The following is a 60,948-nucleotide window of genomic DNA, read 5'->3' on the forward strand; positions in this document are numbered from 1 at the left end:
ATTCAAGTAAAAAATTACACATTTAGAATTAAAAACTCATCATCATTAATTGAACATAGTATGTCCCCCTTTCCCCACACCCCAGAGAATTCCAGCAGTCTGTGAGTCAATTTAAAGTACGCAAACTCCACACGGAGCCTTATCCGTATCAGAGCCTTTACCAGCAAAACCGGGTCCATAGTTCCTCTGCCCTGCATTTTATTCTTCCTAGTGAGCCAGACAGCAAGCTTAGCCTGGCCCAACAGAGGGAGATAGAGAAAAAGAAAATGTGAGAGATAGAAAGAGAGATAGAAAGAGAAAGTGTGAGAGAGATAGAAAGAAATTGTTTGTGAGAAATACAAAGAGAGATCAAAAGAGAGAGAGAAATAGAAGGAACCTGTGTGTGAGAGAGATACAGAGAGAAAGATAGAAAGAAAGTGTGAGAGAGATACAGAAAGAGAGAAAAAAGTGTGAGAGAGATAGAAAGAGAGAAAGAGAGGGAGATGTGGGAGAAATCCTGAGGTCCTGGCAGGAGAGAGGTCAGTCAACCTTGACCAAAGTGGATGAAGAACCCTCAGCTCGGAGCAAATTCATTTCCGTGTTTGATCAGACGCTGAGAGAACCTGGAGAGAGCCTGAAGGTCAAGCTCTCAACCCCCGGCAAGCAGGCCAGCTGCCTGAGCGAGCGAGAGAGAGAGAGAGAGAGAGAGAGAGAGAGAGGGAGAACAGGAGTGAGACGTAAAGAGAGATGAGGGGAAGAGAAGAGGAAGAAGAGGGGCGCTGAAGGTAAAGGAGGGCTGCAGGGATCAGCGGGTCCACTTGACCCCCCCATTAGCCCGGCTCACTCTAATTAGCGCTAAGCTAAGTGCCAGTAATTAGCCCGCATTGTGTCACCTGCAAGAGGCCCCACGCAATCTCACCCTGCGTTGCTATGGCTACCGAGGGAGAAGAATGGAGGGAGGAGGAGAGATAGAGAGAAGGATGAGAAGAGACACAAACAAAGCGGCAGGCAGAATCGGACAAGACGCAAACAAACCAGCGTGTGCCACGTCTGAGACACACGCTGGAACAGGACAGATCGTTAGCACCGGAGAGAAAACTTCAGTTATGAAGGAAATGTGACTGTGTATTGGCAAAAGTATTGGGACACCTACTTATTTGTTATTTCTTTACAAATTATAGTCAGTAAAAAGTTGATTCTGATTTTTTCTACTGTTTAATGTTGTTTATATTAGATTTTGGAGCATTTGAGGGAATGGTCAGAAGATTGCTGGTTCGAATCCTGGTCATGTAGCTTACCATCGGCTACTGGAGCCCAGAGAGAGCACAATTGGTCTTGCTCTCTCTGGGTGGGTAGATGGCGCTCTCTCCCCACATCAATCCTAGGGTGATGTTGATCAGCACAAGGCGTCTGTGAGCTGATGTATCAGAACTGAGTTGCTACACTTTCTCTGAGTGCACTGTGATGCTACTCACCAATGCTGCATCAGCAGTAGCTGGAAAAGAGGCGGAGTCTGACTTTACATCCTGGTTTTGGGGCATCACTAGTGAGTGGGTTAAGTAATTGACCTATAATAAAATGTGATCCCCAAGACTCACTATTGCCAAATCCTTACAGTATTGGATGGAGCTCCATTATTCTACAGAACACAGTTCCACTGCTCCACAGCTCCTGAGCTTTTTGCTCCTCTAGCACGTACCTGGCATTGAACTGGGCATAATACCATTCTAGGAAACTGACTCTAAAAGGATTTCTAAAACTGACTCACGTATTTTCTTTTTTTTTTTTAAGTTTTGTTGCAGATAACAGTAATTAAGGCCTGTTGTCCATTAGAATAGACCATGAACCACGCAATAAATTTTTTTTACCAGCCAGTGAAACAGAGTAGCCTAGCCCCACCCACTGCACTGCAAAACACAGCAACTCATACAATAGGGCATGGTAGCACTAGAGCCGATTAGGCAAAGTAAAAGTAAAAGTAATTTGGTAACACTTTCTATGAATGGCATCTCCATAAGACTCTATAAACATACTCATAACACGTTATAATGCATTCATAAGGCATTATAAACATGGCTATACATATTTATAAAAATGTATAATTCATCATAGCCATGTTTATTATGCATCATGAACTGTGATTATAATGCATTAATAGCTGTGTTTATAACATGTTATACATCAATACCAAGAAACTCAGTTCAGTGTGCAGACCGTATCATGACTAAAAAAGCTTCCATCTTATAAACACACATTCAATAATCCTATAAATATAGTTTTAACCACTCATAAAATATTCTTGTCTTGAATATAATATTAATTATAGTCAATTATAATGTATTATAACAGGTCTTTGTGGGCTCTAAGTAAAGTGCCAGACTTTCATTGTAGGACTAGATTATTAATGATAGAGATATACTATTTTAACATATATATTATAAGCAGAGCTTATAATGTATTATGATCACAGGTCATAACGCTTAATAAACATGGCTATAATGGGTTATGTATTTTTATAAATATTTATAGCCATGTTTATAATGCCTTGTGCATGCATTATAATATGTTATGAATGTGGTTATAGTGTCTAATAAAGATGACATTCATAGAAAGTGTTACCAGTAATTTTTACTCATTTTTTGTGGTTTAGAACACTTTTTTTATAATCTTTAATTTACTGTTTAGGGATGGTTGGTAAAATAAAAAGGTCAATATCAAATATAAAATAAAATGCTAAATGTTTTAGTTATTTGGACGCATGTATATATAGAGTTTATATTGAAATATTAAAGTTCAGTTTTGTGTAAACAGAAAAAATCACAGAAAAAAAAGTATTCTTATATCCCTATATTCCAGGTATGAAAGAATTAAAGTGGCTAAAGGTTTTCCCCTTTAAACCCCAAAGGTCTGTACGGCCACCCAAACATAACCTACATCCTCTGAAACCAAAGATGTTCATAGGAAGTTTTCCCTTTCACCTTATGAGAGCAGCCTATAGAATTCTGGGAAGGTTTTGAACTACATATTGGAACATTTGTTCTAAAAAAACTGATTGTATCCATGATCCACAAGAGATCCTTAATGTAGCTGAAGGGGTTAGAAGGATACTTTCGGCTATAAGTCAGTGGAATTCCCCTTTATATACATTGGGCTCTATAAGCAGCTGTACAAAACACATGTAAACACACACAGATCCAGAGCCACAGAGAGAGATTTTAACCTAGATGGCTTTTGACACTTTATCCAACATCGCCAAAGGCCCACTTGCACACATGTGGACACAGAGCACACAGAGCACACACACACACACAGAGCTACAGGTGGCTGTAGCAGCCAGTGAATATGTCTCAGAGGAGAATGAACCCGGCTGCTTTACTTGGCCTTTCCAGCTGCCCTACAGCAAGTGTGTGTTTGGGGTGTCATTTTAAGTATGTGAGGGTATAGACGTGTGTGTGTGTGTGTGTGTGTGTGTGTGTGTGTGTGTGTGCTGGTAGCTCTGTAGCAGAGATCTCCTTTTTGACACAGTGACTCACTTGTTCACATCCACAAAAGTCACTGTTGAGGTACCCCTGCAACCTGAGAGAGAGAGAGAGAGAGAGAGAGAGAGAGAGAGAGAGAGAGAGGGAAAGAGAGAGAGAGAGAAAACAGTCCAAAAACAGTAGAAGTTCTTGCTGTAAAATGGAGCTGTAATGTAAGGGAGTACTCCAGTATTTTTCACCTGAATCTGTATCTGCTGTATCTGATGCATTTTCCACAGAGAGTTATCTGGGTTGATTATTCCAAACAGAAATCCAGTTTTACCAGTGTGAACGTATAATAGAGAAACAATGCATTTTATATTGATTTCTGATAAAAATGACAATAAAAACTCTGATTTAAATAACATATTCCTAATATAATGACAAATAGATTTTGTCAAATGGATTTTGGAGCATTGCTGTGAAGATATGATTGCATTCAGTGTATAATTGCATTGTGTGTGTGTGTGATCTGTGTCAGCAATAGCTCAAATTAAAACTGCTAAATGCATTTATTAGAAGGGTTGTCCACAAACCTTTGGACAAATAGTGTATTTCTGGCTTTTTTGGTGTATTAAAGTTTTGAATCTTCACTGTTTATCTGGTCGTGTGATTAAAGAGAGGTTTAGTAGTTTTATATAATAAATTCATATTATTCCTATTAGTTATTGTGATTAGTTAATTTAATAAAAATCAGTGTAAAAAGAGTTTATTTCAAGCTATTTTTTCTTTTGGTCTATTCGTTTTTCACAAGAAAATTGGTGAAATAATATAAAGACCAACTCCCAGGTTGCCATTGTGTCACAAATGAAATACAGTAAAATGATTTGTGTAAATTTTCATAGAAAAAATTCAGTACCAGTCAAAAGTTTGGACACACTGCCTTATTCAGTGTTTTTCTTTATTTTATTTATTGTATACGTTGTAGATTAATTAAGGACATCAAAACAATTAAAAGGCACATTTGGAATTACGTAGCACACAGTAAAAAAGTGTTTGTTCTGAGATGCTAATTAAGGATGAGCTGGAGCTGAAGGAAAAGCAGCAACTATTGTTCAGCACCTCCAGGAACTCCTTCAAGATGCTAGAAAACTATTCCAGGTGACTCTTCCTCATGAAGACAGTGAGATTAAAATACAGTAGGTCTGTCTTTAAAGTTAAATGTGTCTGTTAGAAGAATCTAAAGTATAAAAAAATGTAATGTAAATTAAATTTACAATGTAGAAAATCATAAAAAAGAATAAAAAACACACTGAATGAGAAGAGGTGTGTCCAAACCTTTGACTGGTACTGTATATGGTACTTCCTTTATGTTTTTTTTATAAGCAAGCATATCACTGTCCAATGAAAAACATGATCTCATTTGAACTCAGTAGATTCTCTGTATCCTGTGTAAATAATTCTGGATGAATAGACCAATAGAAATGCTCTAACATACTTGGATTAAACTCTACATTAATTTTACTCTAACTTCCATTCACAGTGAAGTTATCATTTTGGAGATGATAACTTCATCTCATTGGATGAATGTGCTTTTCATTGGAACATGTATTATTTATGCATTATCCTTTTAATCACCAAAACAAGTGACATCATAGACAAACTCCCGCGTCCACAGTGCTGCAGCATCAGAGATAGAAAAGTCTTAATTATAACTGAAGGGAACTGTTGGTGAGTCGGGCTGTAATGATATGGAACAGAGCAGACAGGTATAATAAATGGAATGATCTGATCTGTTTGCAGGATTGAGTCAGTGCTGTGCTGTGATGTCCTGCTGACTGCAGCATCTTTTATGATCTTACAACGACCCCTGGTGGTCACTGTGCAGAACAACACAAGAAAAAGTGCACTGTGTGCAGGTTTGGAACAACAAAGATACAGACAAAATCTGTAACTACATTTTTTGGTCGTAAGTATTGGAACACCTGCTCATTTATTGTATCTTTCAAAATTAAGTATTAAAATAGTTTTGTTGACGTAACGGCCTCTATTACATTTTACATCTTTTTTTCTTATGCTCAACATTTCTGTCAGAAAAGCCGGAGGGCAGAATTTTCCAGTTTTTGTTAATACAGAGTTTTCTTGATTTTTTTTCAATTTTTTTCCATTTTCTCCCCAATTTACACAGCCAATTACCCAACGCACTCATTAGGACTCCCCCAGGAGAGTGATGTGGACTTGTTTGTAGGCCTGAGCTTGAGGTCACGAACAGAAAAGTGAGAGGCAAGTAAGACCTGCAGTTCTTTAAATGTTGTTTTGGGTTCTTTCGGGACCTCATGGATGAGTTGTCCATGCCCTTTTAGAATAATTAAGGTTGGCCCACCACTCTTGGGAAGGTTCAACAGCATTCCATGTTTTCTCCCTTTGTGAATAATAGCTCTCACTGTGATCAGTTGGAGTCCCACAGCCTAAGAAATGGTTTGTAACCTTTTTCAGACTGATAGAAGATCAGTGACTGTTTTCTCATCTGTTCTTGAATTTCTTCAGATCGCAGCAAAATGTGTTGCTTTTTGAGATCTTTTAGCTGCTTCATGTTGTCAGACAGGTTCTATTTAAGACCTGGTTGTGGTAAGTGAATTGGAACTCAGCTTTCCAAAAAGTGCAATTAATCATAAATCATATTTATGATGGGGTGGATGGGGCTGGATTGATTTGGATAGGTTTTTTTCCCTCGATAAATGAAAACATTTTAAATGTGCTTTTTATATTAACTCAGGTTATTTTTCTATCTAGATATACTACAGCTTCCGAAAAGGTCTTCCCTTTTACAGAAGAAGATAAAAGCTGTGAGGATACCCCAATCACACCCCCTCACCAACTCTCTTACACACACACACACACACACACACACACACACACACACACACACACAGGTTGTGTAACAGGGTCTGTCCTCCTGACGTCAGCCAGCATCTCCACAGTCTCTTGAGGAAAAGAGAGAGATATAGAATGATGCAAGGACTGGGCAAACCCAGGGATTCCCCCCCATACATGTTAGTTTGTGGAGATGGGACACACACACACACACACACTTACTGCAGACCAGGACTGCAGCAGTAATGAGATTCAGCCACTGCAGAGCCTTATGCAACAAGCCTGGACCACACACACACACTTTCATGTGCACCTGATACACCATCTCTCTGCCTCTCTCACACATACATACATACACACACACTCATCCATATGCAAAAGTAAAATAAATTAGCAAAATAAATTATGAATGATTTTTAAGTAGGCCCAAGTTCACAGTAAAGAAAAATCAGAGAATAACATCAGTAACGGAAGTGCAGAATGATGAAAATGTATTTTTACAGAAGAACTGTGCAGGAGACAGATTACATCACTGTGATGCTTTGAAATGAAGAAATCTGTATCAGTGTCCAAAGTCCAGCTTGCCTGATCTTCAGATTATTAAATGACGTGCACATAACCCGTAAAAGAACTATAAAGACACTTAAAATTACCTAATTTAAAACCTCTGGAATATGACAAAGAGGAAGATGGTTGATCACAAGCCATCAAACTAAGCTGAACTGCTTGAATTTTTTCACCAGGAGTGGCAGAAAGTTATTCAAAAGCAGTGTGTAAGACTGGTGGAGGAGTACATGCCAAGATGCACAAAACTGTGATTAAAAACCAGGGTTATTTCACCAAATATTGATTTCTAAATTTAAAACTTTAAACTTCTCATTTTCTGCAAATAAATGTACTAAATGACAATATTTTTATTTGTAATTTGGAAGAAATGTTGTCTGTAGTTTATAGAATAAAACAACAATGTTTAAAATCAGAGAAACGGATTCAGAAAAAGAAGTGGTTTCTTTTTTTCCAGAGCTGTATACTCAATGTTCACCTCTGTATATTGAAAGATGTATGTATGTATAGCATAAGTTATGTGTAAATTCTATTTTTTTCCATTATTTTTATTAGTATTTATTGTGTTTTTCTACTGTAAGGGACCTAGTACCTTAAGTTTTCACTCACCTGTACACCTGTGTTACTGTGGTGTGACAGTAAATTTGATTTGATATCTCTCTTATGTACATTGCCTATAAAAGTGGCACATCTGTAAATTAGCCTAACAAATACATTATTACAAATATAAAAAACTGTTAACCTGTCCTATACTGTAATTTATACGGTTTCATTTTGAAGTTTGATTCTTTTAAGGATTAAGAAATAAAGGATTTTTTTTTATGTTTTGAAATTTTAAGAATAAGAATAATAAGAATCATTCCAATTATCTGTTTAGCTAAGTTCATTCAAAAAGACAAGACATTTAAACGTGTCTAAGAATTTATTGTCCTTTTATTTATTTTTTTATAACTACACCTTTTGGACCACCTTCAGCTTTGATTACAGCATACATTCACTGTGGCATAGTTTCCACAAGCTTCTGCAATTTCACAATATACATTTTTTTAAGAGTTCCATAAATTTCCCCCTTGTATTTATGATGGGAAACTTGTACCACTGCGCAAAGTCTTTCCCAAAAAATCCTAAATGTTTTCTCTGCTTGATGCATTTCAATAATTTGATACATCTGAAACAGGTTAACATCCTTTCCACAACCACAAGATGTAAAATATAATTATTTCTCCAACATATCATGTTCTGGAAAACACACATGAATCCAGTACTATCTCAAGAAGGTTATCCCATTGATTCATTAGTACTTTATTACATGTAGTGATATTCCTCACTGAGACTTAATTATGACTGTATTTCCCAATAGTATCTCAGAGGTTATTCTTAAATAGTAAAGTGAGCATCAAACTCAACGTTTTTACTTAAATTAAGAGAAAGCCAATTTGCTCTATTAACAAATTTACCTTTAAAGAGTTTTTTTCCATGTTCTACTAACAGGCAAATCAGTAGAGCTCAAAAAATTGATTCATCTACAAATAATTGTAGGTGAACAGCGACTCTTAGTGGCAGAGCAGAGTATCACACTTCCAATGTAATGGCTTGTAAAATCATTGCTAGTTATTTTACTTTAAAAGTATAACACCTTATTACTGATTATAATAGAATAGAGTATAAGATATCTAGCCATAAATAATTCAAAACATATTGTTAATAAAAAAAGCCCAAAAGTAAAAAAGACATCCCTTCAAAACATTTGAAATGTGTTGGTCAGAAAAGCTGTGGAAATTTTGGGATGTGCCCTGGAATTAAAAAACAGTTTGGTGGCTGTTAGGTAAATAAAACTCTATGGTTTGATACTTGCTTCTATTGGAAGCAAGTGCTCGTTTACATCTTTGATTTGATCTATTTTTTACATATATAAACTTCGCTTCGCTTTTCCCTCACACTTTATCTGCACAACCAATCAGAATTTCTTTGAGGAACATATTTTACTAGTTAATAATACTGATACACCACTTCAAGCTGTATTTTAAACTGAAAATTGTATTTCAAAGACCTAAAACATATTATAACTGGGAAAAAAAACACACTGACATCTTGTTTTCAACAATCCCTAAGAGTGTTTGGGTTCATTTGTGTGTTAAATTTAGTAAAGGCTATCTTTGGACAATTCTTGCTGAGAACAATTGTTTGCATGCACCGCTGAGCTGCTCTCTCACTCCTAAAACTGATAAACTGCTACAAGTGGTGTTTTTAATTAAAAACGTCTTTTTCAATGAAAAAAGGATTAAAACATATAACTGGGGAAAATACATTTTCTTGTTTCAATACTTAGAAGAAACCACAGATTAGCAGACACCCATAAACTTTCACACAAAGCAAATACAAAACCAGAACAATAAAGGAAGCCGTTGCAGGAGAGCAGTAACTCTATTTATTTATTTATTTTGCAGCGTTTGTAGGTCAGGTCAGTCAGTACTTGAGTCCTCTGACATCACCATTACCTCCTCATTCTCTAAAACAGTGGAGTATTCACAACTGGCACAAACGATATAGTAGTGCTGAATATTCTCTCACAAATTAAAGTCCTATGCACGATAATACTGATCTCAAACACACAGCAGAACATGTTCCCAAGAGGTGAGAAAAACAATCCAAAAAAGTAATAATAATTTCATAGGCATGACGATACTGGAGATGCTGTGATGCTGATTACATGTACCGTCTAAACCTCAAGTGCAATCTTCTGTCAAACTCAAAAACTTCAAAATTCAAGTCAAACTTGGTGTTAAACAGATTTTAAAAAAAAGAAGAAAAAAAAAACAGTAGAATGATTAATTTCTAGTTTTTTAGTGTGTAACTGTGTTCTATAAATCACAAAATCAGCAACACTAAACATGAAGGATACCTACATAGGGGCTTCATAACGCATGCATAAGCACTTAATGATTCAGAACAACCAAACTGCATATTTCTGTCTTGTCATTTTACGTTAAAGTTAAATGGGCAGTAAATGACATAAAAATGCTTTTAAACTGAAGAGAAGATTATAAAAGTGCTACGAAGCTTCATTTCTCAGTACTGTTCAGACTTCAGAGGCCCAGTTAAGTGAGTAGCTAAGAGAAAAATCTAAATCATGATGCATTAGTTACTCCTGATGCAAGCAACCCGCCAAAAAATAGGTGTTTATCTGATGTGTGCTTGGAGATGTGTGTAGGAATAGAGATGCTAGGCTAATGCTAGGTTAAACTTTTAAACAATTGGCTTAGACAGTCACCAACTTCATATTTTCAAATATACACAAAAAGAGTATCTCAACCCTCTTTAAACGCATCAATTTGTTTCGTACAGACAAAACAATGTTGTTATAAATAACTCTGCACAGTATGTGGTGTCATTTCACATTTTTAAAAATGGAATATTACTACAAAACAGGACGTTTTTAGGGTGACCGCTTGTTGTTCCAATTTTAGTAACAATGTTAAATAAGATCCATCCTCTCATTTTTTTTATCCTCACAACTCATTTTCTTCTAACCATAGTGTACATAGCTTTATGATTTATTTTTGTTGCAAATACATTTTTTCGCATATAAAGATACAGCTCTGAAAAAAACAGAGACCACGTCTTTCTGTATATATATTTATTAATATTTATTTCTGAACTCTGAACATTGCATTATTTGAGGTCTGAAAGCTCTGTATCTTTTGTTAATTCATCCTCTTTTCATTTTCTGCAAACAAATGTTATAAATTAAATGTTTTTATGAAATGTCTGTAGTTTATAGAACAAAACAATAATGTTCATTTTACTCAAACATATAACTATAAATAGCAAAATCAGATAAACCGATTCAGAAACTGAAGTGGTCTCATATAAATATATATACATATCGTAAGCATGAGCTTAGCTACTATAAATGCACACATCGTATATCTTAGATACACCTTGTCTGATAAACTATATCTGTGTTCAGTGACTAAAAATGTTGTTTTGTTATGAAGTCCCTATAAATGTAGCCTTCATTTTATTAAAGAATATCTGAGATAGTTTTCTTGTACAATTTACTCTTTAAAATGTAATTGTTCTTTCAGAAAAATCAGTACGCTTGATACGTGTGCACTATTAAAAAGAACTTTATTTTATTTTAAATAAATTAAATTATAGTCATTCCCAACTACTTTAACTACAGGCTCAATTATAGTGTTTTTGGACTGTCAATATTTGTGTTTTCTAATAAATACAGGACAAAAATTTAATTATAGAGAAGGTAAGAAAATTAAAAACACTGTCCACCAACACACATACATATCACTTTTTACAATACTTTCTTTACAACCCTTCCTACTGTTATAAAAGTGGCAACTGATGAGTAGAGATCGAAGAAAAAAAAAACACTTCAAAATAAAGTCTGCAAAGAACACCATCAAAGAGAGTAAGGCAAGCAAAGCTCATTCTGTACAGTCAGAAGTATTATTATAGTATATACATTTATATCATTTTCCAGTCGATTCATCCAGTGAGAAACCAGCTGAGCTCCTGTACACGAGATGTGTATCTCACTGTAGGTCTCAGATCATCTCAGGTGAGTCCTGTCCTGGGATCAGCTCATTTGTCCACAGAATTAAACAAAAGAATATGATAGAAAACTGATCTGAGCTCAGGACTAAACTGAGGAGTCTGCTACATGGGAATGGTGTGGTTCTCAGTTCTCAGTGTTAGATTTGTAGGGGTTTGGCGCCCCCCAGGCGCTTTCAGTAGTAATTACACTTAATAATGTGGTTCTATTATCCTGTTCTATTATCCTGTTCTTTGCTCAAATCTGAGCGGCAGGCTGAGGTCACAAATGCGATCTTCACCACAGATCAGCATCATAGCATTAGATCTTCAGATTTGCACGTTAAATTCTTCAATAGAGGATCTGTTAGAGGCACACCTGTTCCTGCAAGTGCATTTAGAAGCCATTAGAATCCCACCTTTAGCTGAAAAGTCTAATCTACCAGAGGCCATAGTACTGTATGGCATTGCTCAAAAGACCCATGTGTGAGTGTGTTTCTTTCCTTTAGCTCCAAGCATGTTACACAGTCCTGTGAAAGCATGATATTTAAGAAGAAACAAATAAAACATATTTACACCCTCTGCCTCAACATGGTCACTTTCTGGAGAAACAGAAATATAAAAGTCTGGGTAGAGAAAGCAAAGCACACACTAGAATTCCTCTTTACCGTTTCTATTCATCTGTACTATTCCTAGAGAGCTGTGAGTGATGCTGTTATAACCCATCTTTCTAACTCAGCACGCAGTAGACAGCACCACAACTGCAAGAGAAGTCTGCAAGGAAATCTCACTGTAGTGTGGAAAGCTGTAAACAGATAATTGCTTTTATGTGACTCAAGAAATTAAAATTAACAGCAGATTTTATTATTATATCCAAGATACTGTCTCCATTAACATAGATCAGCCATATTGGGGAAAGTAAGAACCAAAACTGAATAATTCTACTAGCTTCTATATTGTTTTTATCAGCAAACAAAGGAGGCAAAGATAGCACTTGGTAGCCTATTCACATACTAAGCAAGTCTATCGAGTCTATATAACTATTAATAATGGCTATTAATTGTGTTAAAAAGGCTCACATATGTTCTATCCGGACATGATTAGTTTCTCAGGAGGTCCTGTGGTAATTTTCTCATCCTCTTAGAAAATTAAGGCTGAATTACCTAACGTTACTGTTTTTCGCTGAACTCTCCGGCGGTGGTCCTCCCGTAATTTTAGTCTTGTCCAGACGCACATCTCTGAGTTTAATCACCTTGCATTTAATAAAATATGTTTTTATCCACTGCTACGCACCGTAATTACACTATGGGTGCGCGCTGTCACAGAGATCCATGTTAAAACAACAGCGAGTGAAAATGGAGGAGCTACTGAATGTGATATCATGTGACCGAGAAAGTCTAAAAACTCACTGATCCTTCTGTTTTATCACTGAGTAGAAATGTGAAATATTTTTCACAGACGTCCCCTGAGAAACTAATCCCGTCCGGAAAGGGCTATAGACCGTCATAATATATTAAGTCTGTGTTGAGTCTGTGTTGAGACTGTGACCAGTAAGCTAAATTGAGAAAGTACAAACCGCTGTAGACTAAACACATCTATTGGCTTAAATCAACTTCCATCTTTTATCATCAAATAAAAGAGGCAAAATGGCATGTTATAGAAACAGCCTGATCCACGTCAAACCCTAAACTGGTCTAATTGAGTCTTTATAACTCTTAATAAAAATATTAATAATGTTATAAGAGAAGCTACTGTTCTAAATATGTATAAAATTGCTAAGCAACAGATTGGCCATCGTGATTACGACCAGAGTGTTTACATATCACACCCTACCTACACAGGTCTATGTGAGTCTTTAGAACAATTAAAACAATTATTTATAAATGTGAAAAAAGGAGTTTTGTTTCTATGAAAGGACCAAAGTGCCCAGCAACAGACTAGCAATCATGTTTACAACCAGAGAGTAGAGCAAGGAAAAGATCTGAACAGGTCTGTGTGCCTTTATAACTTTTAATAATGGCTATTAATAATGTTAGAAAGGCTCACGTAGACCTATATATTATGTAAAGTGGTTGAATCTGTTTTAATAGGCTTTTCTATCTTTTCATTAGCAAATAAAAAAGGCAAAATGGCACGTGGTATCTATACAACACAGGCTGAACCACATCACACCCCTACCTACACATGTCTATGTGAGCCTTTAGTCCAAAGGACCAAAGTTCTCAACAATAGACTAGCTAGCCATTGTGTTCACAACCTCAGAAGAGGGACACCTAGAGCAAGGCCTAAAGTTGAGCATTTCCAGCAAGCATCAGCTCCAGCAAAGTCCTCATAGATGCCAAGAGCTTTTAGAGTGTGTGACTTCTACCATATCTGTCTAAGCCAGTGATGTATGATGTGCCATATAAATCGAGTGTGGATTAAAAGGGCAGAGCTTTAATCGCAGCTCTGAAACCCACCACAGCTCTTCAGCTCTACAACAGGCTCCTGAAGATATAAGCCACAAGCATGCGATTATTTCATTCTTTCGCTTTTTTAGCCTCATTTTCCTCTTCCCTGTTAGTCCCTCAGTGGACATCCTACATGCTTAAAAAAGCCTCCGATTGGAAGACACTGTGTCCTAAAATAAAGGGGGTGAAGAAGTGGATGGAGTGTGTGAATACTTGGACTAGATCTATGATAAGAACAATGCTGACTGCTCTAGTGCTGCTCTAGCAAACTCTCAAGTAACAGTAAGGCCTACAGAGAATGTAGAAGATACCTCCACCTACCAGCAAACACTCATACTTATACACACACACAAACACACAAACACACATAAGAGATGCATGATATTAACTCTGATGATGAGTTTGCTGAATATTTGAGGTGGTGCTGAATATGTATGAAGAAATCCGCACACAAGAGAACCAAGCTTGGACAAAGACTTTGCTGTGTGAATGAGATTGTGTGCGTGTGTGCGTGTGTGTCAGCGCAGTTGTGTTTATAGTCAGATAAACAGTATATATGCGGTGTGTATATATGTTTGTATGCGTATATCTGGCCACAGCTGGATCTCAGCAGACTCAAGGGGTCTCAGCGGTATTGCTGGTAGTGGTGGTGGTCTTCTTCTTTGGCTGTTTCTTCACTGTCTTCGTCGTTGTCGTCTGAGGCCCACCAAAAGAGGATGGAGCACATCACAGTGAGGGAGAAGAAGAGAGAAAGAGAAGGGAAAAAGTTAGGAGTTAATATGCGACACCCCCACCTCTTCATGGCAATAACTGCAACAATTTTTGTTTGCACCATTAATAAACGTCTATTTTCTGGTCTATTTTTATACATAAGGGGCACCGGATTACAAAAAATACAGTAAATGTTTAAACTCTGGGATGTTTCCTTAAATTAACTGCATATTTCAGGCGTTTCCACAATATTTCCATTGGATTAAGGTCAGGCACTAACCTTTTTTTGGTATATCGACTTGTGTGTCTTTAGGGTCATTGAGATTCAGTTCATGGACAGATGTCCTGATATAGAATTCAGGGTGCGCATCTAATTGTCAATCCATTAATTCAAAAAAAAAAAAAAAAAAAAAAACTGACTCTAATTTCACACTCACATTAACTGATATTCACACAGTTTCACATATTTTACCACCCACAAATTTGTAATATTAAACCTTTTTCCTCAATAAATAAAAAAGTATAAATTTTTGTCCCTTTTGATTAATTGGGTTCTCTTAATGTACTTTTACAAAAAGGGATTATATATTTTTATTATCATATTCATGCAGACAAATTGAAAATTCTGAAGGGTTCACAAACGTTCAAGCAAAACTGTACTAGAGTAAACTTTCTGCACTTGATTCTAAATATAGAGACGGGACCAAGTAATCTTAAACAAAGGTAAGTCACACTGAGCAACTCTTACACCATTACAGAGCTCTGAAAAAAGAAAAAGGAAAGGAAAGAAAGAGAGAGAGAGAGAGAGAGAGAAAGGAGAAGAGGAGTCATATATTATGACTAAGAGCAGAATGCTGGTTGGCAGCTTTCCCTGCAGCAAAGTCTCGGAAGATGGATGTCCACAAGTGCTCATGCTGGCACCAATTTTCCATCACGGTCAGCACTCTCTTCATAAATTCATTTGAATACGTGTGCGTTAGTGTGTGAGAGAGAGTGTCCACACACACACACACACACACACACACACAGAATACCTGCATATCTTCTTACACTCGATACGTTACAGTGCATTTTTTTAAGTGAGTGAGTAAAAAAGCATGTATACCTCTGTTTTAGCAGGGGCTGTTTTCTTGGCTGCTCGGACGCTGGTTGTTCGCTTGGGTGCTTTATCAGCAGCGTCCTCATCCGAGTGCTCAGTCCTGGCATCTGATTGGTCGCCGTCAGAGCGGGAACTTGGCGGAGATTCAGTCTCAGGTTGGATTGTTGTGGCACGTACTGAAGAGAAAAGACAGAAGCTCATTAGAATTCAATCACCATTCAATCATACAGTCTGTATTCTACAGTTTAGACACTCCTGTTTAAGTTAAAGTTAAATATGTTACAATAAACAAAAAACATTAATTGTACATTAACATCTGTAGAAGATATGTTTATTATCTCAAACCAACTACCTATGGTATATGACCAAGGCGTGGAGATATTTGCATACAAACAAGCACTGGTCAATACTAAAATTCTAACATGGAAAGCTAAAACTAAATTTAAACCTGGAGAGCTTCAGTCGTGACTGGGGGAGATGTCCTGCTGTCCAATTTAAACAATCTAAAAAATCTGAGGGATATGACACACAGAAGCCAAGTGGTCCAGCGGTCTAATGCACTGCCACTATAAACGGGAGGTTGCCGGTTCGAATCCCGTTCATGTAGCTCTGCCATCAGCTGCCGGCGCCCAGAGGGAGCAAGATTGGCCTTGCTCCCTCCGGGTGGGTAGATGGTGTTCTCTCCCCATCACGCTGTGAGCAGATGTATTGGATTCGAGTTCCTGTGCTTTCCTCAGAGGGCGTTAGCCACTCAGGCAATGATGCATCAGCAGCTCCGTGTGACGGAGGAGGCGTGTGCTCGTCCACACCCTTTGCAGTCACCACTGGTGATGAAGATGCACAAAGGTGTGGGACAACTGGATAGCCAGATTGGGAGAAAAAAATGCGAAAAATCTGAAATAATTATAGAAAAAAAAAAAACACATTTGATCCCAAAAAGTTAATTAGTCCTGTTTATCAACATGGAGTGCAGCACATTTTGAATAAAAACATTGTATTTAAATAACTAGTATTTAATTAGCTGTTTTTCAGAATCTGCCACCACCAAACAAGGAAGGCTCTTACAATTATTTACAGTAAGCCAAGATTTCCACAATTTTGACTTAAATGGCCACCATGCTAACCTAGCAACAAACAGAGCAGCAGTGGAACTAATTTAACCTGTGGAGTGTTTATAACCAGTCAGGTCGTATTGTCTCGTCCTGTTTAACTCAATCTTTCAATAAACAGAGATAATGTAACTGTGGTATAATCGCATAACGGTGGCATAATTGGCCTGCTGCCTCGTGCCTTCAACCGCAGCACAGCAGTGCCAACATTGCTTTAAAGCACAACCCTTGTGTGTATTACTGCTTAATTAATTACGTGTGTGCTTTAAGCCTTATAATGCTAAACTTGGAACAGAGAACACTATACTGATATTCCAAGTAGGAATTCCCGGTTGAGGTAAGCTTTCAATGCTGGAGGTCACAAATAAAGAATTTGTGAAAAAACAATGAATCTGGTATCTTTCTTGTAATGCTCTGCCAGATCTAAAAACAGTTTTAAATAGACCCAACAGAGAAAGGACTAAACTAACCCACAGGACGCTCTCAGATTAAGGATGTTAGGAAAGGATATTAATTTAAAAAGATCCTCCTCACTCTTTTCTCTTTTTCTTCTCCTTGCAGATATTCAAAGCCCGCCAGCCTGACCGGGCACAGTTCTGAGCCCAAGAAACAAAACCTTCATTGAAATCCTGCATGCTGCCATTCACGAATATTTCCATATGGCTGTGTGCTGCTGTGTCTGACATGAGGCCAACAGAACCTCCATTGATCTCATCTACTGTAACTACAAGCTCTGAGGAATTCTTGATCTGCCAAATCCACGTTCATAATGAAAGGCAAAATGTCACAGTGTTTAAATTGGGCCAAAAGAGAACCTTTAGCTGGACCTCAACAATATGCCCCTCTCTCTTTTCTCTCCCACTCTCATTCTTTAGCTCACCCATAGCACATGACCTACCCCCTCCCTCCCCAGCTTTTTCACTGTCTCTCTCGCCCTCTCTCTCTCTCTCTCTCTTTGAAATCACATGCTGGTCACATCACCATCAGCATAAAACCCAGCTCAGACAATGCAGCTTGCTGGGCTCTACTTAGTGAATCAGCAGGCTTTAATCATGCTGTACTGCAGTTGTGGGCAGGAGGATATCTGCAGTATACACAGAACTTCAATTTTGGAACAAGCCTAATTAATACATCATAAAATATACAGCATTAATAGGGGGGAGCAGCAAAATTAGTTCAATGTTGTATAATTCTGCAGCAGTGCAAATTAGTCCAAATCTTCAAAGATCTGATTCTAGATTCATGAATAATACTCATGTGTCCTAGTGTGATACAGCAAATTTAAGAAATACACTATATTTCCAAATGTTAGTGGAGACCCATTCTAATGATTGCATTCATCTATTGCTAACACCCACTGATGCTGAAACAAGATGATGAGCAAACGCACACACACAGAGCATGGCTAGGGGGTGACGAGATTTCACGAGATTAAAATGTGGCGATATTTCTTGTCAAGCTTGAACCTGTCTCGCGAGAAGTAAAAAAAATAAAATAAAATAAGTTTAGTATGGACTTTTTAAAAAAGGGGTCTAACAACAAAGTAGCAATGGCGGCGAATGTGGTGGCTGAGCAGTCGGAGCAGCTCTCAGAGGAAGAGGAAAATTCAGGCATTCGCACATATGATGCTCTTGCTACTTTTAGGCAATATGTCCGGTGTTCTGTCGAGTTATGCTACCCATCAATTTGTGCTTCTTAGCGGCTCTGCGCATGCGTCAATTCTCCCTTTAAAAAAAAAAAAATCCTGATAATTTTGTTTTTCTTGGATGCATTATACAATCTAAACTCACTGACATTTGTTTTGCTTAAGTGAGATATTTATTTTACCACCGTGTCAAAAAACCTTTTGTTCACTCAATGGACACACCCTCACCCCCCGAGATGCCCTATTAACGTCATTATATTATTTATAGTTTTACCCTATTCTGCACTACTAGTTTATTTATTGTCCACTGTTTTACAAATTCGTTAAATTTGCACTGCTAAATTATGATATACTTGCGTACTTGCACTGTCTATACGGCTGACATCAGTTACGTTTTCTTCTTAATATGCACAACAACTAACTGGAGTACACTATACTGTGTTTACCTACACTACCTCCATTACACACACTAAAAGACTCCACTTTTATACTTTTTTTATTGTATCTATCTGACTAAAACAAATATATATAATAATACAAATACAACAAAAAAAAACCCTTAATTTTACCCTGATAGAGCGATTTAGGATATTTTAATATTATATTGACAATTTTACAGCAAGCATACTCTATTATTTTGTTTGTTTTTTTTTACCTTTAAATACACTAAGGTAGCAAGATTTGACAAGGTAGCACAATTCGACAGAACACCGGCTACATTTTGGCTTCCTAGTGAAAACAATAAACAGTAAGAGTGACCGACAAGACACAAACCATATGCAAGTACTGTAAGGAAACTGTGCTGTTCACCGCGGCTAATACAAGCACAACGCAAAAACACTCTGTCCCAAGTGAGCGTGACTTTTCAACTGCAGGACACAAAGTTAGTGCCCAAAGGTCTCAACTGCTTCCAGAAAATGCTGACATTCTTGAAAAAGAACATGACTGCATCATAGGCAGTAATAATGCCTAAAGTTGAGGATGAGGTGGGGTGGTTCCCATCCACCAGCCTGACCTTACTAATGCTTTTGCTGGTAATCACAATCAAATCTTCACCACAATGCTACAACATCCAGTACAAAGCCTTCCTTGGACAAAAGATCATACTGCTAGAACCAGCTAGAACCGCCATTGGTGGTCAGAGAGAGATTTCCATCAGATCTTCTGTTAAGACTTTTAAATAGTAAAGTACGAGTTTGAGTCTACAATCCTGGCTGTGTGTATGCATGTGTGTGTGTGTGTTTGTGTACCTGACCGCGTGGTTGTTTTCGCACGGGGCAGTGTAGCAGCGGTGTGTGTATCTTCAGTGCCATCCAGCTGCAGCTCCTCCTCATTCTGAATGAGGGTCAGGTCCTGCATGCTGAAACTGCGCAGCTTCTCTGACAACACACCCTGGCCCTGCACACAATACAACACAAAGCACATTACACACTAGAACATGTGTGAGCATGGTCATTTCTCTCTACTGAGGATGAAAAGAAATGCCTGTACCGTATTTTTCACACTATAAGGTATACCGGATTGCAGGCACACGATCAATGAATGTCTATTTTCTGTTTTTTTATATATATATAAAATATATATATATATATTTCTTTTAAAGTACTTAAAGTGCTGGATGTTAATCTACACAGATTTCTCTTCTGCAAACTGTTTATTATGGTGAGTTAAGCATTTCCATTTATTTACAGTAACCTTAGATTTCCAGATTTCAACTAAGGCTGGGTGCAGCAGCAGCAGCAGCATTAGTATTAGCTGCTAGCCGCTAGTAAATGCCGCCCGACAGCAGTAGACTGACAAACCCCAGAGTATGAATAAATCAAAAGAGCATGTAACATTAATATGAAGGAGAAGTTAAACTGATTTTGAAATCACGCAATTTTGTTGTGCAAATCAAGCTTTATAGTTATGGCAACATTAGGTTCAAAAAATGTTTTTCATATCTTGACTCTTGCTTTACCTACAGAGAAATCTGATTGCTTGCACTGAGTAAGACTGATCATTAATCAGACCCACTACTGACACTTTTTTTAGAAAATCAGAATTGGACGAAATTTGAGTGCACAAGGCAGTATTTAATTAATGCCTCCACACTAAAGACACGATTAATTGCAGCCTTGACTGGATTCCAAACAGGATGGGCAAATAAACCAATTTGCCTTATTAATGAGCAGTGTAGCTTCTGTGTTAGCAGTGTAGCTCTGTGCTAGCCTGCTGGATATTTTAGCCCAGCTTGACTAACACTTATTTACAGCTACAGGAGAAAAGCAGCTGAATACTGCTCTCAAGAAACTCCTGTTTTAGACTTATAAACTTTTAAACTTATTGCTTTAACTAAATCACTCAAATAGCTACCAAAGGGACAATAGGTAAACTGGACTATTTACACTGGAAAGAGCTACTATCCTACAAACCCCTTCACTCAAACACGACACACCGTTAGCCCTTTCCCTCCCTCACCTTAGCGGCTGCAGTCACTGCTGCTGTAGCTGCAATGTTCAGCCCCCTCTTTCCAAACCGCATCATCGTCTCATAACTGCGGTCCTTCGCCTGAGTGATGTACTCGTCAATCTCCTACAAAACACACAGAAGAACACATGCACACACATCAACAACACAGCTGTAACTGGCTAATAAATCAGATGTTTATGTGAGGGATGCTACCTTTTCCTTGTTGGACAGCGTGGGGTGCACAAACTTTCGGTACAGAACACTCGAGCCTTTTGTGTACGGTGATAGCAGCCAGATCACAAAGGCAATTTTCAGCTCAAAATAAAAAGGGAACCTGTAAAAACAACAGTTTAGAACATGTTAACTATAACACACAAACACATCCTGGCCAGCTTAGAACATCGCTTTCAGGGAAAAAAAAACTTTCCAAAAAATTCCATTTCCAACAGCACACTATTAGAGAGTTCTTGAGACAGTTGTTATATGGTAAACCCAAAGGTAAACCTGTTTTTGCTATGTGGTCAATTGGTTATTTGCTAAGTGGCAGCTATAGTATTCCAAGTTGGTTGATCACTAGGATATCCCAGGAGGATACATAGCTATGATCTTGGTAAAGTGGGTGTTAGTGTATTTGAATCACTGTGATATAGGAAGGACACAAACTTGTGCATCTCATTTATTGCAATGTGAAAAGTGGGACGTTTGTTCAGTGTTGGACGTACCAGGAGAGAAGCATATCTGTAATCGTCTCTGCTGTCGAAAATAATGCAAACACTATCCAGTACATCATCCACTTGACCTGAAACACACAAACACACAGTTAGTCAAAACATGATATACAATAGTATGAAAAAGTGTTTGCTTCCTTTATGATTTATTTTTTTAAATGTTTGTCATTCTTAAATGTTTCAAATCAAATAAATTAAAATATGAACAATTTCATTATTGAGGGAGAAAAGAATTTTAAACCTACATGGCCCTATGTGAAAAAGAACAGTGGTGAACTATTCAGGAAAGTCCTGCCAACAAAAAATTGCAGTTCTCACTTGCCTCAGTTAAGATCAGCGTTCATGACTCCACGATAAGAAAGAGACTGGGCAAAAAATAATAAGTAACAAGATAAAGGGTCATCTCAATTTTGCCAGAAAACATCTTTTGTCAAAAAAAAAAATACTCTGTGGACTGATGAGGCAAAAGTTAAATTCTTTGGAAGGTGTGTGTCCCATTACATCTGGTGTTTAAGAAAAATAACATTATACCTACAGTAAAACATGGTGGTGGTAGTGTGATGGTCTGAGGCTGTTTTGCTGCTGCCTGCCAAAAAAGAAAAACCTAAAGCAGAGTATCCAGCCATCTGTTCGTGACCTCAAGCTAAAACAAAATTGGGTTCTGCAGCAGGACAATGATCCAAAACACACCAGCAAGTCCACCTCTGAATGGCTAAAGAAAAAGACAAAGTGAAGACTTTGGAGTGGCCTAGTGGCATGATCTTAAAAAGGTGGTTTATGCTTAAAACACTCTGATGTAGCGAAATTACAATTGATTGCAGTTGTTGCTACTAAGGGTGGCCCAACCAGTCATTAGGTTTAGGGGGCATTCACTTTTTCACACAGGCCCATGAAGGTTTGTTTTTTTTCTCCCTTAATAATAAAAACTTTTTTAACTGTATTTTTGTTTACTTGTGTTGTCTTTATAAAGATATAAAGATGTTTTTACCTTTAACTTCTATTACATTTGTACTTCACTATTGTAAGTCGCTTTGGACAAAAGTGTCTGTCAAATGTAATGTAATGTAATGTAATGTAATGTAATGTATTTGACTAATATTTAAACTGGTTTGAAAATCTGACATGTAAGAGTGACAAACATGCAAAAAAACCTCACGAGGAGGGAGAAATCATGAAGGGGGCACTGTAGCTGAAACAAACACGTGTACACACATGCTCTTACACCACACTGACGGTACCTGAGTATGTGCATCTGAAACATGCATGACTGATTTTATGCACACACGTTGGGGGGGAGGGGGGACCTCATGTGCAAGACTGCAGTTGCCCGCATTATTAAAGTTGCAGCGTTTAAATTGGTTGTTTATTAGACCGAGAGGTATGATATACCATGCATACAATGGATTTGGTGATTTACTGTTACATGGTACTATATTATAAATACAGTTAATAACTTGAAAATACTGCAGCACAAAGACGTGAGACATAATCCTCTTATTATCTTAATTTTTGCTGTTCTTTACTTTTTTAACATAAACATAAATGTGAATTTGTGTTTTACACTGTCAAAATTACATGACTGGAATATTAGAACATTTTTCCACTTAGAGTTTTTGAACTTTTGTCAAATAGCCCACCTCCATTCACCCTCAGTATGCTATCTTTATAGTATTCCAGCATTTTCACTAAACTTATTATGCAATTTGTTTCCCTATCCTACCTATTAATTTGTGCTCATCAGTCGACTTATCCTGACTTAATTTTAAGTTCTCAGTGCCTCGGTTTAAATGTCAGGACCTTCAGAATTCTAACAATGAAGTGCGGAGCTTGTTAATGGTGTAAAAATAGTTATTCCCCTATGGCTAATATTGTAAGCCTGTTGGGAGCTTCGGCTAAAAGCGCTGTATTTTAGAATGCTAGGGGTGAATAAAGGTGGGATATTTGACAAAGATTCGTAGTTGTTGTCATGTTTCACTACACCCCAATTGCCTTTCACAGTCCATTTCTTTTTTTTCCTCTCCTGTAAATGTACCAAGATTTTTGTTCAACATTGGCACCATTCAAACTTACACATCCTTTAAAAAAATGCCATAAAAAAATATTTTTTTGCTCAAAATGTACATACTATTGCATAATGCATTAGAATAGAATGGGAAAGCTGGCAAATGTATTTTAATGTATTTTATTTAAAAAATAAAACCTATGAATGTGGGTCTTACTTCTAATAATAGTAATAATAATAATAATGATATAAAACACATGAAGCAGAGAGAATAGAAGCTAAAAATGGCTCTCTTGCCCGGGACCCTGTCTGAGTCAGCCAACGGAGGGCCGTCTGACCGTGGGGTTGCCATGACAACATGTGAGAGGAGACTCCAGGAAACGCGAGCTAAACACTGATGCGCTTTTCCAGATCAAAGCACGTGTCTCTTTAAAATGAGCTCTGACACAATGTACTTTTCAAAATTCTAGATATTAAACAGAATTTGTGGTCATTTGTATTCATTTAATTCTATAGCAATTAAATGCTTTTATCTGCTATTGATGTGTCACCAACTGTTATTTATAGTTATGTATTATGAGACAATAAAACAAATACAGGCCCAGAACAGTGGCATGTTAGTACTCACATATTCCTTAACGTTTTTCGTCTTCACTGCCTTATAGGAAGAATAAGCTGGGTAGAGGGTCCCGAAGGCCAGGCTGTCGAGAAAAAAGGGCACATATTAGTCTTTGACCCACAAGAGACACATTCTGTTCACATCCAGTAAACCCAGTGCAGCTCATTTTACACTGACTGAGTCGATTCTGACTCTCAGATTACAGTTCAGAGGTTTTAGCTTGGGCAGCCAAAAGCCTAGAGAAGATGAAATATCGTCAACGGCAAAAATATGGTATAAAAATCTATATTATGATATATTTCTTAATTTTGGTTTAAACAATACAATTCCAATATCAATATGAAAAGTATAAAAGCTACTACCCCTTGGTGTATGTAATCACACAATGAAAGAGATGGGTAAAATTGTAAAAATATATCTAGGTATTCAAAGACGTTTTTACAATACACAGAAGGGGTGTGCCATATCGTACACCAACTACTTTTTTGCTGTTTGTAGCAAATAAAAAGTGTACACTTCTCATTTCCTATTATATATCTACTAGAGTATCATTTATTTTTCTTTAATCCTGGATACATGGAGATATTTGAAATGCATTATTTATATTAAATATCTCAGTTAGGGGTGTATCACTATATTGCATGCCATAATTAACTTTATTTTTCATTTTGTTGCAGTAGTGTATTCTTGAAATATTTTGTTTCATTCAGTGTTTTTTTTTTATCGCAACGAGTATGGTTATCACAAAAATACCATGAAATATTCTGATATTATTTATGGGACCTAATACACAGTGTTTATCATATTTTGACATGCAGACAAAATGCATCAGCAGTGGTGGATTCTGCTATTCAAATGTGGTTTCATGCATAGTACAGTAATCCAATAGTAAATTAAACAGGATTTTGCACTTTGTGTCAAGAAATATACAGCTGGATTGGTGTTCTTTAACTACTGATATCCTTGAACAATAGATATATTGTTCAGCTCTTGACTAACAGAACATAAATGTCACAGTTTGACCATATTGATCCACCATTGTACCACTGCATCTTAATCTATTAAACAAAAGTTCTATTGTATGATATGTTTTTCAGTAGCATAAAGGCAATTAAAGAGCAGCTCTCTGCAGTTAATCTAATATAACTTTCTGATTATAGAAATCAAAAGTGTCACTCATGGCAAACTTCACGCAACAGGCCCCATTGCACACAGTCCAGTACAATAGGGGTCAGACCGTACACACAGACTCTGTCTAAGGTATAATATAATTTATATTATACCACAGTTAGTTCTGACTGCAATGTCATTGGCTAAAAGGCGTTCTATGAGGGCTGTTATCAGTCGGTAATGCACTGTAACCAAAGCTCTCCATGTATTACATGTATTACTGCCACATACAGGTAACCTAGCAACGATGCAGAGCTTACAAACCAAACAGCACAGCTACAAACAGAGCAGCCTGCATCCTCGTGCCTACAATCGCAGCACAGTGGTGCCAATATTACATGATCTAGCACTCCCTCTTGTGTATTTTCGCTTAAATATAACATATATAATTTACACACTGCTAGCTAACATTTCTGAGGAACATTAGGTTGTATCTTAGCAAGGCAGCAGTGCAAAAATAAATACAAATATAGTACATTTCACACAATTTGGAAAACAACTGCGACCAAGACTATTAACATTAGTTTGTAAATTGTAGTAAAAAAATTAATAAATAAATAAATAAATAACAGATTAATGAGCAGAGGTTGTCTTGCTATACTGTATCGAAGTTTGAGTCATAGAATAAAGATTCTGACTGGTTCTTCCTCTGAGTCTGATCAGCCTATAAAGACTTGGTTTAAATCACTGTTGTCTTTTGACTCCCCCTGCAGCTGAAATAGAGATTCTAATTGGTTGTGCTGATCACAGCCAGGCCCTGATCAGAACACAGAAACATTCCACAGCAGAAATCTTTTAATGAAATTTCAAAACCCTGCTGTTTTACAGCAATCTGAAGTGAAGGCAAATATGGGAAAATACAGTGACTAACCATAATGAATCATTTATCAGAGAGAGAGGGAGAGAGGGAGAGACAGATGCACAGCCTCCAAGCCACACATTCAGACACATGCTCTCTCACTCACTCTCTCACTCTCTCACTCAGTCTCTCACTCTCTCACTCTCTCTCACTCTCTCACTCTCTCACTCTCTCACTCACCCCTACTTTGTGCTGATGTGACAGCATCCCAAACTCAAGCTTAACCAGAGGCCGGTAAAATACAGCCAAGCTCTCGTCTACTGCCTGCTAACATCAGCTGCCTTTCTGTGTTTGTGTGTGTGTGTGTGTGAGAGAGAGACAAAGAAAGAACAACATAAAAAAAGTAAGACCATTTGTGGTCCCTAACCCAACTATTTTACTATTACTACCACATTTTCACACTATAAGGCGCACAAAAATGTATTTACAGTAAGCATATGTTTATTTACAGTAAGCTTAGATTTCCAGCTTTCAACAAAGGCTAGCCAAAAAGCACCACAGTGAGGAACCCTGGTAAGCCTGGTAAGCCAGGGCTATATTAGCTAGTGGTTCGTCCTACTTAGCTTGTCTTAGCAAGGTAAACGGGAAAGCTACAGTCACATATACTCGCCTCTGAGCCGGAAAAGAGCTTACTATCGCTTAGCATGGTTAGTGGGTAATGCTAACACTGCTTTGGCAGTGCTAGCCGGGGTTAGCAGTAGGCTACATACTCCGACATACTCGCCTCTAGATGGCAAAAGAGCTAACTAGCTCTTAGCTTGGTTAGCGGGTAATGCTAATGCTGCTCTGGCTGTGCTAGCCAGGGTTAGCAGCAGGCTACAGTCTGATAATACACACATCTGAACGACAGAAGAGCTAGCGCTTAGCGTGGTTAGCAGCTAATGCTTATACTGCTCCAGTCTCAAGTCTCTGTGCTGGAGAACTAAACTACAGAACTAAACTATGATGCTGCACTAAAGCAGAGTGGCTTTACTGCTTCTTTCAAACTGGCTGGTAAAATTCATACACAAGGCGTACCATGTTATAAGAGGCACTAAGGGTTTTGGGGAAATTAAAGGATAAAGGAAAAACACAGTACGTTAGATTTAGGGTTAGTATGGTTAGTGCTAAGGATTAAAGGATTAAATTTAGGTGCTGGTTAGGGTGGTTAGGACTAGGTTTAGGTGTCGTTTACAGAGGTTATGTTTAAAGACAGGTTTAGTATTAGTGTAAGTGGGAATAAGTCATGGTTATGGCTAGGTGTAGAGTTGGTAAAGTGATGTTTAAGGTTAGGATAGGGGTTATTGTGAGTCAGGTTAAGATTAGAAACAGTGGTCTAGGTTATAAGGTTGTACTTGCACTTTTTAAAATACACTATGAGTTGCATATGCATGCTGCATGTGAAGCCAAGCCATCATTTTACCTTTAAAAGCAGCATTAGCCAATAAAAGAAAACAGACAGAAAAATTAGTGAACCAGGAAAGGCCCCTGATTAATGTCAACCCGTAAATTAGGACTTAGCTCTGACGTCCCAGGAGACATGCTATTTGCCAATCAGAGGAGAGATAATTGCATGTCATGTCACACATTTTACACAAATATTATACAAATATTGTGATATCCCTTATCCCACAGCACCCTATTTGTTCATATTACACACACCTAGTCAGGGTTAAGGTTAGGACTAGGTGTAGGTTACCAAGGCTATGATTTAAAACAAGCGTTTGTTTGTGTAAGAACGTGTGTATGTGTGTGTGTACGGGCCAGCTGTGTGTTGATTAGCACCCTGTAGCCATGTGTTCCATTTTGGATCATGCTGTGCATGTGTGTGTAGGTTGGCATCTGTGTGTGCTAACAGTAGCTGTGTGTTCCATCTGTGTGTATACAGCCATTTTTCTTAAATAAAGCTTCTTCAAGGGCTATTAAATGCAGGCTGTACAAATCTGGATAATAGAACATTTGCATTGGTGTAAACCTCTGGTAGGACATTCTATATAAAACAGAACCCAAAGGGTTCCACTACAATTATCATTACTACTTTTAAATGTGCATGAAAAGTAGGCCATCAAGCTCAAAATACTTCACTACCCTATAGGAAAAAAAACACACACACACAGTTAAAATTAATCCATTACAGATCAATGCCTTTAATTGATCTGATCAGATTCATTCTTTAGTTCCTTATAACTAATTCAGCATGTTCTGCAGAAACTGGCTAGATACTGTAACAAAAATGCCATGTTATATTTTATAATATCCTTTATAACGTGTGGATGTGGTCTGTGCAGGTGTGTGTTGTCTGCAGTGTGGGCAAGTGTTTGTGTGCATGTTAGTCAGCATACAGTTGCTGTATATTCGGCCTTATAATAAAGCACACGTGAGTGTGCATGTGGCCTGTGTGTGTATGTGTGCAGCTGTGTGCGGTGCCCAGTGATGCGAGCAACAGCGGGGCGGTGCAGTACGTCTGGTGCGTGGCTAAGCACATGCTCCTCGTCCCACTTAGACTCGTCCCACTCTCACAATGCTGCTCAGCTCTTCTGATCCAGGACCACACTGCTCTGCACAGAGATGCAGACTGTAGATGTAGCTACAATATAGAGACAACGGACCATAGCACCAAGAAGTACATGTAGATTCATTACATCAATAGGAACCATGCTGATGACAGACTAAGATGATTATAGCTAAAGATCAATCAGATAAATAAGGTTTGGTTCGTTTGCACCTTTAGTGCGGTTCATTTGAGAAGGTGTGAAAACAGTAATCGGGCGTGGATCAAAAGAACTGGACCGAGACCTGCTAGAAGTCCGTTCCCAAACCAACTATGGATTGGTTCGGTTGTGGTGAGAACGTGATCCAGTCTCCAACCCAGCTATCAAATATACTCCTTTTATTTGAGCTAAACTGCCAAAAAGGCACAGTTTAATCTGATTATTAATCTGATAATTACCACAGCTCTGACCAATCAGAGGAGAATGTGCTTGTGTGGTTTATTGGGGCATATTTTGGTGTGTTTGGGTTCATGCCTGTGTGAAGCCAGAACCAGACACATCGTGGAAGAGAACACTTAAGTAGTCAAACTGATTGGGACCAAAGAAACTACAGGTATGAAAAAGCCCTTAGATGGTAGGAGCAGATCTTTCAGATAAACAAGAACCACATGCTCTTCTCTGGGACCACTAGTACCAAAGATCCATCAGAAAATGAACACGATTTTTTCCTCAAGGGCCACCTTGCTACACTGAGATGTGGACAGTAAATGTAGAGCCATAAGATAAATAAGAACCACTTTCATCTCTTCTCTGGGACCACAATGATGCATGCTATGTATACTGCAGATGTATAAAGACCATGCTGCTAAAATGGAATTTAGATTGTAGTAATAGATCAATCAAATCTTAATCCCAGCTGTTCTCCAGGGCACTGCTGTTTGCACCGTGATGTAGACAGTAAAAAAAGATCATTCAATAAGATCAATAAAGACCTCTTCTGGCTCTTCTCTGGGACCACACAGTCAACTTGAGATGTATACTGTAGTTGAAGATTACTCAGACCACACATTAAACCCAAGATAAGCTCTCAGCTCTTCTCCAAGCCCATAATGTTGAAAAAGGATGTAGACTGTAGACATATGTCTATCAGACAAACGAGAACAGACCATTATTGGTTCTACTCTGGGATCAGCTGTTGCACCAGGATGCCGATATTGATCTATCAAATAAACGAGGACCACGGTTGTGAGCTCTTTTCCAGGACCATATTCTTGCAAAAAGATGTAAACTGTAGATGTAGATTCATCATATAAAATGAGGACCACTTCAGCTCCACACTGTTGCACCGAAATGTAGACCAAAGATATAGATTCAACAAACAAGTAAAGCACACCCTCGGCTTCTGTCCTAATCCATGTTGTTGCAATAGGATATAGACTGCAGACATAGATCTAGCAGATAAATAAAGACCATACTTTGCTCTTTTTTTCTAGGAACAGGTTGTTGCAAACTATTAAGGACCACTGTTGCACGTAGATGCAGACTCCAGACAATAACCCATCAGATAACAAAGAACCACTCTAACTGAAGCACAGAGCAGCATCATAGGCAATCAAAACCCTTACCTCTGCCCATATGGCCATTTTGCTGCAAGCAGTTCAGCCTCCCTTGGCAATAAAAAAGCATAAGAAGGAAGACAGACCAAGGCCTTTGGGTCTGTATAAACTAATGAGGCCTTTACCAAAGCATCCTGTATGGAAGATGGCCTAAATCCTCCTGGAGTATAAACCCAGAAAGAAAATTGTGTGCTTGAGGTCTGTCATTCCTAGCTAGGCTTAATCTACTCAACCACTTACACTGCAAAACAATAACACAGCTGACCTGAGTGTACATATATACTGGGCTTTTAAAAAAAATATCATTAAAATAACATTAAAAGAAAATCAGCAAGATCATATGGGCCTTGTAGTTGCCTAGCTAAACGTTGAACTTTATGTTTATGCCACATACATAAATATAGTCCATGTCTAGGTATTGACAAATCCAGTTCAAACCAACTTTGCTGCTAGCTGGTTTTGAATGGTCATGGTCATGGTTGCTGAAACGCTGAACATTCCAGTGAAAATATACCATATGCAGCTAAGCAAGCTGGTTGACTGGTTAATTTTGTTGATGCTGGTCACACTGGTCAACCAACAGCTTGGTCATGCAGGTCAACCAACCAGGTATTGATGGTCATGCTGATCAACCGACTTGATCAAGCTTGGTCATTCTGGTAAATCTGCTTGGTCATACAGGACATGTTCATGTTGGCCATGTTGAACATGGTCAACTGGCTTAGTGATGCCAGTTCAATAAGCTTGATCTTGTTGGACATGATGATCAATCTGGTCTCACAATTTGGTCATGCTGGTCATATTGTTTTGTTGGCCATGTTGGTCACAGTGGTCAACCTGTTTGGTGATGCTGGTCATAATGACAAATAGCTTGGTCATGCATGTCATGTTATTGTTGGCCATGTTGGTCACACTGGTCAACTTGCTTTGTCTTGTTAGACATGCTGGTCAACCAGTTTGGACTTGATGGCCATGCTGGTGAATCTGGTCTCATAAGTCAACTAGCTTGGTGGTGCTGGTCAAGGTGGTCAACTAGCTTAATCTTGTTGGACATGTTAATCAATCTGGTCTCACAGCTTGGTCACGCAGATCATATTGTTTTTGTTGGCCATGTTGCTCAAACTGGTCAACTTGGTAATGCTGGTGATAATAGTCAACCAGCTAGAACTTGGTGGTCATGTTGGTGAATCTGATCTCACTGGTCAAACTGTTTGGGGATGCTGGTCATGCTGGTCAACCTGCTTGGTGGTGTTAGTCATGTTGGTCACGCTGGTCAATCTGGTATCACTGGTCAACCAGCTTGGTCTTGTTGGTCATGTTGTTAAAAAAAAAAAAACAGATCTTGATGGACATGGAGGTCAAGCAAGTTTCCATTCAGGTTATCTAGCTTGGTGTGGCAGATCATATTTGTGGACCAATGAAACAATCAAACTCAAACAAAAACATATCATATACTGGTCAAAATCTAAACTATACAACAATCTTAAGTCATGGGGTTTTATTCAGTAGGACTATGTTGGCCGTTAAAAAGATTAAACCAACATTAAAACGGGATTAGCCTGGATTACATTAGCTTTGTAATTGGCTAGTTAGCCAGCTAGCTAATGCTTAACATCACGTTTAGGCCACAGATGTAAAACTAGGCTACATCTCTGAAGAGCAGGCAGGCAATGTCCTCAGGTTAACATCTGTCTCCTTTTGGTGCAAAATAACACGGGTTTAACCAAAGCAAATTTTCCTCTGAATGATGTAAAAACGTGTGTAGAGCCGTTAAAGGAAAGGAAAGCTGAAATACGAGCTAAAATGCCAGTTTTTGAGGACTAGTGGTGCAGAGCTATAGGTTATATGGCAGCGCCTCGTTGTGAATGAAGTCATTGGTAGCTGAGGTTTTATCAGCATTCTCATTGCTAGCTAACCGTTGGATGTTTTTACTGCAGGAACGCGCTTTAAATAATAGCTATAGGTCCTTATATTAATTTATATTCGACTTAAGGTAGAAAATAGGCTTTTTAATGATTAATACATTATTTTTGTATATAATTTCACTGTAAAACCCGTTCACACAGTATCCTGTGGGGGAATCTGCAGAGCTTGACAACAAACAGGCAGGGCCAATATGTATACATATAATATATGCATGTAACCCAGTACTGCTAACCAGTTAACCAACGTTATTCATATAACATAGCGTTACTCACACCACCATCCGCGAAATGAGCCACGACACCATCTTCACTGCTGTGGGACAGATTTATCTTCTCATCAGGAGCTGATTTAATAATCCCTATCCCCCATTCCGACAGACGCTGGCTGATTTTCCACGAGGTAGGTTAGCTGGTTAGCTCGCTGTCTGGTCTGGTCTGGCTGCTTCAGTGAAGCCCGGGTCTCTTCCATTAGCCTACAGCCTGCTGCTGCTGCTGCTGTCTGAAATCTGCTGCATGTTGATGCTCAGACAAACCCAACCTGATTCTCTTAAAGGGCCAGCAGCTTCTCACAGCGAATAACACACAGCAGCAGTGTGCCCTTCAAAATCTGGTGGCAGAGCTCCACAAGAAGTTGGCACTAAATCTTGAAGCGGATTTCTGTGTGCAGGACCTGGATTCCCATTAAAAAACAACAGCACGACTAGCTTGGATTTAGTCTATCACAGGGTATGTTTTGTCCTTCTGCTAAAATCCACCTTTTCTCGTTCTTTGTAAAATTCAGTAGGTCTTTCCGAGTTGAACAGCTCTGGAAAAAATAAAAGACCACATCAAAATAATGAGTTTCTTTGATTTTACCAACTTAAAAACCTCTGGAATATAATCAAGAGGCAGACCTAACAGTGCTAGGAATAATATGGCAGCTCGTTTCTGTGTTATTTGTGCAAATATCACATCAGTGTTATATGCTTTGCCCAGTAATTTAGAGCTAAGAAACAAATGGTTAGACTTTGTCTATGGAAGTACAATTGAGATAGGTAGGTGGATATTTAGAACAGTTTTGTTTACACTAGATAAAAATAAAAATCCAACCCAGGGTTTTGTTCCAACAGCCTGGGTGGCACTGCAGCGGCTCTGGGGTGGATTTTTACTTTCTGAACCTGGACTACCTACCTCTGCAGTAGTTTGTGATGTTGCGGCTGATGTCACCTACAGTGGTTTTAGTGTCTTTCTTTACAGAACTTACACTGTTTCTGTCATCAACTGCTCTGGATTTCCTTGCTCTACTTGTTTGACATTTGTTACTTAGTATACCAGTGACGAATTTCTTCTTCAGGACATTCTAAACGTTTTTACTAGCTATGGCCAATATTAATTGTACATTTTTTTCAGCTTCACAGAGTGTAGACATTCAGTGCTATTTGTTGTTTGAATAATTAATGTAACAGGACACACCTGGGCAATAAAACACACTTCACATGTTCCAATACTTTTGCTCACAAGAAAAATGGGTGGGTTCAGACAGAAGGTGCTGAATCTTCTGAACCGTGTATCATATCCAGATGGAATTTTCTGGAAATAAAGGCTTAAATGTTGATCTTTTGTCTCATATTAATCTTTTAATATCAAACCCAAATTTTTTCAGTCTACATTTTGTTGGATGTGCTGCTCAGCCACTGTGGTCAAGTTTGGTCCGAAATCAAAACGTACCCTATAATAGTAAGATAGCTGTTTTTAACTAGCTCTTGATTTTAGGTGGGACAATATATAAACAAAAAAACTGAATTATTTATTTTTTATATATCATGATAAAGTATGATAAAATTTTATTGAGGGCAATGTGTTGTGATATCGTACAGTTACCCGTTTTTACACCATTAACATGCTCAAAGTGGCTCCATATTCATTTGTTGAATTCTGTGGCACTGAACTTTGAAAGTGCAGGTTTATACACTTTCAAAACACTGTTTATACACAAATTTAAGTCATTCTCCAGTGCCGCCATCTTGAAATGGAGTTATGATGAGTCGACTGATGAGCAAATAGGTAGGATAGGGGAACATATGTTAATATTTTTTAATAATATGAATATTTGTCTTGTTACCCACCCTTATACTAGTGAAGCAGAGGGTGACACATCAAGGGTTACATCTCGACATATTTTCACATCTGCTGTTCATTTAGATGGGATCCTGAAATTTGCCTTGTCGACCCCTCCACTTTTAAAATCCCTGCCAAATGGCAACAGTCAAATATGTAAATACGTATACAGATACAACCTAAAAATGTACTTCGCATGCCTCAAAAAATTACAACTGAAGCAAAAACAGTCTGATGTAAGAATGACCAACATTTTAAATTGCTTTGTTTATTGCAATGTTCAAAGAATGAAGGACCCACAAAAGATTATTCAGTATTATAGTAAGAACTGAACACAGTTTTCTTAAAAATGTAAGTGGTATTTACAAAACAACAGGGCCAAATTCTTTTTTGTAAACTTTATTTTGAAAAATCATACACACTGCTAAGATCAATATATATATTGATACATATTAATGACCAGTAGTCCATAACTGGAATTTTTGATTTTTGAACAACCATATCTCAAAGCCAGTCTTCCTAGCATTCACCATGAGTGATTCCAAATTACTTAATGGTCTATAAAAAAAACAGAAAGAACAAGACGCTTTCATTTTAGATGAAAATTAAAACTAAAAATACAAAACTTTGGTCTAGTTCCCTTCAGATCTCATGTCCACCACTGGCTGAAGAAACCAAACCTTTAACGTTGGCTAAAAAAAGAAACCCAGTGCTCACATTTACTCAAAAGGGGTAAAGAAGCAATTTACCCCTTTAAAAAATCCATTAGCTTCTTTTTTTCTCAACAGTCCAACAAACTTTCCACGTTAAAAAAAAACGAACAAACAGACACCAAAGGCTTAAATACAGGAGGGGTGGAGGGGAAAATGAATTAAGTCGTTTGAAAAAACTATTTTTTCTGTAACACTGATGAAGTGCATCCTTCATCCTAGCCTGAAGCTGAGAGAAGTCTCAAACTGAAGAGCTTGTTCTGTTAAGCACACCAGCCCTCTCCAAACCACTTTATAAGTGCCCCATCAACTCCCCCAGTCTTTCTGTGGGCTAACAACTATGGCCTGAGCTCAGGTTTAGGGTCAGCCACGTACAGGTGGAACTACGAGCGAACGAGCTTCGACTCATGGGCTTTCAGCGTTCCCACAGAATCCTTCACAGCGTGGTAGATTATGTTCTTCACCTGGGAAATAACACAAAACAATGTCTCAGAAAAATGCATTCATTAGTTCATACTTATGTTTTACAACAAAAAAAAAAAACTTAAAACCAATAAAAGGTCAGCTGGCAATACCTGTAGCTTATCCTCGTGATTAGTGTGTGTGGTTGAAAGGTGTCGGAACTCCTGCGTCAGTCTGAAGCAGTGCTTCACATGCTCCGGCGAGACAAAGTCCTCTGCCACCTTAATGCAACTGTACAGGTTGTGTACCTGGATAGAGAATAATGAGGAGTGTTTAATGATAAAGTTGTCTTATTTTATTTAATAAATTTATTTAATAAAAAGCCATTCACCATTTCATAACCAAATCATACACACATAAAATTGTAAACTATGGTGAAATTTGGAAACTTCATGACCTGCTGAATTTTTAAACATCTCCTTCACAGACAAAAAAATGTCATATTTGAGAGACGACTCGTAGCTTTATAAAGGGAAATGGATGCGTTAGCAGCTTATATGTGAAGCGTCTTTTGCTGGAGTGGAGAGTAAACAGCTGGTCTGAAGTACATGCTCAGGTTGAGAAGGTGAAAAAAGGCCAGGCGGTTTGCTTTTGTTGTTTTTTTGCAGCTATAGCTGCACAGCTGCACCAAGAGATGTGTGGGTACGAGAGAGTAGCAGGGAGCGCATGCGTAAAAGCAAAAAGACGCATGAATTCTGATTTGACCTTGCACATACGTATCCGATTTAGGACAACATATGAAAGTGACACAAATCTGATTAAAAAAAGGTTCACACAGGCATTAAAAAATTAAATCTGAGTCACGTAAGCCCAGTAATTTGAACGTAGCATAAAATGCTCACCTGATGGGGCGCTCCAGCGGGAATGAACACTGCGTCTCCAAGGAACTGCACAATCGACCAGCCCTGCACCCCGTACTCCTCATAGAGCCGACGGCGCAGCACCTGGTCCAGATACCAGCTCTGGTCATGGATAGGGTCGTGATCTGGAGGGTTTTCCTGACCCTGTTCCTCCCCCACCTTTAACGATAAATAAATCCTGGATGATGACTTGAGATGCTGGTAAAATTTAGTCTAGTCTAGTACAAAACCACCTACTACCAACTTGGTTAAAGATATTGAAGAGAAGGTGTAGAAGAGCACAAAGCTTTTTGTTAGCTTTTGTTTTTTGACAGAGGCAGTAAAACTAAAATGGGATGATCAAACATTAGCATTTCAAACAATAACAGAAGCTATGCTTGTCATTTGAAGTAGGAAATTACAGAAAATAAAATATTTTAATAAAATTAAATGAAGGCCCAGTACCCAATACCAAACGCTGCTATTAAATAGAGTAATTGTATTTTTCACTTGCCTTTCATACTAAAAGCAATTCATTTATTGAACACATACAAATAGACATAACAAAAGTACAGAATAACTAAATTAGTAATTGATGGTATTAATTAACATTTACTCTTAATTCCACAACCCTACTTTGAGGAATTCTTTGTCTACAAACTGGTCATAGAGCCACACTGCCAACTTCAAAGCTTTTGTCTCACTGTAGCAATCAAACCTCACCTTTCGGAGAAGTTCTCGGATCTTCTCCGCATCCTTTGCAGCGTAGATGTGCCAGAGTGCACCAGGTTTCTCCTTCGCCTCATACACCCTTCTCTTCGTCATCTCATCCACGTCACCTTCTTCTATGGTGATGGCCACCTCTGCGGTCACAACACAGAGTTCAGTGAACAAATTTTGTACACACAAGGAGCATCCCACGTATCCAACAAAACTTTTAATTCAACTGATCTGAGGTGATTTAAACTAGAACACTGGTGGGGAATTAGACTTAAATCAACTTCCACAGTGCAGAGTATTCATAAATCCTGGATTAAACAATTTAACAGAGTTTTTTTATTAAGTCCAGGACTGAGGTTAATCTCCAGAGAATCAATAAGCATTAAGAGTCCAGAGAAGAAATAAGATGGCTACTATATACAGTATATCACAAAAGTGACTACACCCCTTACTTTTTTGTACGTATTGTATTATATCATGGGAAAAAACAGAAGATAAGCCACTTTGATATAATGTAGTCAGTGTAAGACTTGTATACATTTATTTAAATTCGCTGTGCCCTCAAAATACCTCAACACAGCCACTGATGTTTAAACAGCTGGCAACAAAAAGGAGTAGACTCGTAAAAGAAAATGGCCAAATTGTGCTTAGCTGTGAATGTTTTGTGTGTTCATTGTTTTTCATCACTGCCTTAACTCTCCTGGGCATGGAGTTTACTAGAGCTTCACAGGTTGCCACTGGAATACTCTTCCACTCCTCCATGTTGACATTATAAATCTGGTAGATGTGGGAGACCAAGCACTCCACCACCTGTTATAAAGGCTGTACACGGCTACATTACATCGTATTAAAGTGTCATATCTTCAGTGTTGTCCCACTAAAAGACAGAATAAAATATTTATATTTGAGAGATACTGTATGCTCTACAAAAACTGTTACACTGGGAAGCTACACAAAGCAAGGTTACAACTACTGCTGCTAGCATTACATTAAACAGCTATTCATTATTTTAACCTATAAAGTAAAAGTAGAAATCCTGAAGCAGAACCAAATCAAATGCAAAATGGACAAAAGCAACAGGACACACACTGACATCTCTGAAAAAATGAATTCAGACATTTCATCCTGTGCCATTGCCACAGGTGGATGAAATCAAGCACAAAAAAAAGATGAAGCCTAAGAGCTTACTATACTTCAGGGTGGTACTGTAATACAATATCAGCTATGATGGATTTTTTACTGAAAAGTGAAAGCGTTTAAGAATCTTAGCTACGAAGTGTACAACTAATATACTGTGGTGAAAAGTTTCCAACGCTCCTCAGGCACTACCATCAGCACAAACACTGTACATGGGTTTCCATGGCCGTGCAGTTGACTCTGGAAATAAGTAGAAATAGTCAAGCTTCTCTATCTGGCCATCTTACTGACATGGCTGGGTTTGAAAAACCCTAAAAAAAAGTGTACCTGCCTGACTGCATTGTACCAAATGTAAAAAAAGAATGGAGGAGGGATAATGCTATAGAACTGTTTTTTTTTTTTCATTCATAGCTGGCTTAATTCTTCTGAAGGCAAATCTTAAAGCTTCAGCATACCAACAAAATGTGCACTATTGTTTGCTTCCAACTTTGAGGAAACTGTTTGAGAGAGGGCCTTTTCTTTTTCAGCTTGACCCCATAAAGGCCTCACCAAATACCTTTGGAATGAACAAGAACAGATTGTGAGACAGGCCTTTCTCTTTCTCAAGTGCTCTTCTTAGATCTTCTAAGTAGAGGATGCTATATTAATGCTGTCCCATTACTTTTGTCCATGTAGTGCAGTCCACAGATGGAAAAAATCTAGCTAAATCAAAAGCACTGATATTTTTCCCAACATTACATTACATTTCATTAAAACATCAGCACTGAAATGCAGCACATTGACAATGTATAAATAAATAACAATTCAATAGTGATTCTATGAGGATAAATGGGTAGGGAGGAGATTCCAGTACACAACCATCTGACAGCATAGAATATCTAGGCCTGTATGAGCCTTCCCCTCATTTGAAACCTGCATCATCACTCATGAAGTAAGATATACTGCTGACTCATTCAGTAGGACACAATGCTGGAAGGAGAAAGGGCTGAAAGTGTATGACATCACTCACTCTGGAGGAACCCTCAGCAGCCAGCTCAGATTGGTACATTAGTTTGACCTCTATAAACCCTAAAATTGGCAGAGATATATGTGGGTAGCCTACTTCACACAGTTCTCAGTGTGAGGCTGAGAGGAAGACTGAAACAGACCCAGAAAGACAGTGTGCCCTTGATCTGACTGTTTAGGGTTGGGCAATCTAGAACTCGTCCCATTGTCTCCCCAATCACCACAGTCACTGAACAAATACATCCACCATTTATACACCCAACAATACAGAGACACAGTCAAAACAGCACTACAGAGCATCATGGGGCATATAATTCAATGCTCTCATAAATGTTATGATCTAACAATTAAAAATGTACTTCAATAAAAACAAAACATTAACTAAGGGATGATTCAGCAATTTAACATTATACAATCCATCAACCAAGCCATGTTTTGCATTTAGTAATCAAAATGAGATGCTAGGCTAAAGTTGATGATAAACTGGATAATAAATTGGACAGTCCCCAATCTGTAAATACATGACCATGTTGTGGAGCTCCTTTAGGCAACACTTCAGCACTCGACTCGTCATTTGTTTCTTTCCATGTGCTTTAAAAAAGGTGTTTTGAGAGATGGAGCCACTTTCATTTAATTTGTAATTAACCATTTATAATAGGAATGCGAGTGATGTGAAGAAACTTTTAAAAAGTTGAAAGAACCTTTACTTAAGCTTATTTTACATGCCGAAGAGTTTGTTTCTTTCACCATTGTGTTAGAATTAGGGTAATTTAGCACCTTCCAAAGAGGACCTGCATCTATGGTTAAAGGAACTTCATTCAAAACATCCACCCAAACAGCTGTTATTTTGTGGAGAGGACACCTGGTAATGAAGCTCTGGTAAAGCGACCATATCTGATGCTTATTAAGCAGTCAGGTAAGACATTAGCCTAAGAGTTAACCTGAGATCCTCAGAAACACTGGTCTCGTCTGGAGTTGGTTTCCTGCCATTTCAATGGTAGGGAGCATGAAGGTTTGGAAGGGTGTTTTAAATTGAGCATCTTTAAAACAGAGGTGTCAAGTAACTATACTATCAAGTAACTATCAAGTACAATATTTGCTATCTAAAAACTAGATATCAGTTATATGGTGTGTCTTTGGTTAAGCAATATATTGTATACTCAATATATCATATACTCAAAAGGTTTGGAAACACATAGCAAATACAAAAATAAGCTGTATAAAAATTCAGTTTCACACCTTGCACATGTCTATTACAAATATGGTTCTTTATGGAATCTGAAGTGTTTCTTTTGCTGGATCACTGGCACAACCATTAATAGAACCTTTTTTTTTTTTTAAAGAGTGGTGGTGTGGGCATTTTTTGGAAATAATTTTAGGAAAAAGGTAAAAGGTCAGAAAAGTATTTCCTTTAATTACAGTTTATAGTGCTATAGTGATATATATATGTGCTCAAGAGTTAATAAATTGGTGTCTTCAATGTATTAAGAGAGAAGTAAAGAAGTGCATGGGCTTTCCCGTGTATTTGTCTAGTCATCTATTACACACATACCACTACACCCAATGATACATGAAGTGGGTAGAAAGTGATGAGGAAAGACAGAAGAATGAAAGAGGCGTTAGTGTAGAGGATCATGCCTAAGAGGGGGAGATACATTTAAAATAAAAATGCACAGACCTTTGTATCCAGCGAGGTCTGCTTCTGTGAATGAGAAATGGTGTCACAATCAAAAAAAAAAAGCAAAGACCGTGCTGAGCTAAAAGCCAGAAGGAGGCCAAGGAGCTCCCAGGATTTTTAATCAGGTGAGAGACTTTGGGATGTGACACCAAAGTAGACGTTCTAAAGGTCAATAGCAACTTATAATGCAAGGAGTCAGTAGTTATCAGCTAAACTGAGAAGTACTGACAGTGTTTCTTTAAAAGGAACAGGCTGAGTAACACTGGGACACCTAGTCATTTTCCTAGACCAATATGAAAGAATAATAAGGTTCTGCAGGGCAGTCTGACAAAAGAGATACAAGAGCAGAGCTACAGGGAAAACACTGGGTGGACAAAGACTGAAGTAAGAGTAATGGTGGGGGGGGGGGGGGAAAGCACACTGAAATGGGTTCAACAGCTACACACAACACAAGTCAAGAACACCTGACTCCTCACAATCACTTGTGAAGCACCCACTCTGATGCTCAAAATTACTATACTTTTGTTTTTTCTAAATAAAATGTTGCTTATTTAAAGTGAAAAACAAAGAAACTAATGAGGTAACCATTAGAGTTACATACATTACCAGTAAAAGTTTGGACACATCTTTAATTCAGTGTTTTTTCATTATTTAAATATATTCTACATTGTTGATTCATACTAAAGTCATACAAACTACGGTAAGAAACACATGGAATTATTTAGTAAACAATTAAGTGTTAAACAAACCAGAATATGTTTTATATTTTAGATTCTTCAGAGTAGCACCTCTTTCTTAGCTTTGCACAGCTTTGCATGTATAAGGTAATAAATCACCTGGAAAGGCTTTTAGTTAACAGCTGTGCTGAACTTGTCAAGAGTTAATTACTTGAATTTCTTGCTTCTTAATGTGTTTGAGAACATCAGTTGTGTTGTGACGAGGTAGAGTTGGTATACAGTGAATAGCCCTATTTGAGTAGATCTTGCCATAATATGGATTAGAACATTACTTAACCAAGTAAAGAAAAAAATACTTCATGAAATGTAGGTAAATTCGAAATAATTCCTTAAGTGCATTCACAAAGACCATCAAAAACAGTATGATGAAACTGGCTCTCATCAGGACTGCCCCAGAAAAGGAAGACCAGGGATTGCCTCTGTTGCACAGAGCTAACCCCACATAAGAGACACCTAAATGCTTCACAGAGTATTTTTTTAACACTTACTACATAATTCCTTATGTGTTTCTTCATATCTGGATTTCTATTCATTTACAAATTAGGGGTGAAAAAAAAATAACACTGAAAAAGGAGTATCCAAACTTTTGACTGGTACTGTACACATATTACAAAATATTTACCTCGTTCTTGATCGCCTTCTCCTTCAGGAATTCCCACATAAACCATCACATTAACAGCATCAGACACGTCAAGATGCAGATTCGTTGTGCCAACCTTCCTGTCCTCCGTGGAGATCAGACCTGCAGAGATATAGGGATTGAAGGAAGGGAGGATAGAAAAAGGGGATTGAAGGAAGGACAGAAAGAGCAAAGACAAGAAGGATGGGGACAAAGTAGTACGACAGAAAGATAGAGGGGGGGGCAGGGGGATGTAAGGATGTAAGAAAGGAATAAAAGTAATTAATTAAACACAAATATTTTTATTGCTAACATATCAACCCTAAATATTATTTCAAACCATCATTAAAACTATTATAAGAGCTTGGACAGTATTATTTGCATTAGGAGGCACTGCACAAAGACTAAAACAGAATTATCAAGTACAATTATAAACACACTGCCACATTTTAAATAGCATTTTCTTAAAGTTGCAGCTATGTGAGACTTTAAAGACCGAAGTGTGCTAGAAAAAAAGATTTTGATTTTTATTTATATTAGCGTATATTAAGGGTTGAAGAAATACAGTGTCCCTAGCTGCAGTACAACTTAAACCAGACTACATGTTTGACTCACCGTATGCGTTATACATCTTGGGGCCCAGATCTGGTCGCACAAAGAAGTTGGGAAGACGTGAGGCCAGGTTGAGTCGCCCATCTCTTTTAGTATACTCAGGCAGAGGCAGGTTATCCATGAGATCATCGAACCTGGGGACAGGAGACAGCAATTAAATGTGTAAGCACTTCTGTCCTCTGAAACCCTGGACTGTACCTGAGAGGAGAAATAACGAGCGTACCGTGTGGGCATCATGTCTCGGAAGTCTTCCCCTGGAGGCCAGTCTTTCAGTTTCAGTACCATGGGCTGCCCATCTGAACCCTGCAGCCGTTCTGCAGAATTCAAAGAGAACAGATAATGATGTTCAAGAGACCACAGGCATTACACCATGTTCCTAAAGGAAACAACTTAATGGTTCTAGGACAAAAACATAATAATTGCTAAGGATTTACATCATGTAAACATCCTTAAAAAATCTTAATCTTAAATCTTAAAAAAAAAAAAAGCCTTAATAAAAATATTTTTTACAAAAGAAAATATCTAAACAGATTTTGATTTTTTTTTAAAAAAGGGGAGTGGAGGGGGGGGGGGGGGGGATGTAAGAATGTAAGATTCTTAAACGCATCTTGATTCCATAATATAAACAGCTGGTTTTAATATTGTGGCTAAAGCTTGCCTAACAACATTAATCCTAGATTTTTGTATTTAATGTTTGATTAATTAAATTAATTAATTTGAAAAAAGTCAATTAATTTGATTAATTAATTACACATGAATAGTGACAAAGAGCCTATTGAACAGCAGGATTCATTATAGATCATTACAGATACTTTACTTAAAAGCACCAAGTAGAAATCTTTAAATACCTAAAACAAAAAACACCTACAAGCACCTAATTCTGTAGTACCTAGAGATTCCCAACCCCCCTTTTTTTAAAAGTTCCACTACAAAGCCAAAACTGCACAATTACAAAGAAATGAAAATGATTGATTGCTCATCACTTACTAAAACAGCTGCAAACAGAAAGATCCAAACAAAGTGGCTGCACTCACTGGAGATGATCTGGAAGCCGTCCCAGAATTCTCGGACTTTGACGTCAGAGATGATGGCACAGTTCCTGCAGTTGACCAGATCTACATCCTGGTCTCCAAACTCTTCACTGAAGGCTTCCGGCTTCCACAGTTCGCTCTTAAGCCTCTTGTGGATGCCAGATACCAGTACCGGCTAAAAAACAAACAAAATCAAAAACATATACTGGCAATAAATGACCATTAAACTGCTATAAATGATGCAACATTAACACAACTTCCAACTTCGGGACAAGTTCCATTCTCTAGTTTCTGACACTACTGAAGATTATATTTTGGATCAGCATTGAGATTTAAGACTTCACTCACCAATCACAATAACTCCTATTCTTTATAATATTACCGTCACATTACGTTTGCAACTTACTACAGCAGTGGTTCTCAGACTGTGATGGGTGCACCACTGGTAGTACACAAAAAATACCAAGGTGGTAAACCTGATGGCCTTCATGCACAAACACATTACTGACTATAATGTTTTCGTCTGTTTTCATAACTTTAAATCTATTACTTTAGATTTGGATGTATAGCACAAAGTAACAATTTTTGGTTCTGGGTTCTAATTGTTATATTTCAATAACTCACATACAAACTTCCAACATTCCTCCTGAACTTTAATTTTAACTGTAAGCCTTGCTTACAAGCCAGTCCTTTACAGACATAATTTCAGACCCATCTCCACTGCTTACCTGCCCCTGTTTCCAGCACTCTCTGAAGATCTTCCAATTGTTGCCGTTGCTGGGGTCCTGTAGGCACAGGAGTCGACCATCACACAGCCAAGAATGAGATGTATGGGGGTCCAGGACACTAAGGCCCATCGCCCCTTCTCTGCGTGGGATATTTGGAAGCTCTCCGGTCTCTGTTGAGCCGGAGGCACGGCGCCCTTCTGCCTTCTTGTTCTCTACCACAGAAGCAATGATGTGGTCCAGAATGGTGGGTAGACCTCCCTTCATCTTATCAGACTGAAAAAGAAGACAGGGTGAAACATGTTCAGTCTTTCACCCCATAAGAAACTCAGTCACTATGTTTCTTACAAAAATGCAGGATGATTAATCACTTTTTACAGACCTACACTGCACCAAACCATAGCAAACCAGTTACGTTAAAGCTAATTGATTTTAAGCAGGTCTTGAATTAGTCTTAATTTATTTACTACTTAAATCTGTTTAACTGGTTCAATTGTTGTTGATGGTTCAATTGTTTAAATGTCTTTGGCCCAATCCCATTTCTCTTTTGTACCCATACTCCTTGTTTTTGTGTGCAATCCTTCCTTGGAACAGAGTTACAAGGAAAAGGGGTGAAATCCTCCCCCACCCTAAGAATTGGGACAATCCTTCAAGCACCCAATACAGATACATATAGCAGTGGAGCGCTAACGTTCAGCAACCTAGCTGCTCGTTAACTTATTTACTTTAGGACATGGTATGTCTTTAGAAAGGAGGGCAGGTGGTGCAGCAATTAATTATTTTAACAATTATAATTAATTGCTGCACCACCTGCACCCCTTTCTAAAGACATAACTTCCCTGTGATGGACAACTGAAATTACCTTTTTCTAGCTTTTATCTTATTTTCTGTTCCACCTTAAATGCTGCAGCCTCTGCCAGCCACTGCACCATTTAAGGTGGACCGGAACAGTTACCTAGCTACTGATAAATACTACTAGATTTTTGTTTATGCTTGTTATGAAGAAAAAACAGTAAATCTCCACATTAAATCATGGTAATATAGTTATCAATTTTTAAAAAAGGAAAATACTAAAATTTGTGGCTTTTCATGTACGCTTGTGCTGTCATTTTGCCTCTGAAAAATCTGTTTGATACTTACTCTGGGCAATAATGAGGTCAGCAAAAAAGATTGAGATTTCTTCCAAATATTGTACGATTAGTCGAGAATGTAAATACTGTAACATGTTGTAGACAGATGTTAATCATTAGAGTGACAAAGGTAAAGTACGGTCTAGGAATGTAACTCGGATCTGATTTCCATCAAAACTTTCCTAATTCAAACATATAAAACTGTTAGCAACACAAGACCCATAGCTGGAGGTATAAAACTAAATGTATAAAGCACAGCTATGGACTCAATTATGCATGTACCATCCAAACACAGAGACTTGTGTTACACCCTTTTTGGTTATGTTGCAGAGTCGCACAGTACATCTACTTACTCCAGACGACGAAGACGTGAACACGGAGGGAAAGGGGACTCCACCATCAGGAGCCTGCGTCAGTTTTCCTGGGCCAGAGTTAAGCAAGTCACGCAGACTGGTGCCCTCAGCTTTGGGCTGCGCTGGCCCAGAGCCCAGAAGCAGGCTGTTGAAAAGCTTGGGACTCGGCCCTGATGGTTTGGAGAGAGTGCTGAAGGCATCCAGACCGAAGGGAGTACGGGCTTCACGACCCATCATGGCCCGCAGAGAACCCGAATCTGAAGATCAAGAGAGAAAAAAAAAATGCTCAACGGGGGGATACGTGTTGCTTAACATTTTTGATTGCGGGCTCTCTACATTGTAATAATTATAATTTCTGCATATTCAACAGAAATAACTATATTAAGAATAATTCAGTACAATGTAATGAATCCATATGATAAGGTAAAAACAATCAGAATATACAGGAAAAATGTTCACTATGTTTTATTCTATTAGAGGCCAGCCAAGAACATCTCTCCTAACTCATATGGCTGTGTTAAATACAAAAGTGCAAAGATTGGGTCAGAACGGCATCAACCGATCCATAATAATAAAGGTACTTTGATATGAATAGGATAGTCCTAATGAACTTAAGATCATCCATTCTCTTATCCAAACACCAGCCCACCTTTGGAGTCCTCTTTGGCCTTCTGTGTGGCCAGATCAGCGAGCCAGTGGAGGGCAGATGAGGGGTTGCCTTTAATATCCTTGGAGGCAGCTGGCTGGACAGTGACTGGAGGTGTAGAGTTACTGCTGGCACTGCTGGCACTGCTGGGGCCTGAAGGCGTTTCAGCACTGCTTCCCTCTGCCGCAGGTTCCACTTTGACTGCCACAGGCGGTGTGGGATCTCCATCTGGGCGGGGCGTGGTTGAAGTGGAAGCACCATTCCCTGTATTGGGAGTTGCACCCGACTGCAAGATCAGGAAGACAATAGGTTACATATTGCTACAATAACAGCTTTGGATATTTATATATGAATATATCAAAAACAAAACAGCAAAAAAAAAAATAGGTCAAATATGAGCCTGTAGAACAATTTTAAGAAGCCTTACTTGTGAAAGGCCATTGGGAGCAGTGGGCCGCACTGCAGGTTTGTTGTGTCGACTGGTGCAGGGACAGTTCGCCTTAATTCCCCACTTGCCTCGTGCTGCGTGTACCATGTCCCCAATATTATACAGTGCTGTGAACAAAAGAGAAAACACACAAAGTTATCCATCGCTGTACAAAACTATATAATGTTGAGGGAAAAAAAAGGAAAAATATATGTATGTCTCATTTAAGCAAGTATAGAATGCTTTACCTGTGCCAGGTATAATTTGAGTAGGCATGAGGTTCTGGGGTTCATGAGGTTGACCTTTTGCACACTTGAGCCATGAGAAGACCTCATCATCTGAACAGTCATCAACCTCTGCATAAGTAAAGAAAAAGAAATGAGAGGTCTACAGAGAATGGTCAGCCTGGTTAGAGCAGACAGAAAGACTACTGAAGTTCAGATAACCACTCTATAATGATGGTAAGCAGCAAAGCATCACAGAATGCACATGCCCAACCTTGAGGAGGATGAGCTATAACCTCCTCAGGTTATAATTTCTTCACTCAAAAAGAGAAATCTGAGGCAGCTGTGGGCACAGCCTTACCTAAATTGGATAGTTAAGGGAATGCATAACCTGGCCTAGTGAACCTTGTTTTTGAATTTCTGCTGACACCCACAGATAAATGGGTTTAGACTGAATTAGACTGGCTTGTTTCAGCAGTCCATGAAGGAGTGTAATGTTTTCATGTTTTTCTATGAACACTTGATTGCAGTTCACTGTGCAAAGCAATAATCAAAATGGACCTGATGTTTTTCAGAAAGACTTTGTAATATCAAAAACTGATGATACCAGTAAACAGAAAAACAAATGGCTTAGAACTCACCATCAGGAGGCCGGTTCTTTCGTAGCCGGTAACAATCCAGACAAACACCAAAGCCACACTTGCGACATACCCAGTGGATGTTAAAGAGCGTTGTCTCGCACACATCACACATCTCCCTCACGCCCCGCACTGCTCGCTTCCATGCCACCTTCTCTGTACACACACAGCATGAAGGAAGAAATATTTAGGGTACGAGCTAAAAGAGAGTTCTAGTGACTAATTTAACCTAGCAAAGAAATCACATGTTCTAATAATTAATATTAGGGAAGCACTGAATATTCAGCAACCAATATTATTTGTCCAGAAATGGTTTATAATATAAAGTAATGACTGAATATTTACACAGAACAATGACTATTTTAAGTGATTTTGTAATTGCTATTTTCAGTACAAAAAAAAGTATTCATATTATGGCTGGGTAATATATTGAGTTTATAGGAAATATTTATATATATTTTCATACATATAAGACAAGATGAGACAATATAATTTATATCAATATAAACTTTGCTCTGTATAATTAGCTCCGTCATTTCTCCCCGAGTCTCTGCACAACTGCCCCTCACCCTGCCACTTTCCCATACAAAACAACTCCCAACTCCCCCACCGCTACAGCATTTAGGATGCTAAAGACAGAACAGAAGGTCTAAAAGAAGAGCTGGTTAGAATAAGGTACTGTGTAGAGTGGGAGTCACCAATAGGCAGACCACGGTCCAAGTCTGAATCCAGACATTGCGAACCCATACTGGTGAACTATTGAGAACTACTTAATTTTCAAAGGGTTTATTTTAAGCGGTGGAACTATACTAGTCTTTACAGTGGAGGCTTTGGGGTGCAGGAAACTCAGAGACCACTCAGAGGCTCACACTCAGATGGCATGCTCCCAAAACAGACAGTAACGGAGGACCCCAACATTTCAGGAAAACAGACAGTTCATCACCAGCATGTCATGAAAAAGTCAAACAGCACTTTTTACTGACTTTTTAAGCACTTTAGATGCACTTTTTGAAAAGAAAAAACATTTATTTGAAGAATCTGTTTATAATTATTTTGTGTAATTTGTGCCTTTCAGTTATTGATGACATAAAATGCGGCTAGAACTTCTAGGTTACTCCAATATACAGGATTTGGCACCGAATGATAAAAGGGCCTGTATAAAATCTGAAACATGTAGCTTTGTCTCAGGAGTGTCTTATCATTGCCTTGAAAAAAATATTTTGATATATATTTTATATCATCACTCAAAATACTATTATTTTTTTATCCATATTGCTCTGCCCTAGTTTATACTAAAGTAACTATAGTAAAATGTTTAATTTCTTCTGGTTTCAGGCAAAACTTCTGAGGTCAGTGCATCCCAAATAATTAATATAAATACAGAGTGTCAACACAAATGTGAATAGAAAGGTATTAGGTTTCTTACGATGAGGCTCCACCATCATCATGGCTTCTTTCTCGGACATAACAAGCTGGCAGAACTGGTCGCCTACATTGGCCAGGATGTACTTGGATGTGTCCAGATCGAGACTTTCCTGTGCATTTATGGTGGGGAGCCACAGACCCATGGCCATATTGTCACTCTGCTGCGGGCTTAGGAATCCCTCCACACGAAGCACCCCCTTTTTCGTGAAAGCCAGTCTAGTACAATGAGAAAGAATGCAATATATGAGGTGTTTGAAAGCTTATGTGAACAAAGGAAAAAGAGCTACTAGAGTATTGTTGACAATTAAACCTAAGCAGAAACAGCCATGGTAATCACAATATACAAAACATCAAACCAGCAGGGACTGAACTATACAAGGTATGTTGTACACACCATATGGTACATCCTATGAAAGGAGTGTCCAATCTTGCACACAAAGGTGCTTTTCATTTCAGACATCAGAAGCACATTATCTGTTAGCTGTTTAGAATGAAAACCTGCAGCCACACAAACCCTTATAGGTTAATATTGGACAACCCCTGTGCATGGAATGCTTGTATCAGAAAACTACAACAATAACAAGAGGATGAAAAGAACTCATTGTCTTTTATAAGATCTTATTTCTTCAATGAATAATGTGTGAACATTAGTTTGTCAGACAAATATACACACTATAGGTCAGTTTCCCAATCAGGGACAAAGCATAGTCTTGGACAACACAGCATTTTTAACGGAGATCTTACATTGAAGAGAAATTATATTTTACAACAAGTGCCTTCAGCAAATAGAACAGGACAACCTAGAACACATAAAACAAACATGAACCCATTGGCCCCTACAGAGGCATATAAAAGCCCCCAAGACTTGAGTTTTGGAGCAGTGGAACTATGTCCTAGAATAGTGGGATTATATCCAATACTTTGGGGATGAAGTGTGTTAATTATCCAACATCCTGACCTCAGTAACACTGAATGCAATCAGAACAAGTAGAAAGCTTTCTCTGGGTGGTAGAGACAGTTACTCCAACAAAAGAAACAGTAAATGAGTAGGTGGCTCAAAAAGTTTTCCATATAGTTTTTCTGGACCGTTCAACATCCAGTTAGCAATTAATCCACACGCATAACAGGAGTTCATTTCTGTTCATTTTCTAAAACATAACTAGTTCCAGAGTAGTGACTTCAGTATTCATATACTAGCACCTACAATGGTTAACCAAATGTCTGCACAAGCTTCATTTTCAATTTGTTTCGGAATTCTATTAATTCCAACAGCTCTGCACCATGCCATCTTGCTCAACACACACGGCAATGTTAGTTTACGTTTTCCAAAAAGAAAATCACAAACTACTTAAAGCTGTAAAAAAAAGAAAAACAAGGTCAAGCAAAATGGCAAAAAATCCAAAAAACAGACTTTGACATTGTAAAGAAGGTTTAAAAAATACAATAGCACTAGAGGCCTTGTACTGCCTGTTCAAAAAGTAAGCAACCAATAAAAAGTAAACAATTTTGCTTTTTACCTATATTTTGCCAAACTAAACAATCATCATCTTTCAAACTCACCTGCGGAAGTGGAAAAAGCGGCAGGCCACATTGGGGTCATCATCATCATCTGACTCTTGATCGCGAGACTTGCGGTAGCGCTCCAGCCGGCACTCTCGGCACTTGTGCAGGTGTGGTGCTACATTGATGCAGGAGCCGTCCTGCAGGAAGGCCTCACCAGACTGCTTCAGCCGCCGCACCTTACTCTGGTCCTTTAACACTGACTGACCTACTGCAATAGGAAATCAGCCATCACTCAGATCACTCAGAGCAAAAATCACGTACATAATTCATGTACCCATAAACACAGGACATGTCTGTGTAAAATAAGATAATGCTAAATTAAACCTAAAAACCTTATTTTAACCAATTTATCTGCAAAAGTCATCCTGGTGGTCTATGTGGTTACCTTTAATGGTTTGACTCCTTGGCCGGCTTTTAGCAGGAACCTGGGATTTAAGCTTGTTCACCTCAGCTCCATCAGCAGATGTAAGCTGGGTGCCAGGGTTCTGACTCTGTTCTGTAGCATCCTCATTTTCACTCAGGTCAGACAGGTCACTGTTCGTGCTGGAGTCAGAGTCCCGTTTGCTTGCTTGGCCTCGATCACCCAGGGAAAACTTCTGAGACGTCTGGTTGAAGGGCACGGTGGCAGCCTGGCCCTCTGCAGAGTTGACACAAGCTGCAGATCCAGCCTCCGAGCCCTCTTTAGTGGATTTAAGCACCTGTTGCCCATCTTGGCTAGAGACGAAAGAAGCAGGAGACGAGGAAGATGATGATGATGCTGCTGCTGAGCCAACAAACTGGGAAGATAGGATTCCCTTGGGAGGTTCGACCATAGTAAATAAATTTGGTTGGTTATCAGATACAGGTGGATCTTGGCTAGTAACTCCAGAACTACCAGTAGGCAAAGGAGTGGACACTGATGAGGGCAGTTGTTTTGATGTGGACAATCCACTAAATGGACCATGTGAAACAGCACCACTGTAAGCGAGAAAAGGATTAGACTCTTTTGAGGCCTGCAGAAACAAGTTCTCATGAGCTTCTGATGCTTTACCACCCGAGAGCAAACCAAATCCACCAACGGGGGCAGCACTACTAGTGTTTCGCATCCCACCACTAGTACCACCGAGTCCAGTGGACCCCGGGCCCAATGAGGCCCCAAGCCCTATAGAAGGTTTTGAAATGTCCGCTGAACTTACAGCAGGGCTGCTTCCAACAGCCGTGGGGAAACCAGCACCAATTTTCCCCAATGTTTCTCCTCCTGCTCCAAAAGGCTTGGTTGCTAGAATTCCATTACCTGCTGGCTTGGCATCAGGCACTTTGGGCAGCTCTTTTAATGAAGCCAAGCTGCCAGGGGATGCAGAACCAAACAGTCCCACAGATGCTGAGGCCACAACTGCCTTTTTTATGCCCTCAGCAGGAGCAGCAGCTTTGAACAAGCTTGGCGGCTCTTTGCTCAGGCACTCCGACAAGGCTGTAAAGTAGTTACTGTCCTTTGTCTGGACCTGAGCGATGCTTGGGCTTTGAGCTTGCGTCTGAGACATGCACTGGAAGAACAAGTTCTGCGATGGATCAGATGCCTGCTGCTGAGGTTCTTTTGAGTTGGCAAAATAAAATCCAAAGGACTTGTTCTCCTGGGAAGATCCATTTGTCTGCGCAGGAACATCACCGAATACTGCACCGCTGGACTGCTTAGGCTGTGAGGGGCTGAATCCTGCAGCGAGAGTGGCGGTCTTGGGTGTCTGAAACATAAGCAATCTTTAGAACACACACTCCAAAATTATACAAAACTTTTATATGTTCTACAATGAAGAAAACTAGCAAATATTTGTTTGGAAAATGCAAGATAAAAATGTTCTGGCTTACTTGGCTTACTTCTGGAGAAGCACCCCAAACAGGGGCCTTCTGGCTGAGGTCTGAGGGTGCAGAAAGAATCACACTAGGAGTGTTGTCCTGGGAAGGTGAAGAGATGGTAACCGGGCCTGGGGACACCAGAGCAGCAGTTTTGGGATAGCCTGCAAGGACACCATCCTCCCTCTCCGCTGTTGGGGACAATTTAGGAGCAGGAGCTCCAGGCACCAAGTTGGGCATCTGGCCCAAAGAAGGAAAGGTGTTAGAAAACGCAGATGGAGCAGGCTTCAACGGTGGTGGTGTAGGGGTGGACACAGGAAGCACTGCAGATAAAAGAGGTCCCACTTTATCTTGGCTCTGGGATCCACTGCCGTTCTCCTTGATGAAGCCGACAGATCTGCCACTGGAATGATCCTGCTGAGAGGAAGTGCTATTAGCTGCAGTTGCTACCTCTGGACTAGCGTTGGAGCTCCCTTTCCCAGTCACTACTCCTACTCCATCTTTCCCCTCTACCACTCCCACTGACGGCGTTTCTCCACCCCTTGTTACCATAGACTCGCAGTCTTTGCCGGACCCGCTGCCATTCTGTCCATCTGCATCGCCCTCCCTGGCTCCCTTGAAGCGCTTGAGCGTCATGTCTTCATCATCTTCCGATGCAGTGCGCCGCCGCCGTCCACCCTCACCTTTTCCTCCGTCCATCTCTTTCTTTCGCCGATCCTGGCTCTTTAAAACATCAAAAGAAATGGAATCAAGTGCATTAAAATTCAGTCAGCAGTCCAAAGGTTCAAATATTATCTGGATCAGTACATGACAATTTAAGCATTTTAGAAGTTGAAAAGGGGTTTGATTGTACCTCATCTACATTATCCAAAGCAAGCATTACATGAATGACACGAGGATCAACTACTTGAGTTTCTTCACCCTGCAAAATGAAAAGACGAGTTAAAATTAAAAATTGGTCAACATGCACAGCAAGGAAATTAAATCCAAAAAATCCTAGATACAGGACAGGAACATGAATTCATCCAATCTAATCCTGTAGCTGTATATTTATTACTGTGGGGTACTGGGGTGTTTAAATAGTCTCCGAAGCTTAAGTAAAATGCATCCACTTTAAACTTAGAAATACCAAATGCAGTCTGCAAGATTGTCAAACAAACCTGATCCATTGTAATCTCCATAATATGTGAAACAGGATCATGCTGCGAAACAAGCCCACATGCCCAAGACTCTTCAAACTCTGGCTGATATACCTGCACCCTTCGACCCTGGATGGTGTAGGGTCCTGATGAACAAAGATCAGGAAACAAATCATATTCACATACTTTATTAGACTGATATAAATACCTGTCTTGAAAGAGCACTGAAATATTTGTAAGCTGTGCTATGTCAGTACAGAACGCTGAACCATAAAAAACACTACGACTTTCACTGCCACACAACTTAAATGTTCTTTCCACTACAAACGAAACAGACCTTTTCGGAGAATGTCCTGCAGTTCGGCGTCCCGATGCCAGCTGCTGACGGCGGCATGGAGGGCCGGCTGCTCCTGCAGCAGGGTGTGCCTTACATCTTTTTCAGGCTGCAGAAAAGCACAGGATCTGACCTTGAACACCAATCTCATGTTTACATGAGCAGAAGAGCATCTAAAAACAATCACTCAAAGAAATTCTGACCTCAAACATCAACTCATACGATAAAACAGACAGCGTTTACAACACTGCATTGCCTAACCTCAAATCTCTGCAGTGAGCCTGCACTGCTGAGGAACTCCAGTTTTTTGGTTCCAAAGAACTCTACAGGAACCAGAGCTGCCAAGCCCACACGGTCCACAAGTGGTTGGAACACCTAATAATTTTTGTTTTAGAGAAACACACGTTAGCATTTTACTGCACTTTAAGAACAAAACGTTGTAGAAAATGTTAGAGACATGCAACATTTTAATTTTTTAGGCTCCAATAATTTTCCATGACATGATTTTTTCGTGCTAAGGAGGCCTATACAGAGGGTCCTGGTGTGCACTCACAAGGGCTGGCCAGTGGCTGGCAGATGCTCCTCCAGTGGTGGACTCACTTCGAGGGGCCCACACAATGGCACTCTCCATCAGAGCCACTCGTACCTCCTCCCCATGCACCTGCACCCAGGAGCGCTTACGCCATGGGCTGTCCTCAAACTCCACAAACACCTACAAACAATCAAGGTTTTAAAACATACTCAGATTAAGGCAGCACAAAAAAGAATGAACAACATATTTAGCATGTAAAGGAATAAGAGTTTAAGTAAACCTTTTTGTTTTGCAAAAAATAAAGCATCATTCTAATAAGTGATAGAGCAGAAGAGGTTTCAATTGTTAAAAACATGTTTATATATAGAGGTGGGTGTAAGGTGGGTATAATTGCTAATTTCTTGTGATCAATTTTACAATCATGAATACATTTTCTTTTTTGAGCATATTGTGGAAATAGCCAGTACACAATTCACTCAACAACTGCAAGTTTCTTTACAGAGCAAATAACTATTAGCCCTGCTTAAATTGATGGAGTGCAGCAAATTTTGAATACAAATAGTAGTCACTGTACTAATTATGGAGGATATCAATAGCAGTTCTTAGGTGTTTTTTTTCTGTCAAAATATTGTATTTCAAATATATTTGTTTAAAGTGTTGTAATATGATATATTTTAAAATATTTTACCATATTAGCCAACCCTTTTTTACATGTAACAGTTGGTTAAGTCTTTGTGAATTTTATAAAGAAGCACAAGTAGGAACTGAAATGTCTGTGAAAATGCAAAGTTACTTTACTATCATTATTAAACTTATAAACTTTTAGCTGTGCAAAAAAATAAAGCAGGGACTAATAAAAATGTTTAAATAGAAACATAGCTTAAATGGCATAAACTGTTGCATTATAACTGCACATGCTATACATACACAACACGAATGACAAAAATCTAATAATAGTGATAAAACATATCAGTAACTTACAGCTTCGCATTAACCAAACACACACGTTTTGTCAGAATAAACCGAACCCTAACACTAACTGATTATATGTGTGTTTGCTAAGCTTATTCGCTAACGCTATCTAGCTTACGCTAACTAGCTTAGCTTAGGAAGGTATCTAGTTCACCTTCCACACAGTTTAGACAGAACCTAGACTATTGTTTTAACTAAAACCAAACAGTAAAGCACTGACTACATATTTTATGTTGACTGGATATTAGTCAGACGTTTGCTACATCGCAGAAATGTTTTATTCACGACTTTATGTTCGTCGTCAAGGCCTGTTGGGGTTGACCACTTTTGTGGAAAACAGATAGCTAACCCTAGCTAGCCTAGCTGGCTTAACATAAGCTAGCCAGCTCGCTTAGACTGTATTGGCTAGCAGCCTAGCTAACTACATAGCGACGGACTTAATCAGATAATACAGGTATTTTCCGATATGGAGAGCAAATAGAAGTGTAAAGAAGGTTTATAAGTTACATGTGCAGCGGTGCATTAATATGGCTATTTAGCAGTTAGCTAGAGGTTGAGATATGTTAGTTAAATACAGTTAAATGTTAATTTAGTTAGTTTTAGCTATTAGTTAGCTAGGTTAGCTAGCTAGTTAGCTATTAACAGACATCTGTTATTTAGAGTTAGCTAGCTAGTTAGCTAAATAAACAGTATTGGCAACGGGTTTAGTGATCAATGACTGTCTGCCTGCTGCTCAATTTTCTGACCGTTTAAGGTCGGAAAACTGGGTATAAAATTTAATTCTTTAATTTCTTCCCCACTTAGATGTTAAAGAAAATTAGTTTTTATTATTTTTTTAGCTTTCTATTTTTTCCATTTTACCCCCCAAAATAATAATTCTAGAAGAAAAAAATAATTCTCACATTTCTATATTTGCACATTGTAACAAAAAATCTTTACTTTACTTTTAGAGTTTTAAAGATTTATCTATTTAGACTCAAACGGCCTGAAAATTTAACCGGTAAACGTTACACTGACTGACTTTAACACCTATTCTTTTTCAGATCATTTTTTGTTCATATTCTCTATATTACTGGGTTCTTTGTTTTATTGACTTCTTACACCCGTAGTTTACCAGTTAACTATTAAAGCGAACAGTTAACTTGTTTGTTTTTTCCTTTATACTCCTGCATCTTTTTCCTTTATACCTCTGACTCTCTTTCTTACCCAAGTTCAAGTTTTAACCCGAGCGCCTGGGTAGGTAATGCATTTCTTCCCACCGGATCTTTTGGTCTCTTAACCTGCATTACAATTATTCTTTATATTGTGTTCTTTATTTCTGAACTCCTGTTTTCATGCATAACCCATTGCCCCTGACTGTGTTCTCTTTGCTTATTATACACCCCCCAGTCGCTCCGTTTATTACCCCTCACCTCCTTGTCTTTCTTCCCACTCCTTACCTCTACCCCCGGGCTCGCCAGGCCGATAACGCTGACCGCCCGCACGGTCCCCCGCAGCCAGGCGGCCTGGCCCACGTCGCTGGCCGCAGTAGGAGCTCCATCGGTGAGGAGCAGCAGCAGTCGCTTCCCGATCAGACCGAGAGAGTCGCCCATGTTTACAGGGCCACCATGAAGATACACTTCCTCCCTGCCTTCAGAACTCCGCTGAAATGAGCTGGAGAGAACCGCTGCAGTGCCCCTAAAACAGACAAAAACTCAAACGCTGGATCGTAACAAACCCTAAGCCACACATGCATGGGCGTCCCCTCTACTGGAGGGTGTATTTTGTGGGCTCCAAAGCAATTTTCAGCCGCCTTTTAGCAAATGAGTAAAATGTTATTGTTCTTACTATGGCCTCTACTCCGCGTCCGCCATTTAGACTCTCTGTAACCAAACGCACTCCTCGTACACACTGCGGGCTGGAGCTCCTCTCCGAGCCCTGAAATGTAAGAGCGACCTCTGCCGAGCATTTCATCAACTGCAGCAGCAGCAGTGTGACCAACCCACTGTACACACTGACACACTCTCTAACAAAACACACAATGCACCAAGAAGCTGGGGTGTTGGAATAGAGTGAAACTTTATATGTTGACTGTACTGATGATATATATGTAATTTATTGTAATAATAGAGTGAAAGAAGAAGTTTATTAGTGAAAACTGTAGCAACAATAGAAAGGAGGCTTTGATAGTCCGTAGACATACAGTTTTTGAATGGAATCCTTACGTAAATTTGCCTCACAGCTGGCTGAAGCTGGTCTTGGTCTCAAGTAGTTCTTTAGTGTTTTTCTGAAAAACAGCCGAGTTTGGTGGGCAGTTTGTAAAAATGCACGTCCAGTTAGTCCAATGATGCATCCTCTCTCAAAATCTGTGGAATGAGCAAAATGGCTAAATGTCACTGACTGCATTCAAAAGGCATGTTTTGCAGTTACCAGTCTCTCACCAACAGGAACACGTTTTAGGGCCTTATCAATTTTTATATTCTTTTTTTTCTCATGTCTCATTTTTTTAAATATTTTTATAAAGGCTTCCATGTTGCCACTTTTCAGAAAAGATGCAAAGAGGAAAAACTTTTTTCCTTAATGCTTCCTCATAACTGGATTCACCTGTGTATGTAGGTTAAGGGTCAGTGAGATTACCATACAAATTTTGTTTTCCTATAATTAGTGCAAAAGGTTTTTAAATCAATAAAATGACAAGGGTCCCCAAATGTATGCACCTGCCTAAAGAATTATTGCACACTTTCTGTAAATCCTATAAACTTCACTGCACTTCTCAAATATCACTGTGTTCATTTGCTTTATGATATATGTAACTTAAATTGCTGATCCAAACAACAAATGACATTAAAGTAAAATCATAAAAATTATCAGGGGTGCCCAAATTTGTCATACTACTGTACTTAGGAGGTAGTAGCTGCTAAATACTTACACCTACTGAGCAGGTGTAAATTGTTACTATACCAACAGAAAATTATATATGGCTTGTTTGGAGCTTTGAGCAGGATGACAGCTACTTCTGATAACACAAGATTACGCAAATGTGTGTTTAATAATTAATTATAAGAAATAATAACGCTAATAATATACCAAACCTATAATATTCAATAAGACATACTGTTAAAGCTTTGGTATTTACTGAATTTTTTTTTTTTTGTCTTCATAAATTTATAATTTAAACATCTGTGCATGATAATCATGTTTAAGTGGCAGCATGTTGATTGACAGGTTATGACATTTGTTTTAGTCATGTAAAAGCAACAATCGTTACCTCTTTATCTTGTCTATGTAACACAAAAACCTTGTATCACACAACTCAAATAAGTGAATAACATTTAAATGTAAAAAATCTAAATAATATTGGAGAATATCTTTTAGTCAATTTTTTAGGCTAAATTATGTGAAACAGACAAAAACAGCAAATACTATCTAAATGTTCACTCGTTGCTGAGTGAAATCAATTTCTCAAAACAAAATATAGTAGAAATTAGTTATGCAACGGTGCAGTGTGGCCACGGTTCGGTTTATATCGCGGTTCTTGGGCCACGGTATCGGTTTGGTTTCGATATATCAATATTATCTGGCTCCAGGTTTTTAGCCCTTTCTATTTCATATCAACAAGATGCTCCTACTCACACTTGCAGAGCCAATTAATAAATAGAAAAAAGGCACAGATGAATTCAAATCACAATATCTATTATTAAAAAGGAACACTTATCTGACTATTAGTCAAAAACAGGCAACTGATATCACATTGTGCTTTATCAGGGGTGGGTTTCCCGAAAGCTTCGTAACGCTAAGAACTTCATTAACTTGTACTTAAGATTGATCGTTAATTAAAGAGTGTTTTCCAAACCCGTGCGTAACTAAAGTACTACGTAAACTCGCTGGCAGATTAACGAGTAACCTGACCCAGTCGTTAATCAGAAAGAGCTGCTTTCTATCTCAGTTCAGCACCTTAAACACCAAGGACAGCCAATTTTGAGGGAGAAAAAATATTATTTCTGTGGTTGAATCAATTATCTTATATTATATTATATTATATTTCATTATATTATAATGCCAACTTTGTCTGTAGTCTAGCTGGGCATATTGGAATTGACCGATCAAACCCACAAATAAATAATTAAAATTCAGATTAGTGATGGTAGAGCTCTTGACATTAATGATGCAATGAATGCAATCAGATGATGCTCACGGTTTAAGCAAAGCTGCAATGTCTCTAAGTCTCTGCATTCTGTAACCAGGCTGTTACTGTGGCATGCATGCACCTGTACACAATTCCCATCAGGCCGGGAATTACAGCACAACACAATATATTTCCATGCTTTTGATAAAATCCCTGTTGTTGCAGGATCAGTGCACAGGATGCTTGTGGTCCTTAATCACACCTATGCGTATTGTAAAGGGGACTCTGCGGTAAATATAAAGGTAATATTTAATAATCAGGTGCTTCTAACTGTGGCCGTTCATCTGGGCAAACTTTGGGGTGTGTCAGCTTGCAAATATATAAGTACCAGTCAAAAGATTAGACATGTCTTATTCAGCGTTTTTTCTTAATTTTTTTATTTAATTCATTTTCTACATTGTAGACTAAAAAATAAAACCATGAAAACTATTAACTGACGCATATGGAATTATCTAGTAAACAAAAAGATGCATGGCCTTCACAATACCCTGACCTAAACCCAACTGAGAGAGTGATTTGGGATGAGCTGGAGCTTCACAGTGCAAAGCAGCTATTGTTTAGCACCTCCAGGAACTCCTTGCGAAAGAAGCCACAAACAGAGTCGCCTGAGGTATGCAAAAGCACACCAAAAGCACACCTCAGGCGACTCTGTTTGTGGCGTGCTTGCAGAAATGGCTTCTTTCGCATCACTCTCTCATACAGCTTCCCTTGTGCAAAGTGCGCTGTATTGTTGACCGATGCACAGTGACACCATCTGCAGCAAGATGATGCTGCAGCTCTTTGGAGGTGGTCTGTGGATTGTCCTTGACTGTTCTCACCATTCTTCTTCTCTGCCTTTCTGATATTTTTCTTGGCCTGCCACTTCTGGGCTTAACAAGAACTGGCCCTGTGGTCTTCCATTTCCTTACTATGTTCCTCAC

The 60,948-nt window shown here is 38.7% G+C and overlaps 2 protein-coding genes across 5 annotated transcripts; both read right to left on the bottom strand.

The window, feature by feature from the left end:
- Window positions 1–9,289: 9,289 nt before the first annotated feature.
- Window positions 9,290–32,890, bottom strand: reep2 (receptor accessory protein 2). The gene is made up of 8 exons (XM_022683480.2): window positions 32,555–32,890; window positions 24,250–24,322; window positions 21,614–21,690; window positions 21,105–21,225; window positions 20,901–21,014; window positions 19,691–19,838; window positions 15,693–15,862; window positions 9,290–14,572 (listed from the first exon to the last, which is right to left on the bottom strand). The coding sequence occupies exons 1-8, from the start codon at window positions 32,584–32,586 to the stop codon at window positions 14,492–14,494; spliced, it is 816 nt and encodes a 271-aa protein (XP_022539201.1). The 5' UTR covers window positions 32,587–32,890; the 3' UTR covers window positions 9,290–14,491.
- Window positions 32,891–34,761: 1,871 nt separating this feature from the next.
- Window positions 34,762–57,777, bottom strand: kdm3b (lysine (K)-specific demethylase 3B). Of its 4 annotated transcripts, none has more exons than XM_015601897.3 (26): window positions 57,691–57,777; window positions 57,303–57,540; window positions 54,913–55,071; window positions 54,621–54,734; window positions 54,363–54,468; window positions 54,047–54,171; window positions 53,740–53,808; window positions 52,902–53,609; window positions 51,445–52,777; window positions 51,057–51,267; window positions 49,498–49,712; window positions 48,075–48,227; window positions 47,458–47,565; window positions 47,210–47,337; window positions 46,786–47,068; window positions 46,137–46,393; window positions 44,657–44,929; window positions 43,932–44,103; window positions 43,121–43,211; window positions 42,901–43,031; window positions 42,289–42,408; window positions 40,930–40,953; window positions 37,113–37,252; window positions 36,393–36,569; window positions 35,664–35,798; window positions 34,762–35,552 (listed from the first exon to the last, which is right to left on the bottom strand). In XM_015601897.3, exons 2-26 carry the CDS (start codon window positions 57,453–57,455, stop codon window positions 35,472–35,474), a joined length of 5,466 nt encoding a protein of 1,821 aa, XP_015457383.3. In that variant the 5' UTR covers window positions 57,456–57,540; window positions 57,691–57,777; the 3' UTR covers window positions 34,762–35,471. The 4 variants fall into 4 exon arrangements, with proteins under 4 accessions (XP_015457383.3, XP_007235381.3, XP_007235380.3 ...); XM_007235319.4 differs by having other exon boundaries at window positions 52,902–53,300; window positions 53,436–53,609; window positions 57,303–57,753; XM_007235318.4 differs by having other exon boundaries at window positions 52,902–53,303; window positions 53,436–53,609; window positions 57,303–57,753.
- Window positions 57,778–60,948: the final 3,171 nt, after the last annotated feature.

This window comes from Astyanax mexicanus, chromosome 10, assembly GCF_023375975.1.
Source record: "Astyanax mexicanus isolate ESR-SI-001 chromosome 10, AstMex3_surface, whole genome shotgun sequence".
NCBI classification, from domain to species: Eukaryota; Metazoa; Chordata; class Actinopteri; order Characiformes; family Acestrorhamphidae; genus Astyanax; species Astyanax mexicanus.

Bases quoted from the DNA above. Each gene is read 5' to 3' on its own strand.
- reep2 (XM_022683480.2), bottom strand. From the start codon at position 32,586: ATGGTGTCGTGGCTCATTTCGCGGATGGTGGT. The intron at 21,226-21,613 runs GTACGTCCAACA...TTGTTTTTACAG, and splicing joins ACAGATATGCTTCTCTCCTG to GTTCCCTTTTTATTTTGAGC. The intron at 19,839-20,900 runs GTGAGGGAGGGA...TATTGTGTGCAG, and splicing joins CAGTGACTGCAGCCGCTAAG to GGCCAGGGTGTGTTGTCAGA.
- kdm3b (XM_015601897.3), bottom strand. From the start codon at position 57,455: ATGGGCGACTCTCTCGGTCTGATCGGGAAGCGACTGCTGCTGCTCCTC. The intron at 55,072-57,302 runs GTAAGGAGTGGG...GATTGTTTGTAG, and splicing joins TGGCGAGCCCGGGGGTAGAG to GTGTTTGTGGAGTTTGAGGA. The intron at 35,553-35,663 runs GTATTGCCAGCT...GTTATTTCCCAG, and splicing joins ATCACGAGGATAAGCTACAG to GTGAAGAACATAATCTACCA.